Source organism: Fundulus heteroclitus, unplaced genomic scaffold (genome assembly GCF_011125445.2).
Source record: "Fundulus heteroclitus isolate FHET01 unplaced genomic scaffold, MU-UCD_Fhet_4.1 scaffold_43, whole genome shotgun sequence".
Lineage (NCBI taxonomy): Eukaryota > Metazoa > Chordata > Actinopteri > Cyprinodontiformes > Fundulidae > Fundulus > Fundulus heteroclitus.
In genome coordinates, this window is record NW_023396846.1 from 378298 (window position 1) to 450386 (window position 72089).

The 72089-nt window shown below is 41.6% G+C and overlaps 2 protein-coding genes and 1 long non-coding RNA gene across 3 annotated transcripts in view; 1 reads left to right on the forward strand and 2 right to left on the reverse strand.

The window, feature by feature from the left end:
• Window positions 1-13564: 13564 nt before the first annotated feature.
• Window positions 13565-42919, reverse strand: LOC118560418 (NLR family CARD domain-containing protein 3-like). Its single transcript, XM_036131405.1, has 9 exons — window positions 42831-42919; window positions 41453-41578; window positions 25007-25085; window positions 24622-24847; window positions 22693-24475; window positions 22275-22448; window positions 17791-17964; window positions 14313-14359; window positions 13565-14164 (listed from the first exon to the last, which is right to left on the reverse strand). Exons 1-9 carry the CDS (start codon window positions 42917-42919, stop codon window positions 13638-13640), a joined length of 3225 nt encoding a protein of 1074 aa, XP_035987298.1. The 3' UTR covers window positions 13565-13637.
• An 11076-nt stretch (window positions 42920-53995) lies between these two features.
• On the forward strand, window positions 53996-54704 carry LOC118560476. Its single transcript, XR_004929382.1, has 3 exons — window positions 53996-54178; window positions 54250-54488; window positions 54562-54704. It is a non-coding gene; the product is annotated as an uncharacterized LOC118560476 (long non-coding RNA).
• A 12494-nt stretch (window positions 54705-67198) lies between these two features.
• Window positions 67199-72089, reverse strand: part of LOC118560420 (NLR family CARD domain-containing protein 3-like) — a 9991-nt gene continuing 5100 nt past the window's right edge. The window contains exons 5-6 of the mRNA XM_036131407.1: window positions 67990-68036; window positions 67199-67841 (exon numbers count right to left, since the gene is read on the reverse strand). Of these exons, the coding sequence (XP_035987300.1) occupies window positions 67315-67841; window positions 67990-68036 (574 nt within the window). The 3' untranslated portion in view covers window positions 67199-67314. The remainder of the gene's footprint in view (window positions 67842-67989; window positions 68037-72089) is intronic.

Consider the following 72089-nt stretch of genomic DNA (forward strand, 5'->3'; position numbering starts at 1 on the left):
GAGACCAAATGGTACATCTGGCCACATCTTCCTTTATCAGGGCGTTCTGACAGGGGACAATTCCTCAGTCCCAGTTGTGCAAATGCTGTCAGAGAGACACGACATTAATGCTATTGCAACATGGCTGACAGAATGGCTTCGTACGGGTGCTGCTGTACCAAAGGAAGCCATGAGTGACTTTTCTCTGGCTATTCTTGGTGCATTGGTGAAGGCCTTCACTCCTTACCCTGATCTGAAGACGTACATCAACGAATGCTTCCGTGTGCTACTTGGGAACCAGTCTGGGAAACTTCCGCCTTGTTTTATCAGGGTGGATGTCTGCACCAAACAATAAGGCAATTAAAGTATACAGGCTTATATAACGCAGAAAACATACCCAAACTAAAAACAATAGCAAAAAACCTGCCAAAAACAAATAACCACACGGTTAGCCTCTAAAATCGAACAACACTGTAAGGAACAATCTCCTAAAACGTTCCTTTGTCCACCTAAACTAAACCTTTAATTAGGCTGAAGGACCACTCCAATTTTTACTAGCTTTATGCATGAAGTGGGAAATATTGTTCAACTATGAACATATTGACTGTGTTATCAGCTGAAAGTATAAAGCATATAGATTGAATTAGAAAAGCCTAAAAAAATAGACCAATTTGGTTTGTTTTGTATTGAGCTCAGCACAAAAAACGTAGCGCTCCGCAAAAACTATTGGGCTGCAAATCTTAATTAAACATTTGAGTTTACTCCAAGGTTGTCGTTGATAATTGAAAAAAAATATGGTTGCTATTGCCCTGGTTATATAAGACTTGTGAATTATGAATCAAGCTTTAAAAAAAACGAAGAGCTCCAGTTCATTTTGCAGTGTCGGGCTCTGATGACTTCCACTGTCGAAATAAAATTCATAATATCTCCGAAACCAAAGCAGCACAAACGCCAATTTTAACGGCACAAACCTGCACAAACAAAGCACAAAAAAGTAGACCAGTTTGGTCGGATTCGAAGCAAAATGGGGGGGATGGTGAACTCTGGATGACCTTAACAAATATTCTTTAATATCTTCAAAACCAAAGCAGCACAAACGCTAATTTCAACGGCACAAACCAGCACAAACGAGGCACTGAAAAAGTAGCTTACCGTGGTTTGTTTTGGATCCAGCTCAGCACTAGCAAAGAAAGAAAAACTTAGCGCTTTGTTTTGAAGCGGCGGGCTGGGATGACGTCATCGTCTGAAATTAAAATTCATAATATCTCCGAAACCAAAGCAGCACAAATGACAATTTTAACGGCACAAACCTGCACAAACGAAGCACTAAAAAAGTAGCCTACTTTGGTTTTAGATCCAGCTCAGCACTAGCAAAGAAAGAAAAACTTAGCGCTTTGTTTTGAAGCGGCGGGCTGGGATGACGTCATCGGCTGAAAGTAAATTTCATAATATCTCCGAAACCAAAGTAGCACAAACGAAAATTTCAACGGCACAAACCTGCACAAACGGAGCACTAACGAACTAGCCCACTTTGGTTTGTTTTGGAGCGCTATGGGGGGATGGTGAACTCTAGATGACCTAAAAAATAATTTTTAATATCTCAGAAACCAAAACTGCACAAAAGAAAATTTCAACGGCACAAACGGAGCACTAACGAACTAGCCCACTTTGGTTTGTTTTGGAGCGATATGGGGGGATGGTGACGTCATCGGCCAAAATTATAACTTTTAATTTCTCAAAAACAAAAGTTGCACAAACGAAAATTTCAACGGCACAAACCTGCACAAACGGAGCACTAACGAACTAGCCCACTTTGGTTTGTTTTGGAGCGATATGGGGGGATGGTGAACTCTAGATGACCTAAAAAATAATTTTTAATTTCTCAGAAACCAAAACTGCACAAACGAAAATTTCAACGGCACAAACCTGCACAAACGGAGCACTAACCATTCAGACTATTTGCTGAATTTTTTGACGTGGGTGGGGTGTCAGCTTCACACAGCTGGGGATACCTAGTTTGGCACGACACCGTGCACATTTAACACCCCAGCCTTTTGCTCTTTGTTTATCAACAACGAGATATGTCGATTTTAAAAACAGAACAATGTATTAGGAATTTAAAAAAATCAATTTAATTTTATTAGAATGTGATATTTAGACTTCGCAAAGCTGGAGGTTAAAAGTTTTATTGATTTCAAACACTCTCCTGATGCAGGGGATCCAAATTCTGGCGGGGATAAGTCGTTTGGCTGTGCTATCCTAGCGCAGCAGGTCTTGGTGATATCACAGCAAAATGAGCAAAAGTCTGGACTATTTCTGCCCTGTGATGGACTGCCGACCTGTCCAGTTTATACCCCGCCTCTCGCCCATTGACAGCTGGAGATCGGCACCGGTCCAAACCCAGCAGGGATAAACGTGTTAGAAAATGGATGATGGATGGTCTGGGCTATTTCTTTTTCCTTGCCATCAAGATCTTTGCCAGCTGGCGCCAGAAAATACTATTACTGGGCTTTGTTCGTCTGGAAACAAATGTTTAAAACACCTTACACATTGAACGCACTCAGCTGACAATACAGTGATCTGATTGGCTGAGCAGCAAATATCGAATCACGTGACCTCTCGGCCCGGAGCGCAACAGTTTAGATTTTTTATCAGCAATAACTTATTAATGTGCAAGTGAAAACGTGGGATTATTGGTGTTTTGAGATCACTGCTATGTGTAGCAACCTATCTAAGTGCAAGAAAGTTGCCGTCTGACAGTTCATACGAAACTTCTTAAGGAGACGTCCCACAGATTCTGGCCCACGGACTAAGACTCGTTTTGAGGAAACTACGGTTGTAGCTCAGTGTCTGCCTTGCGGTGGTTGCGGAGAGGTGTCTGTTTTGTAGAATAAATCATCCGCCGATGAGTTATTGATCTGGAAAGCCGAATCTGAAACCACCGAAAAACATTTCAGATCCCAAATGTACAGCGTTCTAATTCTTCCAGTCTATTAGCAGCTTCCCGTAAGAGGTCGGACACTGAACGTCTGCCTGCTGAGTTATTATTAAACAATGCTTCTTGTCGGGGAAAAGCCATGTAGATTTGACCGACGCAGTAAAATGCTAACCAACCAATGGGAAGAAGTTGAGCCCTTAAGACACAGCCCTCCTCATTTGCATAATGAGGCAGAAATGCATACAGAAATGTAAAAAGGACTGGCAGAAATGTAAAAAGGAGAGACAGAAATGTAAAAAGGACAGGCAGAAATGTAAAAAGGAGAGAAAGAAATGTAAAAATGGCAAACAGAAATGTAAAAAGGACAGATAGAAATGTAAAAACGAGAAACAGAAATGTAAAAAGGACAAACAGAAATGTAAAAAGGACAAACAGAAATGTAAAAACGAGAAACAGAAATGTAAAAAGGACAAACAGAAATGTAAAAACGAGAAACAGAAATGTAAAAACGAGAAACAGAAATGTAAAAAGGACAAACAGAAATGTAAAAAGGACAGATAGAAATGTAAAAACGAGAAACAGAAATGTAAAAAGGACAAACAGAAATGTAAAAAGGACAGGAATGTAAAAACGAGAAACAGAAATGTAAAAACGAGAAACAGAAATGTAAAAAGGACAGATAGAAATGTAAAAACGAGAAACAGAATTGTAAAAAGGACAAACAGAAATAAATAGCATCTGAGAAATAAATAGGGCAAAAAAATACAAAGAAAGAATAAAACAGACAAAAATATTATAACATGCACATAAATAAATACTTAAATAAGTAATTAATAAATAAAGTGGCTAATTAAAGGAAATATGTACATTTTGTCTCACTGTATAATTCATTTTCTATCTGCATTTATTTGTGCATTGTATTTTTGGTGGCACATAATTGTATGCATATTAAGTTATTGAGCATTTATTTATTTCTGTATTTATTTTTAAATATGGAAGGACTTCGTCCTCCATACTCCAGGGCTCAACAAGAGTTCATCTAAAGATGTTTTAGAACTGATTGGTGAACTTTATTTTATATTTCAGAATGTTAGTTATAAGTAGAGTTATGTGTTTTTTTGTTTTTTGGATACAATCCGGGTTAGCACCCGAACATCCCTTTCAGACAGCTTCCTCGTGCGTCCACAGTTAATCCTGTTGGATGTGGTTCATCCACATTACCCTGGACACCGTGGCTCTTGATACATCACAAACACTTGCTGTCTTGGTCACAGATGCAAGGCAAGGCAAGGGAAATTTATTTATATAGCACAATTCAGTACATAGACAATACAAAGTGCTTTACATGATTAAAATATAGCAAAATAAACGCAAGTAGGAATAAAATGTAGATAGAAAATAGAATAAAAGCAAGTACAGATAGAATGTAGAAACAAAGAAGAACATTAAAAACAGTAAAACAGTTTAACTAGAACAGTCAAAGGCAATTTTAAACAAATGTGTTTTTAATCTTGATTTAAAAGAACTCAGGCTTTCCGCACTTTTACAGTTTTCTGGAAGTTTGTTCCAGATAAGTGGAGCATAGGAACTAAATGGTGCTTCTCCTTGTTTAGTTCTGGTTCTAGGTATGCAGAGTAGGCTGGAGCCAGAAAACCTTAGTGGTCTGGAAAGTTGATACACTGATAACAAGTCTGTAATGTATTTAGGTGCTAAGCCATTTAGGGATTTATAAACTAACAGAAGTATTTTAAAGTCTATTCTCTGAGATACAGGGAGCCAGTGTAAGGACTTTAGAACTGGGGTTATGTGCTCTACTTTCTTAGTCTTGGTGAGGACACGGGCAGCAGCGTTCTGGATCAGCTGCAGCTGTCTGATCCACTTTTTAGGCAGACCTGTGAAAACACCGTTGCAGTGATCGATTCTACTAAAAATAAACGCATGGATTAGTTTTTCCAGATCCTGCTCAGACATTAGTCCTTTAATCCTGGAAATATTCTTCAGGTGATAGAAAGCCGACCTTGTCACTGTCTGTAAATGCTTTTGGAGGTTCAGGTCTGAGTCCATCACTACAACCAGATTTCGGGCCTGATCAGTGGTTTCTAGCTGAAGCGACTGAAGCTGTGAGCTAACTTTTGATTTCTCCTCTATTGGTCCAAATATTATTACTTCAGTTTTGTTTTTATTCAATTGAAGAAAGTTTTGACACATCCAGCAAGATGTGCACCAACAATTTGTCCTCCTTTGAACCCATGTCACCCATAATGTTGTGTGCATTGCAATATTTTGAGCAAAACTATGCTCTTACCCTGCTAATTGGACCTTCACACTCTGCTCTTATTGGTTCAATGTGCAATTAATGATGATTGGCCACCAGGCTGGTCCAATTTAGCCATGAAACCTCCCACACTAAAATGAGAGGTGTTTCAGTTTCATTGTCCAACCCCTTTATATATTGTATTTCACTTACTGAATTGAGTTACTGAAATAATTGTCTATACTTTTATTTATTAAGATTTAATGCTAGTGTTTATGTAAGGCAGAGGTTACAAATGTAAACGTTTCTCTCATGGTTGAGTTTTGGTTTGGCTTTGTTTTTGTGTTATTTTCATTTTTTCATCTCTTTTGGGTTAGGTTTGACTTTATTTATTGTTAGTTTTCAGTCATCAGTTATTTTCTGTCAATTTTCACTTCACCTCCTCAGCAGTCAGTCACACCTGATAATCATTTACCAGTCAATTAGCCAGACCCTTGTTCCACCTGTGAAGTACTCTATTTAAACCTCCCTCTGCCTTCAGTTCAGCACTGGGCCGTCATCATTCCACACCTCTCCATGCCAGTCCCCGTTTTGCCTTGGAAGCTTTGTTTTGCTCCTGTTGTTAAGGTTAGTCCTGTCAGTCACTCTAAAGACTGTTCGTTCACTGTTTGTTCCTGGAGAGGTTCTGCTCTGTGTCCTGGTGTCTCCAGAGAACTGCTAACTGGACTAGCCATCCTGGAAAGGCTCTGCTCTGTGCCCTGGTGTCTCTCAAGTTCTGCTAACCTGACTAGCCGCCCTGGAGAAGTTCTGCTCTGTGCCCTGGTGTCTCTCAAGTTCTGCTAACCTGACTAGCCGCCCTGGAGAAGCTCAGCTCTGTGCCCTGGTGTCTCTCAAGTTCTGCTAACCTGACTAGCCGCCCTGGAGAAGCTCAGCTCTGTGCCCTGGTGTCTCTCAAGTTCTGCTAACCTGACTAGTCGCCCTGGTGAAGCTCAGCTCTGTGCCCTGGTGTCTCCAATGAACTGCTAACCTGAGTGCTATGAGGCCTGCTAGCCGAGCAGCACCTAGCAAGTGTGGACTCTCTGTCTCCGGGCTGTCAGCTCCTGCCATCATCTACATCCCTGACTTTCTGCAGTCCTGAACCTCCGGTCTTCATCACTCATCACCCAGCATACTTCTTTCAATAAAGACTCAAACTTTTAGTTCCGTGTGTGCGTCCTGAGTTCATCGGTAAACAAAACCCTGACAGTTTCAACCTTTTGTTTGGACCGTTTTTGCCTTTTCTTCTTTCTATCAAAAACGGCTCTAAGAGAAGAGGTGGAAACGACGCCCCCAAAATGACGCTTGTGGCCAAAAAGTGTATTATGTCAGTAGTGGTTTAGGACTACCGTAGCAAATGAATGGGAAACGTTGACCGTCGGCTGTCGCCAATTACGTCATTAGCTGCGTCTCAGATCGAAATACGCAGTTTGCAGCTCTGCAGACGCAGAGTTTTCCCGGTCGGCAGGTTTTGATCAAGACAAATCCTTTTCACTCAGAAGGTTTGATTTAAAATCCCCAAGCGATGAGAGACTACGACCAAGGAACTCGGAAGCTTTGCCTTTGACGGTCATGCCCACCACCAGGCGGGCGCCTTCTTCAACTTCTTCAGAAGTTGAACGATTCTAGTTTGAATTGATATTGACACTGAGATATTTCATCAGCAAGAAGAACAAATTGAGAAAAACACAAAAATAAGGAGACGGCTGCCGCAGCAGACAAATTCAACTCCCATCGTTCCTTTTTGGTCTCCTTGCCTCAAACTGGTATGGTTGGATTTCGTCAAAAATCAGGTTGCTGTCAAAGTCTTCTATATATTCCAAATCGCTCTCAGATGATGATGATGAAACTCCATCACTATCGCTAAATAATCACTCTCTGACGCACCGGTCGTCGCCATCTTGGATAATAGCGCGCAGTGACGAGCCTGTTCTTCTTCTACTACTTCTTCTTCTTCTGTTGTGTTTTCTGGCAGTTTACATCCTGTGTGCATTACCGCCATCAGCTGGACGGAGATGTAATTTAGAAATATATTTTCCTATATATCTTTATATCTTAATGAAACTAAATTATATCTATACTTACACACTCACACACACATGCACACTAAATCCTCCCAGCTAATTCTGTATCTTTTAAATATTTAATAAGTGCTTTAAATATTTTATCTGATTGATGCTTCCCTAAAAAATCAGCCATCTTTACTGAACTCCCCAATACCCTTTCCAGTTCTTTCCTCTCTTTTATATATTTTCTACAATAAATCAAAACATGTTCTACTCCTTCGATTTCTCCACAATAAGAACAATTACCTGTTGGATGTTTCCCTATTTTTAAACTAGTATGCCCTATCCTCAACCTGTTTATCCATATTTCCTCTGTTCTATTCATTATACTATTATATCTTATGATAATATCTTTCTGTATTTTATATAAATGTCTTCCTTTTTCTTCCAAATTCCATCTCTCCTGCCATATATTATTTATTTTATCTTCAATAATTACTAATTACTTCTTTTCTACTTAGCGGGACATCATATTCAATTTCTCTTGCCTTAACTGCTTCTTTAGCTAATTTATCTACTTTTTCATTACCTAAAATTCCTTTATGTGCTGGAACCCATGTAAATTGAATACTTATTTTTTTGTTGCTTTATACCATATATTAAATAACTGACTTCATCTAGAAGATCTTGACGGCTTTCAGATTTTCCACTTTTAAAACTAGTCAGGCAAGACAATGAATCTGAACAGATAACTACATTTCTAGGCTTCACCTCCAGCACCCATTGTAATGCCAAAATAATTGCCAACATCTCTGCTGAAAAAAATGATAAATTATCTGCTGTTCTTCTTTTTATAGAAATTTTTTCTTTCGGAATATATACTGCTACTCCTGTTTTACCATTTTCCTGTTTTGATGCATCTGTATATATTTGTGTCATATTTTTATACCTTATAACTAAATACTGCTGAATAATTTGATACAAACCTCCACAGGACTGTTCTATTTGTTTGGTTTCTAAATTTACTGTTGACATTTCAAATAACCATGGAGCAATTTTAGATGTAATTACAGTTTTACAGTATGCTATATTACTTATCCCAGAATACTCTGCATAAATATTTCTTTCCCATCCAAAACTCCTTATGTGATGGCCATATTCCCAACATTCTCTGAATATCTGTTTAGTAGGGTGATTTTCCTCATGCCCTTGTAAATTTAACCAGTAATTTATTGACAGTTTCATCCTCCTTAAGTCCAGTGGCATTTCTCCAGTAATCACCTGAAGAGCAGGAATTGGAGATGTTCTAAAAGCACCACAACATATTCTAAGCGCTTTGGCTTGGATTCTATCTAAATCTAATAACAAAGAATTTGCAGCTGACTTATAAATGATACATCCATAGGCCAACACAGATCGAATTAAAACATCATATATTATTTTCAAAGATGTACTAGTTGCCCCCCAGTCATTCCCCGACAAACTTCTCAAAATATTAATACCCTTTTTACATTTATCAATGATCTTCTGTATATGTATCTTAAATGAAAGTTTTTCATCAAACCATACGCCGAGGTACCTTACGATATTTACCTGTTTCAATTTATGCCCATATAATGTAAGATCTACTGTTGGATTAACCTTTTTCCTTGAAAAACATATTACTTGTGTCTTCTCAACAGACAAATGAAACCCCCATTTATGTGACCATATTTTAACCGTTTTAATTGCTGATTGCATTCTATTTTTTAAATCACTAATATTTCCTCCTCTCACCCATAATGCCCCATCATCTGCATATAATGCTTTACTAATTCTAAAATCTATATTATCAAAAATATCATTAATCATTATATTAAAAAGCAATGGACTACATACACTACCTTGAGGAGTTCCATTTTGTATAGCATAAATATTTGAATAACTTACCCCAACTCTTACTTCGATTGTTCTATTCTTTAAAAAATCCTTAATCCAATTAAACATTTTTCCTTTAATTCCTATTTTATCCATCTTAAATAATAAACCCTCCTTCCAAAGCATATCATACGCTTTTTCAATATCAAAATGTAGCTAAGAGCATTTATTTATTTACCTGAGCCTTTCTTATTTCATTTTCTAAACAAACAATTGGATCTACCGTTGTCCGTCCACTTCTAAAACCCCTCTGATAAGGAGATAAAAGACCTCTTTTTTCTATTTCTTACATTAATCTCCTAGTTATCATTGTCTCCATCAATTTACATAAATTAGAAGTAACATTGACACCCATACAATAGTTATTGTGTAGTGTGTATTGTCTGATTTAAACCTTTTAGTGCCACATGCGTTTTATTGTTAAAACTGAGAATGGTCTCCTTTATGAAAACATACTAGGCTTAAAACTATTGCCAAGCAACTTGAATATGATGACCGATGAGAGTGAGAAAGAGATCTTTACATCATATAAAGATGATCTACCATCAGGATCAACATTCAAGCAGGAAATGAAGTTGTGGCACACAAAGTGGTCATCATCAGTGGAAAAACCCAGCTCTCTCCCTGAAATTCTAAGGATAACAAATATGAAGTGCTACCCAAACATTTCTATGATTCGTCACCTTCTGTCAGTTATACCTGTTACGAGTGCTTCTGTGGAACATAACTCGGGCCTTAAAGCAGTGAAAACTTTGCTGAGGTCAACAATGGGACAGGAAAGGTTTGTGGCTTTGCTACTTATGTATGTCCACAAGGACATTCATTTAGACATCAACAAAATCAGACATATTTGCCCAGAAGCATCCTAGAGGGTTGACATTCATAAACCCATTATCATCATCATCATAAAGTTGAAGGTGTTGTAGAAGAGAACAATATTCTTTGTCAAGTCTTACAGTTCTATTATAGGCTTATGGCTTAACTTCACCGTACATGTTCATTGGTTTAATTTACTTTAAAAAAAGATTTCTCAACATGGTTTATCTTGTTAAAATGTGTTAAAAAATCCTTTGTCACTTGAACTATACCAAACTGTTCTTAAGTCCTTGGGTCTTTCTAAGTATTTTTTTCTTAATATAGTTTATATGGTTAAAATATATTGTTAAAATACATGTATATTTTTAAAACTCTTTTGTCACTTGAACCATACCAAACTGTTCTTTAGTCCTTTGGTCTTTTTATTTCATTTTCTGTATACATATCATTTCTGGAAATAAAGAAAATCTTTGTTTGATTAATTGTTGATAAGGATAATTTTTTCTTCAAACTACTTTTTAACCTTGTGCATGCTGTAAAAAGCATGAGATTTTGACTTAAAAACTCATTTTCAATTACAATAAGGTAATCATGCTAATTCCACTTATGTTCATCCATTAAAATTATTATCAATTAAAAAATCCTTTGATGAATAATTAGGGTAGTGTGAAAGAGTAAAGATGGCATTCTTTGGTCATTTAGCCTCACATTGTCTCGACCCCATGACCCTTGACCCTTGACCCCATGACCCTTAGGTGCGCACCACCCTTTAAAAAATCCTGGATCCGACCCTGAGTAGTGATCCCAGACCTTGAGGTTATTTCTTTTTACAGGTAAATGTTGGAGGCTGATCAGAACCTGGTTACAATGGGTCAAGCTTTTTCTCAAAGACATGAATTACCTGACACAGCCGACCAAAAGGAGGCAAAGACACTTCATCTGAATTGCTGCTGGGGGTGGTCAGAGGACCCGGTGGCGCCGATGTGTGGCAGCCTGGTAGTGATGTTACGTGATGTGCTGAGGCTTCGAGGCGTGTGTCGAGTAATGGAGGGGGCGTTTCCGTAAAGCGCGTATTGAGGCTTGCTTCATTTAGGGGAGGAGCCGAAAACGATGACGTCCGAAGCCTCGCTGCCCGGCTGTACCACGTGACTGCTTCGGGAAGTGGCTCAGATTTTGCCAGATGACCGGTTCATTCAGAACCAGTCATGGCTGCACGCTGGATCATAAAACAGTTCTGCTAACCAGATGCAGTTTAAAACGCCACTTGGTCTGTTTATAAGGAGCAGGTGCTTTTAGCACCGTTCACCATTCAAAACGTGAATCACTATGTTTAATGTCCTCACATCGGTAGCAACGTGTGCCAGTTAAAGTCAATAGGAGAGTTACTAGCTGTGTTTAATGCTCTTTCGTTTTTAAAAACATAGAATCAGTGGCGCTTCGGTGGGTTCCTGCCTCGCGCTTTAATTCAGGTGCGCACTTTTAAGGGTCATTTTAAAGAACTTGTAACATCAGGGGTTTCATCTCAGACCTGTCAGTACCCCTGTTCCCTTTATAGGAGTCCTTTACAGTCTTTAGTTATGCATTTTCCCCGCTGTTTATCCGTCGCACACAGCGCACCAACGGGGGTAAAATCCGCCCACCTCACCGTCGCACTGACGAGAGCAATAGAGATTTGTCTGATCAGCGCGGCGACTGACTGAGAAACCTGTCGCTGTGAAAGGTGATGAGAATGTTATAAACTGTTACAGTCTAGAAGTGCATTGAGCTGAAAAGAGGGAGACATCAGCAGCTGGATCATGTGTAAAGACGCAGCGTGAACCTGTGTGTGCTTCAGTGTTGCCGCCCCCAAAATTAGCATAATCTCACTCTTAACTTTTGATCAAAGTTGAGAGGTCTGATTATTACACACCATGCCATATCACATGACACTACTGTTTTGGGAATAATTACACACAGAGAATACATTCAAACAATATTTTATTATACACATATGTGTATACACAATTTATGTAGACAAATGATTTTGTCCTACACCTTTTGTGAAGTCATTCCCAATAGCCATAATAGACAAAAAACCAATGCATCACACGTGTTAAGATACAGCTGGCTGTGATTATACACGTGGCCAGTAGGTGGTTCCGTGTGCACATGAAGCTCCAAGAACCCTTTCTCGAACCAGTTGCCTCAAGTGGTTCAATGCCTCATGAGGCTTCATCTCACCATCACTACAGCCTGGCCCAGGGCTAACATGTACCTGAAGCTGAAAATGTGGGACTGTCCCTTTAAGAGGAGCAGCAGGACGCCGTGCATGCTGCGGCTCTGTGTGCATGTTCACACGTTTCCTGTGTAAAAATAAAAGTCCTGAATAGGAAGAAGTTGTGATGTGGAAATGTTCCATGTGGTTCTGTTGTTGGTGTTGGTTCAGCTTCTGGTTTGGTGCCGCAGGAGTTTAGCTAGAAAATTAAAAACTGGTCTTCAGTCTGTCCAAGTCAGCAGTTTGGAAGTAAAGAAGCTGATTTTAGTCCCAGACTGTCAGCGTCGGCTCTTCTTTCATTCTCAACGTGTTTTCAAGGTTTGGAAAGATGGAGCAGAAATATCATTTCATCATTGCTTTGAGTTTCTGCTGCTGATATATTCAACTAAAGAACAAATTCTGTCATTTAAAAATATGTCAGAAAGAAGATGTAAATGTTTTACTGTAAATTAGGACTTTTTGAAAGTCAGTGTTGATAAAAAAAGAGTTATATTGAAATAATGAAACTTGATCAGAGGAACAGAAGAGAATGAGCAGAAAATAAATCAAACACAGAAGAAAATATGTTTATTGCTCATTAAAACACATGAAGTAGAACTGCAGCAAATCAACAAAAGGAAAATTTAACATGTGAATCTAAAAATGTAATTATCTGCTAAGGTTGAACCCAATGTGAGCCAGGCACGGAGCTGATGCTGAAAAAGGGTTTATTAACAAAATCCAGGAGGCGAAAAGGCAGACTTCAGGCAAGCAAACAGAACCAGGCAGGGACTAGACAAACTCAAAAACAGAAGGGCAAAGAACAGATCGGGCACAGACTGGCAGAAAGGCAGGTTAAACAAAAATAACAGAGGCTGGAATGGGTTTACCGAAAGCTGACGAGTAGGGTAAATACAAGACGTTCTGGCACTGGAGACTTATCAGAACGGAGTTTAAATGGAGATGAGAACAAGTGAAATCACTGAAAGTTAATTGCAGGCAGGGAGGAGACTGAACAGGTGTGCTGAGTAGTAATTGGATCAGCTCCAGTGCCAGAAACGTTACAAAAAAGTGTTTAGAAAAATAGGAGCTGACAAAAACAGATAACAGCCAGAGATTGAGGAAAAACTGGCCAACATTTCAATGAAATCTGACTGATGAATGAAAGTAAAAAACCAAGAGAGAAAGTCAGCATGCTGATATTCAGAGTGAAGCTTTGACTGGAAACAGGCAGAAAAACAACATGTGGATCCTGGAATAATCCCAGCTTCCATCTTTAAAGGACTGGAAGAGGAAGAAGTTTCCAAGGAATCATTTAGAAGAGTTTTACAAAGAAACAGATTGAATCCATGAATGTGAAAACGTGTTTCTGAGTGAAAGAGACAGACATGAACAGACTGAACTATCTGTTCAACAGGGAGAGGCTTTCTCTGACAGGAGGAGACTCTTTAGACTCAATCAGCACAGAAACACTGAGGAACCATAATTGAACCAGAAGAACCCAAAGCCAGGATGCAGAGGTTCAGTGAATGTGGTGTTGAAGGTGTGGAGGTGGATCAGTGAGTCAGAGGAGACTCTGTAGAAGGACAGAATACCAGCAGGACAGTCCACATACACTGCTACTCTGTTAGAGACGGAGGAGGAGGAGATAGATGTTTTTCTGTTATTGTGACGGACAGAGTAACCATCATCAGAGCAGATCAGACTCCAGGACTCATCATTAAATCCAAACCAACAGTCTCCACTTTCTCCTTTCCTCCTGATTCTTCTGTAACTCACTGATATATTAACTTTCCCTCTCCACTCGACCTCCCAGTAAAATCGACCAGTCAGACCAGTTCTACACAGCAGCTGAGGAACATCAAATCTGTCTGGATGATCAGGATATGACTGAAGCATCTTCACACGTGTCACCTTCCTGTTGTCTTCAGAGAGTTTGAGTTTTCTGCTCACTGTGTTTGTGTCGAATGTGAGTTGACAGGAATCTGATGGAGAGAACAAAGACAATCCAGCTGCAGTTATTGATCATTTATTGACACTTTGATGATGACTCCTGAATGAGTGATGGACAGTCTGAAGATGGTTGAATGTGAGCTGCTTTGTTGTCATGAATCAAATTAAAAACACACTTACACTTCCTCAGACCTGGTGTCAACCATCGGACTCCAGCAGGCTCCACCCTGAAAGGAGGAGGGGGGTCAGACCATCAGTCTCTTTCAGCAGCAAACATGGACATTACATGTCTCTCAGACACACATTGTCCTCCACTGAGAAAGGACCAGTCCAACAGTTGGACACGTCCACTTGTTGTTGTAGCCCTGTGGAAATCTGCTGTGGCCACAGAAATACAAACATTAAAAAGGAGAAGCTGCATCACATTCAACAGAGTTCAACAAGAATCAAAGATCTGATCTCTGAGCTCAGACTCACAAACCAGGGAGAGGCTTCCATCATCACAGACCTCTGACAAACATATCCAACCTTTCAGCATGGACCAGTCAAGTAAATGTTCCAGGTATTCACTACCTTTATTCTTCCAGTATGTAAAGTTTATCATATTATTATTTTGTAGGATTATTCCAAATGGGTGTATGACTGCATGGGTTAACTTATCCCGGATAAGGGATGACTTTGTCATTTTAAGAAACTAATGTTAATATTTTTAAAGCATGTATGCCATTTTATATTTGACCTAATGAACGGCAAGTCTGAAATCATGATTTTGTTCTTGATTAAAAACAAGTGGTGTGTAGGGATGGGAATCAAAAACCGGTTCCTGTTCATAACTGGTTCCATGTGCTCCAATTCCATGGTACCGTTTGGCAGCCCGTTAACGATTCTCTTATCGATTCCAGGCAGCACCAGAGCCAGGCAGCACAACTTACGTCACGTTTTTTACGGAAGTTACGCACAAGGCTTTCAGTAAGCAAGTACGACGTGACAAGGCGTAAGTCTACAAAAGGAAAACAAAACAAAAAATGGCGCCCCATATGGTAAAGCGATCGAAAGTTTGGCTTCATTTTAAAGGAGAAGTCCGGTCAACAAGTAAAAATCTGTGGATCATTAGTTATACCTAAAACTTATACGTTAGTGGCGATTTAATGAATTTAGCATTGATCAATAAGAAAATAAAAGCATAAATTGTCGTCTAGATCACTGTGTATGGGGGCCATTATTGCCCAAATATGGGCAATAATGGCCCGACATCACATCCTGTGACGTAATGTTGCGGTAAGGCACTGCGCTCTACAACAACAATTATTTTGGATTTCCAGAGGACTTCACCATTGAAATGTCATGAGAGCTATTGTTAAACAAACAATGTCCACCTGCATGGCAGTTGCATGTCCCAATACATCGGGTAAAAGTGAAAAAAAACAGTTTTCTACCCTTTCCAATTCATGATCCACCAACGGCTCTTTTGTTGGATTGCCTACTTGCCATCGTTTTTCTTTTTTATGATGTAGATTTTGCCGGGACATTTGTTTACCTGACCAGAGGGGCGGAGTGATATGACACATTTCCATAGAATGCTCACTGTTGTGAAGTCCACTTATTTTATGCGACTTTGGTCTTCATTTTTCTAAAGTCGCTTGTAAATTTCATGAGCTGCGGGTTGCAGTTTTCTGGGGTTGTTTGTGACTTGAATGTCACTTGTTCGGGCTCTAAACTAAGTGACGCTGAAATATCCCTCCGCTTCAGCTCATCCTGACAAAGGAGCAGAGTAAATTTACAGCGACTTTAGAAAAAAGAAGACCAAAGTCACATAAAATAAGTGACTTTTGCAACAGTGAGCACAGTGCTGTTGTACTATTCTCTAGCATTCTTTGAATAACTGAAGGCTCCGAAAGTAAAGAAAAACATAGTCCGGAGGATGTTGTGGGGAAAATAGCATCCATGCGGTTAACGGGCATTACAAAAATGCGCCGTTATGGTCTAACAAAGTAAACGCGATAAAACTGACGGCCCTAATTTTAATTGATATTAACACTGAGATATTTCATAGGCAAGAAGAACAAACTGAGAAGAATAACACAAAAATAAGGAGACGGCTGCCGCAGCAGACAAATTTAACTCACATCATCCCTTTTTGGTCTCCTTGGCTCAAACTGGTATGGCTGGATTTCGTCAAAAGTCAGGTTACTATCAAGAAAGTCTTCTATATATTCCAAATCGCTATCAGATGATGATGATGAATCCATGGAACTCCCATCGCTGTCGCTAATTAATCCATCACTCTCTGCCGCACTGGTCATCGGCATCTTGGATAATAGCGCGCAGTGACACACAAGAAAGAGAGCCTTGGGACTTGCTCAACAGCCGATCCCACGGTTAGACGTCACTAACTGTGAGGTGAGGTACTGTTCTTCGACACATGGATAATTCCAGTAAAACACATACAAATACAAATTTCTCTTAACAAAAAAACGTATCATTTACTAAATAGTATCTAATAATTTTAGATTTAAAGTACTTTCAGCAGTTTGAATTCTGATTTTGATCGGACTGTTCCTTTAATACTAATGTTCAGCATTCTAGTATTTTAAATGAAGTTTCCTTTAACTTTTTTTCTAATTATTATTTCAGTTTTGCTTTGATTATGTACTTTTTACACAATTTCCTATTTCTGACTATTACAGGCTCACAATGTCTTGAAAATGTTCTTTATTATGTCACGATTTCATAATCAGACAAAAGGATTGTTGTGAAAAATGCTTACAGATTTATTATTGTGTTTCCAGATTCAAGGACAGAGAGGAGTTGAGTTAGATAGGAACTGATCGTACCAGTGGCTGCACTCCTCTGAAGATTACTCCCACGTTCTTTGTTAACCCAGAATGTATAAAAGTTTAGTGTGTTCCTACTTTCTTCACTCTGATTCCTGACTGCGTTAGGTGACAGAGACATTCAAACGCTTCTTGCCTTTGAATTAAATGACTTAAGAAGACAAATATGCATCTTTTCTTTTCTCTTGATTAAAAAATAGTCGTGTGCTAACTTAATTGATAATTATTAATATCCACTAATCCATTAATATCCATCATGCTGAACCTGCCAGGCTCATAATTGAATCTTCCCACTGTGGGACACTGCAGTAAACTATTCCTAATTAACCTTTACACTTATTTACATAAACTATGTAATTATTCTGACTGCAAGTGTGTGGTGTGAAAATTATTCTGAAGTCACTGTGGCCTCATGCCACTTGGACATGTGAGCACGGGCCAGCTGATTGCAAGGCCAAATGCTGTGTAGTAGCTGTACGATATGTTGACTGTCTAAGATAGACTGTCTTTGTTTTGTCTCATGCCAAGGCCACTATCGAGTATTAGGAAGAGTCGAAAGCGAGAAGGAGCAAAAACAGACAGACACAGACTGCAGCAGGACCGTGGGGTGCGATTACTTTCCATCTATGTGATCTCGTAATAAAAGTGCTGGAACTTCATCACTCAACCGTTTCCTTATTCGGGAACTCTAGAAAGTCAGTTATTGTTGTTTAGAACTCCGACCACAAAGTGATAAGAGGGGTTGGAGAGGGATGGGTGGGATTTAACTGAGGAGGTTTTATCTGTCATAAAAAGTACCTCTATACCCTTTTTTTCCTCCATACCTGAGAGAATCCAGTCTCCAGCGTGGATCCTTCAGTCCAGCCGACAGCAGCTTCACTCCTGAGTCTCCTGGATGATTGTAGCTCAGGTCCAACTCTTTCAGGTGGGAGGGGTTGGAGCTCAGAGCTGATACCAGAGAAGCACAGCCTTCCTCTGAGACCAGACAGCCTGACAAGCTGCAGACACACGATTCAACACATGTTAACATGAGAAAGTAGTTCTCAAGAAGTTGCTGCTCAGCTGGTTTTAATAAATATAAAATTGAAGTTAAACAGTATTTTGTTCTGGTAATACAAAATAACATCTGACACATTTAAACTGATGAATCCTGACCAGAGCTCCACTGGGATGGAAACTCTGCAAACAGACAAACTCTGCAGAAGGTTCTGGCTTTAAGCAAACTTCAAACTGGACCTAAAATACCAAAGATAAACTGGTGGTCCCAGTAGAACCATTGTTCAGGTGTTTAGATTGCTTAAGTCTCATTGATGGAGTCAAGATTTGAAGTTGAGATAAAAAAAATAAAGCAATGGTTTGGATCAGTGACGTTAGCAGCGTATGGTGAGCACATGTTTCCCACTTGCAGAATCAGCAGAACGCCTTTGAGACATCTCCCATCTGAGGTCAGATCCAGTCTTTTAGTGCGCTCTCTTTCTTCAACTGTTTATTAAATTTTTTCTCATATTTTCCCCACTCACTGCATCTCATTCTCTTGCTGTCTCATCACTAGTTTCCGTGTCACTCTGGGCTCTGGCCTGTGTGTTTGGGATGTGCTGAATCAACTCTGGAGGGTGTGATGACCAGGCAACTGGGACATGGAAAGGACAAACTATCTACCACTCATGTTCTGCTTTATTGAGGGAAACTGGGAAATTATTAAAGATTTTCACTAAGTAAGAAAGTCAAGCCCTTATAAGCAACTTCACCTTCAAAAACTCTGGGTCCTGGCTGTGGGAGTAGTTGAGTAGTCGTGGTGCTGCCTGTGCACAAATAATCTTTTTCTGTCTTCTTTTTATTTTGACTCATTGTCAGGTTATGGTGGAGCAGGTAGTGACTATATGGAATACAATAAAAACTAATCTGATGGTTTTTAAATTAAATGTCATTGTGGGGCTTAATGCATCTTTTTAACACAAATCTAAAAGGTCTTGCTTGATGAAATCTGGGCCTGTTTAGAAAAAATTCAGGGCTTCAGACCATTTTGGTAGAATAACAGTTTTTTCTTTTCTCTCCCTTTTTCAGATTTCAGCTCTGCTTTGATAGCTCTGCTTCATCTTTCTCTGTTCTCATCTCTCCTGCTGCTCAATCAGCACACTGCATTCTGGGATCTTTTATGTGCTGAGACAGAATAGTTCATTTTAGTACATGAAAAGGTGAACAGAAGTTGATGAAGCATTGTGTTAATTTGTTTATATTTTTGATTGTAAATCTTAATTATTTTATTTCAAAAATACATAAATAATACAGGGATACTGTTAATTGGCTGTGTAACCAGTGGGTCCCATTAGTAGTGGGGGCCCAGGCGGTTCCCTTCAGCTTCTTTGCATTGAGGTAATGTATGGGTTGTCTGTAGATGAATAATATAACATGATCAGAATGTTTATTATTGTCATTGTGCATCATGTTCCACACATGTATAATAGATTAAAGTCAGCTCCAAGCAGTGCACTGATATCGAAATGTCAGATAATCAAAAATATATACAATATACAGTAGTGTTATGTACATTGCAGATAAAAGATATATTGCTGTACAGATTGTTAAATATGTGTGTAAATATTTCACATTGTAGGACAGAAGCTGTAAATATTGTACAGTGTCAAAATGAATGATGAATAATGTCAATAAACTTATATTTCCATCAACTTTTAAGTAGGTAATGGACAGAAATCTGGTTTCAAAAGGATGGAGAACTTTGTACCTGAGAGTTTCCTGTCTGCAGTTTGGACTCCCCAGTCCAGCAGAGAGAAGCTTCACTCCTGAATCCTGCAGGTCGTTGTTACTCAGGTCCAGTTCTCTGAGACTGGAGGACTGGGAGCTGAGAACTGAGAACAGAGCTTTACAGCTTCTCTCTGAGAGGTTACAGCCACTCAGTCTGAGGAGACAGGGAGAAAAATCTGCTATTAAACAATTCATCAGAAATATTGTTGATTTCTTTACAGTCATAAATGTTCTCCTTGGAAACATTGATGGATCTGTTTGATTTTACACGTCTTTATGTTGCCTTTTGTTGTGAATTGGTTTATTATAAACAAACTACCTTTAGGTGCAATTTATGATGCTGAGATGGAGAAAAAGTGAGTAGGCTCAGAGAAACTGTGTGAATAAAAACAACAACTTGCTTTTCAAGCACTTGCTGTCAAATGTTCAAAAATAACAGAAATGTTTGTGGCAGGGCCGTCAACAGCTGCCATGGCTGATGATGACGGTGGTGGAGACATCAGGTCTCTCAGTGGCAGCATCATGTAGCAGAACCTGCGCCAAGATGGGCTGCTTTCAGAACACAAGGCTGTGTAATGAGCAGGTTAAAGTATGGAAGTTAATTTGTGTCGCTGGGATTTGAATTAAAAATGCCACTGAAATTTAAATGTTGTATGATTGTACTTACTCTTTCGGTGTTAGAATATATTCAGAAAACATTTTTAACCCCCAAAAAATTCATTGTCATTATATCTACATAGTTGAAATTTCATTTGTTATTTTCACTGCAAGATAAAAATTCACATTACTATTTCAAAGTGATTAAATTTTCAATACCTGTTTTTCAGTTTAACTTTTCAGTTAAAAAAAAAAATCTGCATATAAAAAAATTCAGCCTTTCAAAATTCAAACTCAATAATTTCAGCCTCCCGAGATTCAACTGGCTCAAATTCACCGTCTTAAATTCAGCGTCTAAATTTGGTGTAAAAAGGTAAGGGTTACCTCAGGTCACAGACATTACCAATGGATTGTGGTGTCCAACACCCAGCCAATCCCGTTACGTTTTCTTAGTCACGTGACGTGACGCTTGTGGCGCAGACTGAAGGAAAACCAGCATCACGGAGGCGGTCATGGAAGCTAACGCTAACTCAACGGTGAGTTTATTACTTTCATTTTTCTGTAGTATTGCTTTTCTTTGCGCATTAATTTCAATACATAGGGTGTGTCCCAATTCAAGAGGTCCAACCCAAGAAGGATTCGACATTGTGGACCGCGTCTTTCGCATAACGCAAAAACCACAGAAGCCGGCTGTGAATTGGAACCTTCTAGCCTTCGCCAGCTTTCCCCAGGCCGCCACTCTTACCTCAGTGTAACTTATGTTGCCTAGCAACCATGACAGAGTGAACGACAGCTGTGAAGCTGAGTTGAACTCAGGTTAATGTTCAGTGATATTTATGTAAAATAAAAACCTTAAATAACATTAACTGACGACAAATTAAACTTTTATTAAACATACTAAACTTTTAGCAACTTAACCTCCAAACCCCCCCACCCCCTTTTTTTTTTTTGCTTGTAGAGCATGATAAAAGTAAATGCACCGAATATCAACATTAACATTATTTCCGTCTTTTTTCTTTTTCCTAACTCGTGATTTTCTTCTGGTGTGATAAAGATGCATCAAACAACCATGCAGGTGTTTCCGCTGTTGCAGTCGCTGCCAAATTCTGGCAAGTCTGCATTGATGCAGCCCCTGAATAGAGACACACCCTTATCGCTTGATTTAAAACATGGGTTTGAGAATCAGTTTCTGTTTTTTTTTAATAGTACTTTAATTTACATTCTTTTTAGTGTAGGGTACCAAATGTTCTACTTGGCAACACTATAAAAAACCTCCTTTTGGTTTGTCAATTGATTAAAAAGCTTACTATATTAAAAATTAGAAATATGCTTGTAAGCACATTCTGTAATTTATTTTAGATTAAATATTTTACCGTCATTTCAAAGAATTTTTAGCAATGGATTAAAATTCAATGTTTTACCGACAATTTAATTACTTATTTTTTTCTCTTTCTCTCTGTTCAAGGAACTTTCGTTTCTCCTCTCGAGAGCAAAATTAACGTCTGTTGTCTTTCTTCCCTGTGTGTTGTTTAATGTGTTGTTTTTTAAGTGCTTTAAACCTGACAATCGCTCTTAATGTTATATAGTTAAAAAGTGTGGCAATGTTGAAAGATTCTAGCTGTTAGAAACCATTGATATATACTGTATTTAGATTTTAAAAGGTATTCTGGGTAATCTTTAGAGCAACGGCTTAATGCATTAAAACAGAAAACAATAAAATTTACATTTCTGACTCATTTTGTTGGGATGTGAGCTCATTCTTAAAAGGTGGCACAAAAGAAAAACCTTTGAGAATCATGCCTATATGCTGAATCTGTGCTTGGTTTCTATTTATAAGGAATAAAGGTCATAAACAAGCTGACAAATCTATCAGTGAACTAACATTTCCATCATGTTTTAGCAGGTAATGGACAGAAATCTGGTTTCAACAGGATGGAGAACTTTGTACCTGAGAGTTTCCAGTCTGCAGTTTGGACTCTCCAGTCCAGCAGAGAGAAGCTTCACTCCTGAATCCTGCAGGTCGTTGTTACTCAGGTCCAGTTCTCTGAGATTGGAGGACTGGGAGCTGAGAACTGAGAACAGAGCTTCACAGCTTCTCTCTGAGAGGTTACAGCCACTCAGTCTGAGGAGACAGGGACAAAAATCTGCTATTAAACAATTCATCAGAAATATTGTTGATTTCTTTACAGTCACCAATGTTCTCCTTGGAAAGATTGATGGATCTGTCTGATTTTACGCGTCTTTATGCTGCCTTTTATTGTGAACTGATTCATTATAAATAAACTGAAGCAACATGAATCAATATTTCCCTCATTAGCAGATTTCTCACTATCAGAAATAAAAGCAGCAACAATCTGTGTCCTTACAGAGCTTTGTTGGAAACTTTAACCACTGGCAGCAGCCTCAGGAGAACCTCCTCTGAAGCAGAGTATTTCTTCAGGTCAAACACATCCAGATCTTCTGCTGATGACACTAAGATGTAGATCAGAGCTGACCACTGAGCAGGAGACAGTTTATCTGTGGAGAGACTTCCTGAACTCAGAGACAGTTGGATCTCCTCCACTAGAAAACGATCATTCAGTTCATTCAGACAGTGGAACAGATTGATGCTTTTCTCTGCAGACACATTCTCACTGATCTTCTTCTTGATGTACTGAACTGTTTCCTGATTGGTCTGTGAGGTACTTCCTGTCTGTGTCAGCAGACCTTGTAAGAGTCTCTGATTGGTCTGCAGTGAAAGTCCCAGGAGGAACCGGAGGAACAAGTCCAGGTGTCCATTTGGACTCTGTAAGGCCTGATCAACAGCTGTCTGGTGAAGAGACTTTGGTTTAGGAACTGAGAACTTCTTAGATGTTTGTGTTTCTTCCATCAGGTTGACACCAGAGTTGATGAAGGTCCGATGAACATGAAGAGCAGCCAGAAACTCCTGAACACTCAGATGGACGAAGCAGAACACCTTGTCCTGGTACAGCCTTCTCTCCTCTTTAAAGATCTGTGTGAACACTCCTGAGTACACTGAGGCTGCTCTGATATCGATGCCACACTCTGTCAGGTCTGATTCATAGAAGATCAGGTTTCCTTTCTGCAGCTGATCAAAAGCCAGTTTTCCCAGAGACTCAATCATCTTCATGCTCTCTGGACTCCAGTGTGGATCTGTTTCAGCTCCTCCATCATACTTGACCTTCTTCACTTTGGTCTGAACCACCAGGAAGTGGATATACATCTCAGTCAGGGTGCTGGGCAGCTTTCCTCTCTGCCTGGTCTCCAACACGTCCTCCAGAACCGTAGCAGTGATCCAGCAGAAGACTGGGATGTGGCACATGATGTGGAGGCTTCTTGATTTTTTCAAGTGGGAGATGATCCTCCTGGCCTGCTCCTCATCTATGAATCTCTTCCTGAAGTACTCCTCCTTCTGTGGGTCAGTGAACCCTCTGACCTCTGTCACCATGCCAACACACTCAGGAGGGATCTGATTGGCTGCTGCAGGTCGTGTGGTTATCCAGAGGCGAGCAGAGGGAAGCAGTTTCCCCCTGATGAGGTTTGTCAGCAGAACATCCACTGAGGTGGACTCTGTAGCATCAGTCAGGATCTCCTGGTTCTGGAAGTCCAGAGGAAGTCGACTCTCATCCAGACCATCAAAGATGAACAGAACCTGGAAGTGTTCAAAGCTGCAGATTTCTTTGGTTTCAGTAAAGAAGTGATGAACAAGGTCCACCAAGCTGAACTTTTTATCTTTTAGCACATTCAGCTCTCTGAAGGTGAATGGAAATATGAAGTGGATGTTCTGGTGGGCTTTGTCTTCAGCCCAGTCCAGAGTGAACTTCTGTGTTAAGACTGTTTTCCCAATGCCAGCCACTCCCTTTGTCATCACTGTTCTGATTGGTTGATCTCTTCCAGGTGGGACTTTAAAGATGTCTTCTTGTCTGATGGTTGTTTCTGGTCTGTGTGGTTTCCTGGATGCTGTTTCAATCTGTCTGACCTCATGTTCATCATTGACCTCTCCAGTCCCTCCCTCTGTGATGTAGAGCTCTGTGTAGATCTGTTTCAGAAGGGTTGGACTTCCTGCTTTAGCGATCCCCTCAAACACACACTGGAACTTCTCCTTCAGACCAGATTTAAGTGGATGTTGACAAAATGGAGCAGATTGTTCTAAATGAACAGAAAAAGTGAAATCAGGAAGGAAACCAAATGATCTTCTGAAGATGATGTGAATAAATGTGATTCCATCTCTTCAGACATCATTAAATATGTGATTTATCCATCAGGTTAAATCTTTGTAGAAATTCTCTTACTGCTCTCCAGACGGTCAGCCAGCTCCTCCTGCTTCATCCTCCTCAGGAAGTTCAGAGTGATCTTCATCACTGCCTCTCTGCTGCTCCTCCTCTGCTCTTCATCCTCACCTTCCAGCACCTCCTCATCATCTCTCTGACTCTCTGAGCAGTCTGGGTCATCTGGACTCAGAACCTTCTGGATCTTCTTCAGCTCCTCCTTCACAAAAGTGACAATGTTGTCCTCCAGCAGCTGGAACAGAATAATATATGAAGGACACATCAGACTGAGATCATGGGTCCAAACATCAGAACCATGTTGGACAGACTGACTGTCCACTGGTCCACAAAGTCCAGCATGGAGACGACTGAACAGAACCGATGGAAACGTAGTTGTTGTACATGTACAGACCATAAATATGGAGTCCAGCTGGGTTTGATGCTGCTGGGCAGACGAACCTCTGGGAACCTCTGAGTTCTGCTGGTCCACTCTGTGGAGGAACCAGAACAATTAGGAAGGAAGGAAGGAAATATTAATCCAGCAGTTTTCACAGATAAAATCACCAAGAACTTCACAGTAAAAGTCCTTAAAACCAAAAAAACTGAGCATCAAATGAATACGGTTCAGATAAGTTAAAAACAGGAAGATGAAGTAAAAGGATGAAGACCAGAACCACCAGAACCTCCCAGTAGACCCAGCCAGTTCAAGACCCATTTTAAAAAGTGGGTCTTGAACTGGGACTTCAAACTGTCCACACTGTCAGCAGATCTGATGCTGGTGGGGACAGTGATCCAGAGCTTGGAGACAGTGGAGGTGAAGGTTCTGTCCACACAGGTCTTCAGGACAGTGTGTGGGACATCCAGCAGGTTCTGATGACTAGATCTGAGGTGGTGTGGACCTGGAGGAGGTCTGAGATATGTGGCTGTGTGTCCATGTAAGGTTCTGTCCTGGATGTGATGGTGAGTCAGGGCAGTCAAACTTTTTTACAGTAGCAGGCCACACACTATCAGGTAGGAGGGTGCACTTATGCCGGTGCCCGAGCCCTGAAGGGGAGAATTTTGAAAAATAGAGTCTCCCTAATGTATTTTAGAAGCTTTCAAGACAGGTGATTATTTAAATAATAGAGTCAGAGTGCATGTTTTAAATAGAATAAAAAGCAAAAAAAGTGAATGATCAATTCTTCAAAAACAACCTTGATTTTTTTTATTATTATTCTTAAAACATTTTTTCACATGTTATCATCATGTTTTAACAAGGTTTTGAACAAATGTGCATAAAATTTGTTGAATTTGAATTACCAGCACCATATAAAACGGATCAGATTAGGTGAATATGACAATTTACTAACTTCCAAACGCTAATACAAAACGTGCGTGCTCAAAACCGGTCTCGCGTGCGCTCGGTTCCTTCTCTGCTCGCGCGCTCAGTTTTTTTCTCGGCTAGCGCGCTCGACCTGCTCATTCCATGCTCAACACCAGCTGTGCTGGGCACTCGCTTGGCTGTTTCTCCACGAGCGTCGCGCGAGAAGAGTTTTTCAGAGTTGAGCTTGGATTGGTTCCTGCGCGCTCAACCAGAACGCTCCATTATATAATCGGGGGAAAGTAGGCGGCGGCAAAAGCTGCTATAGACGACGATGTGCCGCCGGTGACGACTACTTTTGACTGCCCTGGTGAGTATTTTAAAATGGATCCTGTAGGTCCCTGGAAGCCAGTGAGCTCACATTATATCTGTCCACACAGAGACAATCAGAAGGTAAAGGTCCATGAAGGACATCTGGATGTGAGCAGAGAACCAGAGGATCCAGGTAGGTGGAGATGTTTAATGTTCCTGCTGATCCACTAAGAACCAGCAGAACCTCTGATGGTCCACTTCAGCTCAGCTTGGTTCCACCAACCACATGATGAAGCTTTCCTTCCCTGCTGAACTGCTCTCACAACGCACACAGGAACCAAGTCTTGATGGGTCAGACTGGCTCTACCAGCTATTTCCCAGCGGGTCGTGGAAATGTGATCCACTGTTAGTCTGACATGGAGCCAGGAAGCAGCAGAACCTCCTGATCAGCATCAACACTCCAGACATGAAGACATGAAGGTGTTTTCATCAGAACAGGGCAGCTGATTTCTGGAGATAACGGATCAAACCTCTGTCTGCAAATAGAACTGGAACATCTGAGAGCTCACTGGGAGGAACTTGGTTTCTGTTCTTGGCTCTTAAAGAAATGTAACGGGTCAATTCCAGAACCTCAGACCCCGACTGAGGAGACAGGTCCATACTAGGGGTGGTGATTGGCTAAAATATCACAACATGATTCCTTGCAGTGAAATCAGGATTTTATTAGTTTCCCAAAGTAACAATAAAGCTGTTGAAGAAAAATCTAGAGAAGCATTTAGACCAGAGCATTTCTGACACATTTTAATGAGTTGCTGCAGTTCTGCTAACTTGTCTGAAGCTCAACTGAAATGTAATAAATCCATTGAGATATTTAAGAGCTGAAGAACAGCTGCAGCTCTAAACTCCTGTGAGGGAACAACACCAAGTCTCTGGTTCTGATCCCAGTGATTGTTCCAGCTCCAGCTGAGAAGAACTGAAAAGGAGCTTAAGCGAAAATTCAGACTGAAGAAACTCTATTGCCTACCTCCATCAATCAGAGACTCATCTGCCTCCGACGCAAGCCTATCAGCTTTGAACTGCTCCTCCTCGAAGCCAATCAGCATCCTGGGTTCATCTTAAAACAACTCCACATCCTCGTCTCGGCCTTCTCCTCAGCGAGCAAGCGGTGGCTGCGCTGTGTCTGGTTTGGACTCTGATGACCGGATTCAAGAGATAATAACTTATCCTGAAATCCTCCTGCCATAGGAATACCGCCTAGCCGCACATCTTCCTTTCCGACCTCTGTTTTCATCAGCTCCGATTCCTGGCGCAATGAACTCGCAAGCGACGCAGACACGTCCCAAGTACTCCCAAGTCCCAAGCTGGGACGCCTGGGTTGGGACGCCTGGGTTGGGACGCCTGGGTTGGGACGCCTGGGTTGGGACGCCTGGGTCTTTCTCAAACTGATCCCGCAGTCCCGTGGGGCTGGCTCTTGGTTCGCGGATCCGCCGTCTCATCCGGGACCTTCTCTGGTTTTGATCGGCTTTGCGGGGCCACCTTGCCGCTCGTCCCGGCCGCAACTTTTCAGCCGGATCTACTCTTTCATTCACTCGCTAATGTGTTCGGAGCCAGCTCAGGTAATATGTATTCACCCATGTTCGTCCTCTTCTTTTCCTTTTATTGGCGGATTTCAAACAACTTATAGGTGCATACCGCCACCTACTGTACATGAGTGTGTAGCTCTATGGTTCCACCTACTATATTCTATTTTTTAATTTTGTGTTATGTAAAAATAAAAACAATGCTTTATTAATTTCCATATTTTCTTCCCTATCTCCATCTGTCCCTAAAATTCCTTTAATACTCCAATCTCTCCCTGTTTCCATAATTACTTTCCTCATCCTCTCTCTTTCCGTTGCATATTTAATACAATTCATCAAAACATGATCCACATTTTCTTTTTCTGCACAACCCTCACATATATCATTATTTCTCTTCCCTATTATATACAAAAACTCATTCAAGTATGTGTGTCCAGTTCTTAGTCTAGTAAAAATTATCTCTTCCCTTCTGCTTCTTTTTCCATAATTTTTACATATTACAGATTTTTGAACCCTATATAATCTTCTTCCTTTCTCATCTTCATCCCATATTTTTTGCCATATTTCTGTTTCTTTCTTTTTAATTATTGATTTACCTTCCCCTTTCCCAAATGAAATCTGATCTTTATTCTGCTTTCCTAAAGCCTTTTTTGCTAGCTTATCTGCTGTTTCATTTCCTTTCACCCCTTCATGTGCCGGTACCCAACAGAACTGAACCTCTATTCCATATCTAAATAACCTATATAAACTCTGATAAATTTCTATTACCAGGTCTTTCCTACTATTTCCTCCTGAATGAATGCTTTCTATTGCAGCTTTTGAATCTGTACAAATTACCACCCTATCCGGTCTAACCTCCTCCACCCACTGTAAACTAAAAATAATTGCAACCATTTCTGCTGTGTATATAGATAAAAGGTCTGTTAATCTTTCACATATACATATATTAAACTCTGGGATAAATATCCCTATACCCACATTTCCCTTTGAATTTTTTGACCCGTCTGTGTATATTTTTAAAAAACTATAAAACAATTGTCTGATATATATGCTAGATTTAACCCCAACTTCATTATGTTTCCATTCTCTTTTCATTTCATGTATTTTTAAGTCAACTTTTGTTTCTGGAAACAACCATGGTGGCACAGCACTAATTGGGTTATTTTGTGAGAATGTCTTATCCTCCAGCTCGTACATTTTTGCTCATTCATTCACATTCCATCCAAATCCCTTTCTTGTGAATTTAGAATATTCCCAACAATTCTTTATAATGCTTTTTGCTGGATTTCCTTCACTACTGCTTTTAACTCTGATCCAATATGACAGTGATATTCTGACCCGTCTTATTTCTAACGGAGTTTCTCCAGCCTCTAATAAAAGAGCGTTAATAGGGGTAGTCTTAGTTGCTCCAGTAGCTATTCTTAATGCCCTATATTGTAATTTATCTGCAATTTGTAATGATGTTTTTGCTGCTGCTTCATATACTATACAACCATAATCTATTGCTGATCTCATAAGAGCTCTATATATATTCAATAATGACTGCTTATCAGCCCCCCAATCATTCCCAGCCACTGCTTTCATGAGATTTATTACTTTCTTACATTTTGTTTCTAGCTGCTTAATATGCATTTTCCATGTATATGAACTATCTAGCCATAATCCTAAATATTTGAATTCATCTACTCTTTTTATAGGTTGATCATATAACTTTATCTCTCCTATATCAATATTTCTTTTATTAGTAAAAATCATAAAACAGGATTTACTTACCGACAATTTAAATCCCCATTCATATGACCATTTTTCTATTTTATTAACAGCTCTTTTAATATTTTTAGCTAAATGTGGGACATTTCTTCCCCTCATCCATATAGCTCCATCATCTGCATAAAGTGCTGATTTAATGCATTCATCTAGATTTAAGAATATATCATTAATCATAATATTAAAAAGTAAAGGACTAATTACACTTCCTTGAGGAGTGCCGTTTTCTACTTTAAAATCTCTTGAGTATTCATCCCCAACTTTAACTCTAATTTTCCTTTCTGTAAAGAAACTTGCTATCCAGTTATACATTCTTCCCCCTATTCCCATATTTTCCAACTTTATCAATAAACCTTCCCTCCACATTGAGTCATACGCTTTTTCAATGTCAAAGAATACTGCTATTATCAATTCTTTCATTTTTAATCCTTTTTCTATATCATTACTAATTCTCACTAATGCATCCATAGTAGACTTTCCTGTTCTGAATCCACATTGATAACTACTTATCTGCCTCTGCTCTAACATATACCCCAATCTTTTTACTGATATTTTCTCCATCCATTTACATAGGTGAGATGTCAAAGCTATTGGTCTGTAATTATTTGGATCTGAAGAATCTTTTCCTGGTTTATTAAATGGGAGGATTATTGCAGTTTTCCATTTATTTGGAACTTCACCTTCTCTCCAAATTTTATTAAAAAATTGTAATATTAATTTTAATGTTGCTTCCGGTAACCTTCTAAACATTGCATAGCATAAATTATCCTCCCCTGGAGCTGAATATCCAGTATCTTTAATAACTGTTTTTATTTCATTCATACTTATTTCTTCATCTAATGCTGAAACTGATCTATCTTTCTTTTTATAAATATCATTATATTCTTTTAATTTTTGTTCTTTTTGATTTCTATGTATATTTCCTAAATGCTACCCACTATGCACTGCTGCAAAAGCCTCACCCAAAACATCTGCCTTATCTTTATTTAATATCACAATTTCTTGACCTCTAACCAATGCTGGAATTTTAACTTGACTTCTATTCCCACCCATTTTCTTAAACATTTTCCAAACATTTTGTAGTTTTACTTCTGCTCCTATGGAAGAACAATAATTTCTCCAAGTTTCCTTCTTAGCCTCTTTAATTATTTTACGAGCCTCTGCCCTTTTCTTCTTATATTTAATAAGATTTTCTCCTGTTAAATTTTTCTGTAATATGACACCTTCTCTGTTATTTTTATTCTTTGTGCTTGCCTTGCTTCCCTCTGTACTATGCACCCACCATATGCTGCACTGTGTTCTCCTCCACAATTACAGCATTTAACTTTGGCGTCTTTCTCACATTTTCCATACTCATGCGAACCTCCACATCTTGCACACCTTATTTTCCCTTTGCATTCCTTAGCTACATGACCCATTCTCTGACAAATATAACATCTTATTGGATTGGGAATGTATTCTCTGATCCTGAAGTTTATGTATCCGATCTGCACAGATTCTGGTACAACATTCTCAAACTGCAATATTATTGCCATGGTGTCTTTAACAACTCCATCCCTTTTATGTTTTATCCTTGTAGCTTCAATAACTTTGCCTCCTTTAATCTCTTGTTTGATTTCATCAACTGTCATGTCAATTGGAACACCTGTAATCACTCCTCTTAATCTTGCAGCTGCGCCAGGGATGAATGTTTTGACTCTCTCACCTACCAAATTTGTCATTTTGAGAATCTGTTCTTGTTGTTTTTTACTAACAGCATAAATTAATATATTTCTATTATTCATAATCCTGGCTGACTTGATTTGTCCAATTTCTTTCTCTATTGCTTTAGTTAGTTTAACCGGATGTAAATGTCCTCCCTCTTCTTTGAACTCGACTGTAACTTTCCACTCCTCCCCATTTGCTCTCTCTCCCTGCACTTGTTTTCCCGGGCTTGTATGTGTTTTTGTCTTTTTACTTCTTTCCTCTCTAATCTCACTCCCATCTGACCAACTTCTATCTCTTTCCTGTCTTTGCCTCATTTCTCGCTTTCTCCTTGCAGACCTAGACATCATCCACTCCATTTCTTCTCCACTATTTCCACCTGATGTGGAAGCCATAAAGCTACATTCAATGTACAGTTTATGCAATCCGCCAAACAATTCTCAGCTCCTACCAACTTCTCACTCCGCTCGTAATCCTCCTTTCTCCGGCACTCTCCGACCCAACTCCCACCTCGTCCTCTATTCAGGCGAACGTATTTCATTTTACTGTTTTTTTTCCCGTTTTCTTCTTCTTCTGGTGTTGCCGGTATCCAGCGGGCTTGTGGTGGCATTGAGTATGAAGTGCATTTCAAATTCAGCAATTGATACCAATCGTTATTAAACCGCTGCAACTCCGGTGCAATTTGGCATCCGCTTGGACTGGTCTGTATTGGGTTCAGACTTCTCATTCATGCTAAACAGGCCACTTCTGTCACTCTTGTCATTTCAATGTTTTGCCAATCAATTACTTCAGGTGTTGTGAAATTATACATGTTGAAGTTATTTAAGGTTTTTGTTTGTAGGTATTGCCTGAATATCAGCTGGGACCCGATGTCGGGATGGTTCAAGTATTGGGCGATCTTTAACAGCAACTTTGCCCATGTATTTAGGGATTGTCTATTTCTTCTTTTAGGTTCAAGAATTCATTCAAGATGAACATCCCGAGAGCATCATTGTGGGTGCTGTTGTCTGGTCGATACTATTTTCAATTACAGATCCTCTCTACAGGCGTGAGGCTATCTAAAGCTAATAAGCAATGAGATCATCAGTTATCAGGATGCAGTGCAGAATCTGAATTTAATTATCAAATTTATCCAAACAACATGGAATGTGCTAAATAAGCTAATCGATTCATAACAGCATTTGGTATGCATTTGGCATTTATGAGCTAAGCGAAAATTATCAACTATGTCTTAATAAGTGTTACCCGTATTTAATCGTTCTTCCTTGTCTGGTTGTTTTCTTATAGATATTCTCTTCACTCTTCCTTGTTGTTTTTCTCAAACTAAACCTGTCAGCCTGCAAATTAAGTTCTACGTATTGATCTCAACCTAGTTCCACGATGGTATTTTGCCTGCAGACAAGCTCTTGAATTTGAGATATCAGTTTCATTCTCATATCAGTTATTTCCGAGCGTCAGCTGTTCTTCTCGCTCTGTCTCCTTAATCTCGCAGGTGCATCATTGCAAGAGTCACACTTTTATTTCCAGGCAGCTTGAGCTCACTAATTCCGTTCCCTTCCCTCCTAGAACAGGATACTCTGGTTAAGAGTCGCCGTTCTGAACTTTCCTTCTGGTCTGGCTTGCTTCTCGTCCAGATTTGAAATATGCTTCCTATAATGATGTCTTTTGTCTGTAGATATGTTTAATTTTACGGATGTGCATCCGTAAGTTTTGGGGGATTCTAAAAAACAGTTGGTTCGCAGATTCGTGAAATTGTTCTACACGTATATGTCTTCGCTTTTCAAAGCACTTTTCTTACATCGGAGGGTCCCCATGCCAACACAGTGTTTTCAAATCATCCAAGAACCGTTAATCTTGTGGCCTTTCATCTAGTTATTTCAGCATTCATTCAGGATGTGAGCTGCACAACAGTAGACGCTCGTAGAGCCCAATCGCTGGCCGATGGCTATCATCAGCATACCTCACATATCTGCTCTGACCTTTCATTCATCTTAGCCGCCTAATACTCATCTTCAAGGTAATCTAACTGTGAATACTAGTGGTGGATTCAAATCTCATTGAAGTCTCATTAGAATCACGTCCTGTCCTGTTCATTCCTTCTTGGTCACTCATTCATTCATGTGCATCATTCCTAAGCATCCTCTGTCATTTATCCTGTTATCCAGACGTTCTGCCATGCAGTCGTCCTATCATCCTGTTCATTCCTTCATGGTCATTCATTCATTCATGCATCTCCTGTCATTAATCCTATCATTTATTCTGTCATCCAGGCGTCCCGCCATGCAGGCGTCCTGTCATTCTGTTCATTCATTCATGTGCATCATCCATAAGCATCTTCTGTCATTTATCCTGTCAATCGTCTTGTCATTGGTTCTGTCGATCAGGCATCCTGTCCTTTGTCCTATCATTTGGCATGTCATATGCCATGTTCCCTGCCGTGCTTCCTTCATGCTCCCTGCATGTTCCCTGCCATGTTCCCCGCAACGTTCCTTGCCATGCTTCCTGCAATGTTACCTTCTATGCTCTCTGCCATGCTCCCTGTATGTTCCCTGCCATGCTCCCAGCTATACTCCTGCTATGCTCCCTGTGTGTTCCCTGCCATGCGATCTTCCCTGCCATGCCCCCTGCCATGCGATCTTCCCTGCCATGCCCTCTGCAATGCGGCCTGCCCTGCCCTCTGCCCTGCCATGCGGCCTGCCCTGCAATGCGGCCTGCCCTGCCCTCTGCCCTGCCATGCGGCCTGCCCTGCCATGCCCTCTGCCCTGCTATGCGGCCTGCCCTGCCTTGCCTTCTGCCCTGCCATGCGGCTTGCCCTGCCATGCCCTCTGCCCTGCCATGCCCTCTGCCCTGCTATGCGGCCTGCCCTGCCATGTTCCCTTCCATGCTCCCTGCCATGCGGCCTGCCCTGCCTTGCCTTCTGCCCTGCCATGCGGCTTGCCCTGCCATGCCCTCTGCCCTGCTATGCGGCCTGCCCTGCCATGTTCCCTTCCATGCTCCCTGCCATGCGGCCTGCCCTGCCTTGCCTTCTGCCCTGCCATGCGGCTTGCCCTGCCATGCCCTCTGCCCTGCCATGCGGCCTGCCCTGTCAGGTTCCCTGCCATGCCCTCTGCCCTGCAGCCTGCCCTGCCATGTTCCCTTCTATGCTCCCTGCCATGCGGCTTGCCCTGCCTTCTGCCCTGCCATGCGGCCTGCCCTGCCATGTTCCCTGCCATGTTCCCTGCCATGTTCCCTTCTATGCTCCCCGCCATGCGGCCTGCCCCGCCATGTTCCCTTCTATGCTCCCTGTCATGCTCTCTGCCTTGCTGTGCCCTCTGCCCTGCCATGTTCCTTTCTATGCTCCCTGCCATGCTCCCTGTGTGTTTCCTGCCATGTTCCCTGCCATGCTATCCCTATTCTCATACATCTGCTTATCTACATTAAAGTATAAATCAATCAGCGTTTATGTTCCTGTCGAGGTCCGAGCACCAAAGTTTAAACGCTTGTATCAATAAATTCTTCTAATCGCTTTTCTCTCTTTGTGAGTCTTTAGTTTGAAATGAAGCTAAAGGTGGAAATACAACCGAAGAACTCTTGCTTACTTCCATTCAATCAGAGGCTGGTCCGCCTCCGATGGAGCAATCCGCTTCGAGCCAAACCTCCTCGAAGCCCAATCATCATCCAGTGTTCACCTTAAACAGCTACTCCAAATCATCTCTCGGCCTGCTTTTCAGCAAGAACCATTGCACTAATGTCGTATTTTGATTCAGACGTTCCCCTTCGCAAGCCTTTCAGTTCCAAGTATCATCCTGAGACTTACCATCTCTATTCATGCACCTTACCATACACCTCACCTTATCTCCCCATTCATCTCACTCAACTTTGGTAGGCCTTTGCGGCAACCGGCCCTGTTTGGTAAGCCTTTGCAGCTCTTTGCTTTCGCAGCACTTTTCCTCTATAACTCATCCTACTTGTCTCTGTTCTTAGTTTTAATCCAAGTCTCATTGTCTTTTGACCATGCAGACACACCGGCCTCGACCTCTGCAATTTTTGGGGGGAAATATCCCTATTCTCATACACCTGCTTATGCATATTGAAGTATAATTCAGCGTGAATTTTTCCTGCCGAGGTCTGAGCGCCAAACTCTATTTATTGTATCAATAAAATTCTTCTAATTGCCTTTTCTTTCTGTGTGAGTTTTTCAGATTTAAACTCTTCAGTCACTAAAACTGAGGAAGACTTTCAGATACGAAAACAAAACGGTTCAGGAACAAAGAAAGAAAGTCCAGTTGGTTCCATGTTGGGTTTGATTCAGTCACTATGAATATGGGAGAGGGACTAAACAGTCCAGTTAGCTCATTAACATGGAACAGAACCAATCAGAGTGAGCTCCAGTCCAAACTAAATCTTTGACTTTAAGCAGAGAAAAGTGTTTAATGATGGCAACTAATCAATGACGCCCAAAAGCAAACAGATCAGAGCTGTTAAAGGTCTTGTTACGGCTGCAGTGGTTCCCTGCCTTTTTCCTGGAGACCGGCCTTCTGCAGGTGTTGTGTTTTCCCTTGATTAGTTCTCTGCAGCTTGAAAAGTGGCCGTGCTGCAGCAGAGGAGAGAGCTTCCTTCCCTCTCCCTCCTCAGAACCCGTTTGGTTTGTATCTTGTGATTGGGTTTTGCTAGGTTTGTTTTGACATTTGCTTATTTCTAGTTGGTTAAAGGTTTTGTATTAATCTATTTTGGTTTCTCATTTCAGTTATTCATTCTTCCAAGTTTTATTTCTTTAATATAATTTAATAAATTCCAATTTCATTGAATAATAAAATCCTTGTGTGGTCTCCATTAATGTTACCCCACCAAACGGGCCTGGTGGACGTAACAGTATACTATGCAACAGGGGTTGATTTTCCAGCGAGGCTCCCCCCAGAGGGCAAAAGTAAAAGTGCATTGTCATAAAGATGCTCAGCTGTTCTGGTTTCTCCGTCAAGCCAGGCGCGGTTGTTTTGAGCTTAGCAGACAGGCGAACGCAACGAAAAGTCGAAAAAACGGCAGTACAAACAATGACTAACACAGTGAAAGTATGAACATCAGGGTTTCCTGTAGCGCTATCTTGGCGAGGCGGCCGCAGCGGCCGGTTAGAAATGACTGAGAGAACAGTTTGGTGATATTAGTGTTGAGCTCTGACATGGAGAAGAATCCTGAGTCCTTTTCACTCGGACCATCCCCCGGGGGGGGGGGGGGGGGGGGGGGGGGGGGTTTGGTCAGAGAGAGAGTTTCTTTGTTCGAAACAGATCCTCCTCCTCTTAAAAAACATGGGAGGGTTTCACCCTTAAAAAGATGTGTTTAGAGTTGTGAAAGTCAGACAGACTTCTACATCGCGCTGTGAAATCATTTTATAATGGTAATGTAATACTCTGTCTCCATATTTAATTTTTTAATAAATTAAATATGCATATTGCAATGTTTTACCTCTTGATCAATGTTTTCCTCATTTACTGCCAAATCAGGAACTGGGGTAAGATGGGCCTTCAATAGATATGCAGGAGCAGGCCGGTGAACTTAATCTTTAACACTGGGCAGAACCTATTAGGATTTAGTTTAACGCTTAATCAGTCTGAGACGGAGTTTGTTTAACCGCTGGATATTTCTGATGTATGCGCATGCATTTTGTAAGTGATTTTGGCTGTGTTTGGTTTGTGGTTGTTATAAGTTGATCCTGCCGAGGTTCGATCTTTACTCTTTCCCTTTTTTTTCTTTATCTTCAGTTTCAATCTCCTTGTGCATCCCAATTTCAGTTCGTGCACTTTCCTTGAATCCTTTGTTCAGGAGTAGGACATCTTCTGTTCAGCTATACACTAGCTGTGCGCTAAAGACGTTATTACAACCTCCTCCTCGCGCATCACAGAAAGTCGTAGGTTGTGTGTTGTAATAGTTGCCATCTTGGGAAGGTGCAGGCTAGCTAAGCGGTTAGCTAGCTTGTAGTGAAACACTGAAGTGTTGTGATATTACCGCCATGATCATCAAAATGGTTTGACTGAATCAGATTGAATTCTGATGACACAGCCACAGAGGAGAGAGAGTCAGTGGGGACGGCCCCTCCTTCTCTCACCAGGGGGTCCCCTGCTGCTATAAAACTTTCCTCCCACAGACAAAGCTCTCTCGCTCTTCACACTTCTTCAGACCCTCTCAGATCTCTTCAGACTTCTACTTCTGGCTGGAACCCTCGGGGGGGGGGGGGGGGGGGGGGGGGGGCTCCCACTCCAGCTCCCACTCCAGCTCCCACTCCAGCTCCCACTCCAGCTCTTCAGCCTCTTCTCTTGAGACCACCTCGTCCTGGAGCAGACCAGGAAACTACTTCGGGCCATGAGCCCTGCACGGGCCTGAAAGAACACACAGGCTGCATCTGGAGGGAACTTCTCGTCGCCCGGAGAACATGTCCGGCCAAATCAGAGATAAGTCTCCTCAGCCTGTACAAGGAAGCAAACCCCAGCTGGAGCTGAAAAGCCGACAAATTGGGGCCTGTTTTTAAATGTGAGGAAAACCTGCTCAATCGAGACTGCAACGGGGTCAGAGGCTGTCTGGAGGACCTACAGGCCTCCGTTCCCTCCACACGCTGTTGGTTAGCTCATAGCTGGAGAGCTAAGCGCTAGCCAGCCAAAGACAAACCAACAACTTCCCTGCTTCCAACGGTCCTTCTTTGGAATGGCCAAACTGAACAAAACTCACATGAGGCAAAACACAGGTTTAGGCAGGAACAGCTGGGGGAGAAGTTAAAAGGTTTATTGGGAAATGTCTTGTAAACCGTTGTACACATGGTTGCTTTAGAACAAAGGGCTAATGGAAGTAGCTCACACTAGCCTTCTGTTTATGGTATTGCTAATATCATTTGAGTGTGTTTTATGGTTATAATAGGGTGACCAGACGTCCCCGATTTCCGGGGACTGTCCCCGTTTTGGACCTCCTGTCCCCAGCTAAAGATGTCCCCGGATATGTCCCCGATTTTACTGAGGGGGAAAATGTTGCTTGTAGACTGTTATTACGGTAGAGCTGTTGCGCGCAAAAACAGGTATTATGGTAGCTGGTTGCGCTGATGTTAACACAAAGACGAGGAATAGAGCACTCCACTAATAGGGCGGTAATGATCCTTTTGGATGTCAGCTGCCATTAAAACACGAAGAGGAAGAAGAAGAAGAAGAAGAAGAAGAGCGCATCACTTTTAAAACAGAAGAAGAAGAAGTGGAAGTTCGTTGTCACAACCGGTGTCTACTGATGAGGAGCTGCCCAGTGTTATGGTAAGTGTGTTAAATGATTCATTTTGTTTGGATCGCGCTAATCCTGTGATAAATGTTTGGTTCGTGTCCAGGTTAAAAAATAATCAATAAAAAGTAAGACAAGACCACGAGTTGCTGCTCGTGTCAGTAAAAGAAACTCGGTTAAATTGTAACATATGATTGAAAACTCTAAGGCACTAATCTGGTACGCTGGTTATCCAGGGATCAACAAGGGTTCGTCTAAAGATGTTTTAGAACTAATTGGTGACCTTTAGTTTATATTTCAGATAGTTATAAGGAGAGTTATTACAAGTTGTTTTGCTGATTTATAGATGTGATTTATGAGCATAGACTTCCAGGCTTAGGTGTACTTTTTTACTGCTCAGTTTGGATATATGAAAAAGGAGTCAGTAACTGAATGAGACAAGATCTGCATGATCTGAAAAATGATGGAGTAAGAGATAACCGTCTGTTTAATGTTCATTTATTATGTTGTTTTTGCTTGTAGCTCCAAATATTGTGGTAATTAGCATTTTTTGTATTTAATCAGATGAGATAATAATAAAAAAAATAATAATAATAACAGGAAGTTTTCATGTTGTACATTCTAATGTTTTTGGAAGTGATTTTAATTATATAATGTCTGTTTTAGAATGATGTAAGATTGATACAAGAGGAGAGAGAAAGAAGATAGGAAGACAGAAAGGAGATTGAATGAGAGTAGGGGAAAATAGGAACACCGATGGAAAGAACGGTTGACAGGAAGGGAGATAAATGTACTTAGAATAGTATTAATAAAGTTCAAGTGATAAAGCGTTGACATGATTTGAGTGATAACCTAACGTATTGAGTAATGTTGTGTGCGAAGTATGCTATGTAAAACAGAGTGGCTATATACTCAGGTTTGAGTTGTCTGAGGATATAACCTCTTTCTGAGTCTCTGCACTTAACATGAGTTTCACTGCACTTCCCTAGCTGTGGCAGACTGAAGAGGCAGATTAGTTGTATTTTTTTCTTGTGTTTTAAAAATTTCAGTTCTGCACATAATATATCCTCTTCTCCTCTTATTTTATCCAGACCTCTGGATACCGTGGCTGATGGCTCTTCAAACACAGAGGGCCTCGAAGAAACCAGAGATGATCTCATGTTAGCTGATTCGCTGACCGGAGTTAACTCACCATATACGAGCAAACAATATACTTGCACATCAACTACTACCAGACACATAATGTAGTTATACATACTTTATGTAAGTTTATACATGCTAATGCTGCACCACACACACAGTCACTTGCATTCTTGTCAAGGGATTTCCAAGTCTGTGTTTTTTAAAACATGTTTAACACCTTTTTCACCTCACATCACCACAACCCATTTTCTTGTCCCAAACAGGCTATATGCACAGCTCCACTTCTTCCTGAACCTCAGCATTTCCTTTGTTTCCTGTCTTTCATTACTGGACAGACTGATTAATCCAGGTGTGTCTTACCTCAGTAACCAGTCACACACACCTGGATTAATCAGCTTGTCCTGTAATGAAAGACAGGAAACAAAGGAGCTGCTGAAGTTCAGGAAGTAGTGGAGCTGTGCTTATAGCCCATTAGTGGGAGAAATGAATCTGCTTCTTTGAGATAAACAGACTCCTGATGTGGTCAGGTGACAGCAAGAAACATGTATCATCCTTTACATGCAGGCTTGACCACTACTTCTTTTTGATGTTAACGCAGAAAAAAACTATTTGTCATAGGTATGTAGACGTGAACAGAATAAGTATTAGTTGCACTTTTTTGAAAAGGTGGGAGAACTCTGTCTCCACAGACAGCCACGGGCTAAATGTTTGTATTTACTGGTTTTTCTTTTCCTCATGTCACTCTCCCCTTAGGAGGCAGCAGAGCTCTTTGGGGCCCACAAAATTGGAAAGCCCTGCTAACCACCCATGACCCCTCCACTCCCACCCCCACCACTTTTCCCCAACCCAGAGACACAGTTCTAGTTTTCTATTAATAACACTATTGATTGATTTTTGTTGTTCAAATATTAATAAATATGTAAAAATAAACTAAACCATTACTGTCCCCGTAATTTCATCTTGATGAGATGTATTGATTTTTATCCACGAGCAAGAAATGTCCCCAGATTTGATTTCAGAAATCTGGTCACCTTAGGTTAAAATAACAACGTTACCTCCACAAGGGTTTCATACATTGATGGGACATTAATGTTTACGTATACAGCCCTGGATGACTGAGAATCATCTCCAGCACACGTCTCCTTTCTTTATGTCCAATTTAAATATCATAACACAGAATGTTAATGGAGAATAAGTGGATTTTCTTATTTGTGTGGATTTTTTCTGTATGTGTCAATAAATCCTATATTAGTAATTTTAAAGGAAGGTTCTACAATAAAGGTTTCAGGGAAATGATCATCTTTAAGACAATTCACTGAACTCTAAGAGGAATAAATGGTTTACTTTTCCAAACTAAATAAAAATACAACTTAAATACTAGTTACTTCATTGTAGAGAAAACACTAAGGATTGTGTTTTCTATCATAACGAAAAACCTTTAGGTTCAGGGACTTTCACTGGAGAACAGGATTAGGACCGGGTTCTACAGAACCACAGAGAACCAATCAGAGTGAGCTCCAGTCCAAACTAAATCTTTGACTTTAACCAGAGAAAAGTGTTTAATGATGGCGACTAATCAATGAGGCCCAAAAGCAAACAGATCAGAGCTGTTAAACATGATGTAGCAGCATCCAGGACGCCTCCAACAACATCCATTCTTTCCACTTTCACTGCTGTGGTTCTGGAGAACATCCAACACACACCGCTTCACATATGAACATAGAAATGTGGGAAAAAGAGCTGAGCTCACGTTAAACACATGTTGGAATAAAAACATTTCAGACTGACTCAGTTTCCACAGTTACAGCAGTTAGATACAGCTCACCTCTCTGAGGACGCAGGTCCTGAAGATTTGAAGTCAATGAGACGATCCTTTGAATCATCGCTCTTAAAGGACACACAGCTAGGTTCTGGTTCTGGTTGATGTTTATGAGTCCATGTGTCAGGAATCCTGTGAGAGAAAAAAAATTAAAACACTTTATGAGAGTTTTGTTTATTTTTTTTTAATGTGACTGATTCTAAAATAAAGAGCTGTGAGACACAAGAGAACCAGACAGATCATAAACTTGATGTTCTAAATGGTTCCCATCAGAACCGATCCAATCCTCCATCATGTTCCTGATCATTGATCCTCCTGAATAAAGTCCAGCCTTGTTTCCAGAGCAGAAAGAGCTGTTTCTGAGACACACATGTTGGTTAGAAATGACTGAGAGGACAGTTTGGTGATATTAGTGTTGAGCTCTGACATGGAGAAGAATCCTGAGTCCTTTTCACTCGGACCATCAAGGAGGTTCTGATGGAGCTTCATTAAGTCTTGGTGTTGTGTTTGTAATGTACTGAGGTGGAACCAAAGCTGATCCACTGCTGAGTCCAGAATAGAGGTTGTTCTAGACACCTGAGCAATAATGAAGTGAAGCAGCTGGATGCCCACTAGTCAGAACTGACAGTTTTCTCCATTTTAACCAGGATCACTGAACACAATCATGTTGTGATGAGTTGTCAGCTTCATTTATTCACACAATAAACATTCAACTGAATTTGAGTGAAAAACTGAACTTAACTGCATTGTTTTCTAACTAGAATTAAATTTTAATTAAATCTAAATAATAAAACTCGATTGACTTTAAATTTCTGTGTCTAAACTGGCAACCCAGTCTCACTGGAAAACGTGAAACATACACATTGGTCCACAGGGGGAAACGTAGTATCGTCACAATTTGGCCCTTCAATACAGGCATTTGTGTCAGTCTCTTAGGAATCCTGTCAGAAGAAAACTTATTTTAACACATACATAGAGAGACCAGTTGGTTCTGTTGGTCTGGGTCGTATTTAGACAGTAAATAAATTTAAAGATTCTTCCATAAATGTCTGATCAGCCGTCCTTCTTTCTAGGATGAATAATGTTGAACACATGTTGGTCATCAAGGTCCAGGAAATGTTCTGGAAGTTGGTGAGTTTTTCCAGATGTGTCCTGCTGGAACCCAGAGCTCTAAGCAACAGGCTGGTGTCACTCAGCTGGTTCTGCAACACTGGCTTGCTGTTTGTCAGAACCCACTGGTACCATGCTGAGCTGCTCTGTTCAGTCTGGATGAAGCAGCAAAGAGGAACAGCAGCAGCTTCAGGACCACTTGGTCTCTTCTGGCCTGATATAGTGAGAACGCTGTGTGAAAAGGGCTCTGGACACTTAGAGATGCTGATCTCACCTCTGAGCGTGGCTCTGGCTCTCAGCTTCCCCACACAGAGTGGTTTTAGAGGGAGGGACTCCCTCCTCTCTGTCCTCACACTGATCCATGCTGCTGAATTCACATCCACATCAGCTCACACACACTTTCTACCTTCACCTGCAGAGGAAACACAAATCATTCATCTGCACATCAACTCTCATCATCCTTTACATCCTTAGTGCTGGAAAAAGATCAGCTGCTCCTCCTCTGATTGGCTCTTCTTCTCTGCTTCATATCAGTGTCAGTTGAATGCAGTCAGACAGCAGTGAGAGGCAGAGGAAGCTGCCATCAGCTGCTGTACTTCTACTATCAGTCCACTAGATGGAGCCATGGAGCAACATTTCATCCACTGACACTGATTCACTCTGACTGAACATCAGCAACTATTTTATTTCACAATCATCAAACTCTACAAGTGGATTATCTGCTGCATCAAAGCTGAACTATTTAATAATCTGACTGAATCAACCACATTTTAACATTAATGTCGTTTTATTTTGAAAGGACTAACAGGAAGCAGCAGGAAGCTGTTGTGTCTGACATTAATGGGAGACCAGAGTTTGATTCCTGCTCCAAATCTCTAGAAAAGCTTAGATTTCCATATCTGCTCCACTCAGATGTAGAAACATTCAGATCTCTGATAAATATTTACGTTTTTTTCTTGATCAGATTATGTTGACACATCTGACATGTTCACGTGTTTTTATTTAATGATTTATTCTTATTTATTTTATTCAGTATAATATTTGGTTCCCTTGCTTGGTTAAACTCTAGAGGACCCAGACCCACTTTTACTGGTTTTAATGTGACTATTAATAAACCGGACCTTTGACTGTTGGACCTCCTGAGTGATCTAAGGAGCTGTAATCTGTCGAGTCAGCAGCAAACTGATTGGTTGTTAGAAGGCCACTTCTGTCCTGGGCTGCTCCCTGGACTCTGTGGAGGAAGTAGCTGAGAGGAGGGTGTTGTCCAAGTTCACATCCATCATGGACAACACCTTCTACCCCCTGCACCAGACTGTAGAGGAGCTGAGCAGTTCCTTTAGTGCAAGACTTAGACATTCTGTCTGTAAAAAGGAGCGCTACCGCAGGTCATTCATTCCTGCTGCTATCAGATTTTACAATGCTGCACTGTAACTGTGACCATAACTGTAATAAGTAATGTGCAATAATTAATGTGCAATAATCTAATTTATACATTGTCCTACAACCCGTGCAATAATCCTGATGTGGGGACTTCTGCTGCTATCAACACCTGAACATAAGTCAGTACACATGTATGTATGTATGTACAAATGTATACAATGTATATGCACATATATACTCGTAGGTACGTATGTATGTAGGCGCATATATATATATGTATATATTTAAATATATAGATATGTTTATATATATATATATATATATATATATATATATATATATATATATATATATATATATATCCTTTTTTGTATTTTTTGGTATTCTTTTTGATCCATTGTATATATGAAGATTCACTGTATATAACTGAATGCACCTTTCCTACTCTGCACCTTCTTGTATGAGCCGATGTGACGAGTGAATTTCTCCATTGTGAGATCAATAAAGACTATCTTATCTCTTATCTGAATCAGATGGACTCTGACCCAGCACCCCCCCCCCATATAAAATACATTCACACTGTAAACATCAGCTGCTGGTGCTGAAGAAGAAGATTTGCTCACATTTACCAAAATGGAGCCAGAGCCAGAGAAGTGGAGCCACAGTGAAGTCCGGGCTTTATTGGACCTGTGAGCAGCAGGAGAAAAACAACATGAGGTTGAAACAATGGAGGCAAAAAGTGAGACACCTGAAGCAGGATCAGAAAGGTCAAAGGTCGCAATAACCAGAGTGGATCAGATAGGAAGAGCAGTAAATGGTTAATTTAACTGAACTCGGTTCTGAGGCGTCAGCAGCTTTTAATCCCAAAGTCCAACAAAGATTAAATGTAACCAGATGATTGGACCTTGATCCATCTCTGATGTTCAGACTAGAAACTAGCTACACATATATATATATATATATATATATATATATATATATATATATATATATATATATATATATACCACTAAGAATGTAAATAAGACATCATATGCCCATTCCTATTTCCTTTTTTGTGTTTTTTGGTATTCTTTTTGATCCATTGTATATATGAAGATTCACTGTATATAACTGAATGCACCTTCCCTACTCTGCACCTTCTTGTATGAGCCGATGTGACGAGTGAATATCTCCATTGTGAGATCAATAAAGACTATCTTATCTCTTATCTTATCTGAATCAGATGGACTCTGACCCGGCACACCCCCCATATAAAATACATTCACACTGTAAACATCAGCTGTTGGTGCTGAAGAAGAAGATTTGCTCACATTTACCAAAATGGAGCCAGAGCCAGAGAAGTGGAGCCACAGTGAAGTCCGGGCTTTATTGGACCTGTGAGCAGCAGGAGAAAAACAACATGAGGTTGAAACAATGGAGGCAAAAAGTGAGACACCTGAAGCAGGATCAGAAAGGTCAAAGGTCGCAATAACCAGAGTGGATCAGATAGGAAGAGCAGTAAATGGTTTATTTCACTGAACTCGGTTCTGAGGCGTCAGCAGCTTTTAATCCCAAAGTCCAACAGAGATTAAATGGAACCAGATGATTGGACCTAAATCCGTCTCTAATGTTCAGACTAGAAACTAGCTGCACATGAGGATGAAAACAGACTAAATAAGGGTTTACCACAGATGCTAGATGGACTTCTGTCAGCCTTTGTTAAAGGTCCAAACATCCAGAACCACAGCAGGTTCTAGTAGCTATGATCCAGTACAGTGAACTAACTGGTTCTGATGCTCTGCTGCTGTTCACTCATTTCTACATTCAGCCATTCATCACTGGTCAACATTCACTTCTAGATGAACTGCTTCAGTTCTTGGGTTCTGGTCCAAACTTTAGTCATTTAATCAGGTTGTTTTATCCAGATAGTTCTGGAGCAGCATCCCGGACTCCTGGAAGGACTTCTGGGTTTAAAATAAGCTGCAACATTCAGCCAGGAGACCCGGTTCCTCCAGAATCATTGATTTTAGCCACAGTTTCTCTCTCTGCTCATTAAAATGATCAGAACTCAGTAACAGCAGATATTTTACAGCTGCCATAAACAACAGGCTGAAAAAATATCAGAACCAGAACCTCAGAAGTTCTGCTTCAGTCACTCTGAATTTATCAAACCAACCATCGTTCTTAAAGGGACAGAAACACATTTTAAGACGATCTACAAAGTTTAACGAGCTGCCGAACCTCTAAAGAGACGGTTCATGTTTCAAGTGGACGTTTGTAACTTTAGCAGAACAGCAGCAGAACCTTTAGATCACATGTTTTTCTCAGAGTCCAGAGTTTCTGGTTGGAGGTTAAAAGGTGGTTTTAACTCAACATGAAGGACGTTCCTGTCTTTAAGCTCCTAGATGTTTAGATTTTAGACGGATCATCTGGAGCCGTGAAGCTTTGATTGGGTCGACAGAGTTTTGCTCATCTAAACATCACATCTGAACATCAGCTGTTCATCATGAACATGTTCTCCAGACATCAGAGAGCAGAAACAAAGAGGAAAGTTCCTCAAGACAAAGTTCTGGTAGGAAACAAAGCAAACTTACAGTTTGTTCAGACGCTCCAAAGTGCTGAAGAACAAGATGTGAATCACTGAGACACAGGTGAGCTGCTACCTGGAAGGAGGCGGAGCTTCAGCTGTGATGGAGGTGGGACAGGTAGGAGGGCGGGGCAGCAGCAGGAGCAGCAGTGGAGTTCCTGGAAGCTTCAAGGTTCAAAGTTTCTTTCTTCTCTTCAAGGAGCAGTTTGGTTTGCAGCTGCCAGGAAGACATCAGGACAGAAAACAACAGTCACTAAACACCAGCTTCATCTGCTGGTTCTCCTGCAGAACGCTGAGAGCTGCTGGAAGCGGCTGCTTCTCCATGGTGGCAGTGTGTTGCTGCGTCCTGAATGATCCAGTAGTTTAGCTGCACATCTTCAGCCTGCAGCTGGTTCTGGTGTTTAACAGGAAGTGAGTAAATCAATAAGACTTTGATGTCCATTATGAGTTTATATAAAGTCTGCTAGAAGTGATTTTGATGTCACCTAATGCTTCATGAAGCATCTTGCTGATTGGTTTAACACAGGGTCCTTGTAGAAATACACTAATAGTCTTAATGACTGTGAGCATTTTCTTGCAGAGGGATATTTTCCAGCCCTGCTTGCCTCCAGAGGTAGTTCTGGATGGCAGTGCTGGCAGCATTTTAACGGCTTGTATTTGGGTGGAGTGAGGCTCTATTTAAGGTGAGGCAGCCCCTGCAGCCCAATGGCTTACACTAAATGTTCTGGCTCTGACATGATGGTGTTATTTAGTAAAATGTCACCCATCCCGCTGTAGACAGGTAACCTCACCCTTATGTCTCCTTATCTCACACACACACACACACACACACTATCCTACAGAACAGCCTGGACACCAGGACAATGTGCTGCTCAACTTAACTTTTAGTCAGAACATCCGTATCATTTCTGTTATTTGACTTGAAGCCCCCCTGTTATTCTCAGAGTGATTGTCAGTATTACTCTAAGTGTAGTTTAGGATCATAGAGCTGAGCATGGTAACGCAGCAGCTCAGTGTCCTCTACTCCCATTTGCTCCTCTGTTTCTCCCCTCTGTCAGTGCGGTGCTGAGTGATGTGCCTGTTGTCTCCACCTGCAGAGGTTCCAGCTACTAACACAGACGCCGCCCGCTCTGTTCCGATTCTTATTAAACTGTTTGTCGCCTTGAATACAGGGTCCTTCTGTTCTGTGCTTGACAAATCAGTTACTTCGACTGCAGTCATGTCTTGATGACACATCAAAAGCTGGATGACTTTAAATTTCCTGCACTTAAATTCTGACAAGACAGAAGTTGTAATCTTTGGACCAGAGTCCTCAAAAAATAAACTTCTTAATCTGCATGACATTAACTTGGCCTCTGGTAATAAAGTAAAAACTCTTGGTGTTATTTTCGACCAAGACATGTCATTTAAATCCCATATTAAACAGGTTTCCAGAGTTTCCTCTTTTCACCTCAGGAATATTGCCAAAATTAGAAACATTCTGTCCAGGAGTGATGCTGAAAAACTAGCCCATGCATTTGTTACTTCAAAGATGGGCTATTGTAATTCTTTCCTATCAGGGAGCCCATAAAATGCAGTTCAAAGCCTTCAGCTGATCCAAAATGCTGCAGCAGAGTTCTGATGAAAATCAACAAGAGGGATCATATTTCTCCAATTTTAGCTTCCCTTCATTGGCTTCCTGTTAAATCAAGAATAGAATTTAAAATTCTTCTGCTAACGCAGGGATGTCAAAGTCAAATACACCGAGGGCCGGAAAAACAAATTTGCTACAAGCCGAGGGCCGGACTGGTTCAACGTTTATTAAAGCATATTGAAATGATTACACATAACCTATTGAACCAAGACCTAACAAAGTGTATATTATTTAATAATTAAATTAGTAAAGCAACATTTTCTAATGTATTTTTTTTTATTTCCTTTATTTAACCAGGTAAACCCCGTTGAGATCTGGATCTCATTTTCAAGGGGGACCTGGGAAGAAATCTGCAAAACACTACAACTTGGTTACAAAAATAAAACCAATGAATACATATGCACAAATATAAAGCAATAAAAACAATTCAAAAGCAGTGACACTGTTTCATAGAAGCTTGTCTATTTTCAAGAACCGCTCGAAATATCTGATCTGTCAGTAATTTCAAGTGAAACAATTTTCAACAGACAAAAACAAACTTCCTTCAAAAAAAAATTGCATGTTCTGTACAATAAAAGAAAAAAGCAATATTTGGTTATGGCTCTGTCAGTAACCTCAAGGGAAAACATTTTCAACAGGCAAACAGCAAAAAATTTAATTGTTTTTAAAAACAAAATTGTAATGATCTGAGTGGGGATGAACCCGGTCTCCATGCCTTTTATGTAGTGATGTTACGTGATGTGCCGAGGCTTCGCGGCGTGTTTCGGGTAATGGAGGGGGCGTTTCCGTAAAGCGCGTATCGAGGCTTGCTTCATTTAGGGGAGGAGCCGAAAACGATGACGTCTGAAGCCCCGCTGCCCGGCTGTACCACGTGACTGCTTCGGGAAGTGGCTCATATTTTGCCAGATGACCGGTTCATTCAGAACCAGTCATGGCTGCAAGCTGATCATAAAACAGTTCTGCTAACCAGATGCAGTTTAAAACGCCACTTGGTCTGTTTATAAGTTTCGTTTTTATTAATTCTGCATTTTTTAACTACATGCACCGTATTTCTGTGCATCAGCGCTTGCTCCTCTTTCCCCCTCCTTTCCCTCGGAGCAGGTGCTTTTATCACCGTTCACCATTCAAAACGTGAATCACTACGTTTATTGTCCTCACATCGGTAGCAACGTGTGCCAGTTAAAGTTGTTGACAGTAGTGGCTACACAGCAGCTAGACCCGTTATCCAGAAGATAGATTTCGGCATCAGAAACAGGACTCCACACTTTGGTTGCGTTTGTGCTCTGAGAGAGGTGGGGCGGGGCATACCCGACCCACCTGAACTGGGCTTTTTATTAACCATACCACGTGACAAAACCAATTGATACATTACTTCCTTTTACAAATCTGTGAAATAAAAACATAAATCAGAGCATAAACCTTAACAAAAGTCAATAGGAGAGTTAGTAGCTGTGTTTAATGCTCTTTCGTTTTTAACAACATAGAATCAGTTGCGCTTCGGTGGGCTCCTGCCTCGCGCTTTAATTCAGGTGCACACTTTTAAGGGTCATTTTAAAGAACTTGTAACATCAGGGGCTTCATCTCAGACCTGTCAGTAACCCTGTTCCCTTTATAGGAGCCCTTTACAGTATTTAGTTATGCATTTTCCCCGCAGCGCACCGGGGATAAACGGGGGTAAAATCCGCCCACCGCACCGCCGCACTGACGAGAGCAATAGAAATTTGTCTGGTCAGCGCGGCGACTGACTGAGAAACCTGTCGCTGTGAAAGGTGATGATAATGGTTATAAACTGTAACAGTCTAGAAGTGCATTGAGCTGAAAAGAGGGAGACGTCAGCAGCTGGATCGTGCATAAAGACGCAGCGTGAACCTCTGTGTGCTTCAGTGTTGCTGCTGAGGGGAAAATGTTGACCATAATCCCCCCGCCCCCAAAATTAGCATAATCTCATTCTTAACTTTTGATCAAAGTTGAGAGGTCTGATTATTACACACCATGCCATATCATATGACACTACTATTTTGGGAATAATTACACACAGAGAATACATTCAAACAATATTTTATTATGCACATATGTGTATACTAGTGATGGTGAGATGAAGCCTCATGAGGCATTGAACCACTTGAGCCAACTGGTTCAAGAAAGGGTTCATTTCTTGGAGCTTCATGTGCACACGGAACCACCTACTGGCCAGGTGTAAAATCACAGCCAGCTGTATCTTAACACGTGTGATGCATTGATTTTTTTGTCTATTATGGCTCTTGGGAATGACTTCACAAAAGGTGTAGGAAAAAATCATTTGTCTTTATAAATTATGTATACACTAGTGATGTTACGTGATGTGCCAAGGCTTCGAGGCGTGTGTCGAGTAATGGAGGGGGCGTTTCCGTAAAGCGCGTATCGAGGCTTGCTTCATTTAGGGGAGGGGCCGAAAACGATGACGTCCGAAGCCTCGCTGGCCGGCTGTACCAAGTGACTGCTTCGGGAAGTGGTTCAGATTTCGCTGCGGGGTTTGACAGCGTTATAAACCCCACAGGCTCCATTCAAAATGTGGGTTGTTGTAGGCGAGTTGCGGTTAGTTGAGAGAGTGGATAGAGATTTGATAGTTTGGATAGCAGAGTTTGGATAGTGGTTATTTAGTTTGAGACAGTTAGTTTGGTGTTTGGAGAGTTTAGGAGAGAGATAGATAGATAGGAGATCAGTGCTCTCAACTATCACGCATTGACCGTGTGACACACGCCTTTCACTGACTTCACACGGTCACACGCAACACATGGCATTTCACATGCAAACATGGCATTTTTCACGCATAAAAATCCCAACGCCCATCTGGGCAGCGGACGATAAAAATTCCGCCTTCTGCTGAGATGTTTCAGCTTCTTTCACAGCTTGTGGCCATCAGTAATTCCTGCTGCAGTTCATGTTAACAGAGCAGCAGGAAGAGTGATCAGAGTTATGAATAATTTTAGTCTTAACCAGCGGTTGAAAGTGAGCCGGTAAGGTCCTGTACTACGTACGCAGAGAGCTGTTGCCAGATAAAGCCTTCATTCCGAACCAGTGATGGCTGCACTCTGGATCATAAAACAGTTCTGCTCACCAGATGCAGTTTAAAACGCTACTTCTGTTTATAAGTTGTTTTTATTAATTCTGCATTTTTTAACTACATGCACCGTATTTCTGTGCCTCAGCGCTTGCTCTTCTCCCCCCTCCTTTCCCTCGAACCCAGGGGCTTTTATCACCGTTCACCATTCAAAACGTGAATCACTACGTTTAATGTTCTCACACCCGTAGCAAAGTGTGCCAATTAAAGTCACTAGGAGAGTTATGGCTGTGTTTCATGATCTTTTGTTTTAAACAAAACAGAACCGTGGCGCTTCGGTGCGCTGCTGCCTTGCGCTTTAATTCAGGTGCGCAAAATTACGTTACTTGTAATTTGGGTGCACACTTTTAAGAGTCATTTTAAAGAACTTGTAACATCAGGAGGTTGATCTCAGACCGGTCAGCTCCTATGATCACTGTATAGGAGCCCTTTACAGTTTTTATTTATGCATTTCCCCCCTGTTTATCCCTCGCACGCAGCGCACCATCGGGTAAAATCCTCCCACCTCACCGCCCAGAGCGCACTGAGGAGAGCAATAGAGATTTGTCTGGTCGACTGAGATGAGAAACCTGTTGCTGTGAAAGGTGATATAGGTTATAAACTGTTACTGTCTAGAATTGCATTGAGCTGAAAAGAGAGGACACATCAGCAGCTGGAACGTGCGTAAAGACGCAGCGGGAACCTCTGTGCGCTTCAGTGTTGCTGCTGAGGGTAAAATGTGGGACCGTATAGTACTGGGCCCATGCCATTTTTCATTGGTCACAGTAACCCAATCTGTACATACTTGCACTTATTTATTTATGCACCCCGGCATCATCTGTGCCATGTGAGCGTGTCTTTTCAAAGGCTGGAGAAGTATTATCAAAAAAGAGAAATCATTTGAAACCAAAAACTGTGGGGAAATTGTTGTTTCTTAATAAAAATGCATGAAATCATCCAAGTTACACAAGCATTAGCCTATTCACTACCCCTTCCCTAGTTCCACAAGCACTTTCATTGTCCTCTGCCTGATTAAGCCCATGCCATTTTTCTAGAGTCACAGAAACACATTATTACACAGCATGCCATATCACATGTCACTACTATTTTGGGAATAATTACACACAGAGAATACATTCAAACAATATTTTATTATACACATGTGTATAAAAAATTCATGTAGACAAATTATTTCGTCCTACACCTTTTGTGAAGTCATTCCCAAGAGCCATAATAGACAAAAATTCAATGCATCACACGTGTTAAGATACAGCTGACTGTGATTTTACACCTGGCCAGTAGGTGGTGTTGTGTGCACATGAAGCATCAAGAAACGAACCCTTTCTTGAACCAGTTGGCTCAAGTGGTTCAATGCCTCATGAGGCTTCATCTCACCATCACTATTTTTTGGTCATTTTGTATTTATGCTAATTCTTCAGAAAGTTTTCTGTGACATGAATTGGTTCAATTATCAAATGAATTTTTTACTGCCGTTGTTACGTTCACTGTTATCTTTTCCCCTGAAACTATTGCAATTTTATGGTGGAACTGTTGATACCTATAATGAATTACAGGAATTTGAAGTATTGTTACAGTATTGTCATCCAGTCTGACATCATTATTTCTGGTATAATCAGCTACCAGTAAAGAACAAGGGACATAATGGGAACCAATGCATCTTATGTGAATTAAATGTATTTATGTCCATCATGTAGTGATGGAGCCACCATCCTATCAGCTGTGTCTACTCCTCAGCCTGCACTCTGATCTTGATCAGATCCTCCTGCTGCACTAATTAAAGTCAACTCTGCTCCCCTGTTCACATGCCTACCTGCACATGTCTCAGTCACAGTGGCGGCTGGTGGGGCTGGCCAATAGATTTCCCTGCCTAACCCAGTACATGCATTCAAATTAAAAGTCGGAAAATTACTTCAATTCCACAATAAGCATTTAGTTCCCTTCTCACAATCAGCAGCTTACAGATACATTCAACCATTTACAGCTATATTGGGTCTTATTTTGGAAAGGAACAGTATTAAATACAACAGTAAAATTCACTATTTGTCACCAAAGTAGGCATACACCATTCTGTACTGCCATTATCTTCAGCCAAACGGTTTCACAATGACACAATGGGTTTCACAACAGAACAGAAACAGAACAGTATTGCAAAATATGAAAAAAATCATCAGCTGACAAAACTATGTACATGATACAATGTTCACAGTACCTTCCAAAATTCTTTCACTCTCTTCAGAACAAACAGCCCAACCTTCAAACTCACTCACCACATGACAAAATGTGTGTCTCCCTCCACTTGCCATACACCCATATCACTGTGGAGCAGGGGCAAAGATTCCAATAGCCCCAAAGCCATTCTTTTTGGCGATGCTGATTGGCCAAATATTTATTAATTTTCCCTAGCAACAGTATACGATTGGTTATTTCACTACTCTTTTGGGGCACTTTGAGTGATAGCCCCAAAAGTGTAAAAGAAGAGAAATATATGTTCTGTTGGTGGAAATCACTGAGCTATATTATACACTGGAGTGCTAATAGCCCATTGTTAGAACGAGTCGCTTTGAAGCCACCAGCCGCCATATTAGTACTCCCTATTTTCCTCCAGTAACTAGGGAATATTTGTGCTACAGCATCGAATAACAGGGGTTTTCTCATGTTGGAGGGGGGGGGGGGGGGGGCTTAAAACTTTTAAAATGTCAAATGCCATTTACATTTATGTTATGTTCTAAAACTATCAAGTACTGAGAAAGTCGTTGTCAGAACTTAGCAGACAGCGCCATGCAGTTCTCTGCTGGCGCTGTCCCCTCTGCTCTCTCCACAGGTGACTGCAGCTGACTGGTGGGCGGGGCGCGCACACCTGTGGCTCGTTCTGCGAGTCAGCGCTGGAGCATAAGAGCAGCGCTCAGACAGCCGGTGGATGCCAGAGTGTTAGCATCAGTGGTATGCTTGTGTGGCCACTGTCTGTCAACGATTATATGCTCGCATCTAATCAGTGCCTCTTGTCCTCTCAGGTTCCCCGTGCCTTGATCCAGCCGTGGCGCTTATGCACTTGTCTTGCCAGACTTCAGAGGAAAACCAGTCAGTCTGACTCGCCAGATTCCACCGGCTGTCCTCGACCACCTCGGGCGCTGCTCGGACCTCCCCTTGCTCCTACAGCTCACCTTCGCTCAGTCACCAACCTCCATCAGAGCCGAAGGCGCTAAGTTCCTCCTCCGCTCCACTTCCCCCGGTCCGGTCCCCGAGCCTTGTGGTAAGCGCCCCGCCCCTCAGTCTGTTATTTCCCTCACCGCAACCCAGCCTAAACTTCTTGTTTTTCTCCCTAGATCGTCTCACCCCGGCTCCGTTCAGCCTTGAATCCAGATACTTAAATTCTGTGATCAGCCAACTCCGCTCCTGTAAATAAAACCTTTAAACTGCTCATTGTTGTCCCAGGTGTCTCTCTGCATGTGGGCCAAATACGTCCGAAACATGACAGTCGTGTGCTGAAATATTTAGCATTTTATTTACTTAAATTATATTTATAAATGTTTTTATATATATATATATATATATATATATATATATATATATATACACACACATACTTATAGGTACATATATATCTTTTAAATCTTAGTTTGAATTGGGAAAGGTTTTTAAAAGTTTTTACCTCTTCTGCAAGGCTGTTCCACCACAGAAGTCCTTTCACCGACAGACATATGGATTTTAATGCTGTCCTTACTTTGGGCTGATAATTTATTAGTTCCTCTCAGATTGTATTCATGATGAGCATCTCTGACGTGACATGGATTTTGGATATTATACGACAGGGAGTTTTCTGATGCCCTATACATAATATGAGCCACCTTTATAATTTACAAAGTTTTGCAATTTTAAACTGAATGTATTGAAAAAGTGTAACAAATTTGTCTTGTAACAATATCCCCACATTCTAAACAATAATTTAAATAGGACATTATGAAGGAGTGATACAGAATGAATAATGCACTTTGCTTAATGAAACTACATTGTTTCATCACCCCAACACACTTAGCCACTTTTGAATGTAAAAAGCTATGTAGTTTCCAAACTAGCTTTTCATCAATTACAACATCCAAAAACACGATGTGTTATACTCTTTCATTAAATGTATTATTTATGTTTATTTTAACCATCATATTTGCTTTTTGGTTGCCAAACACTATGAGTTTTGTTTGTTTTTAGTTCAATGATCATTTATTCATATTAAACTAATACCATTCCACTTCACCATGATATTGAATGGGGCATTTCTCAAATGACATCACATTTTTTCCGACACAGCCCGGATTCCTGGCTGGCTGGACAGGAAGAGTGCAAATTACATTAGCAAAAACCACAGTACTAATCATTTTGGAAGATGACAATGTCCCATGAGCTTCATTTCAACCTCCTTCCATGGAGAAACCAGGCATAGAACAGCTGAAACGTTGGTTGAAATGTAGAGGGCTCAAAATGAGCAGAAATAAAGCAGTATTAGTAGAAAGGTAGGAGAGGCCGTCTTCCTGTCTCTCACACTGCATCAAACTCGAGGAAGAAACCCGCTGAATCTGCGTGGAATTATAGATAATACTAAGAAAAAAACACATATGTATTGTTACATGCCTGTATTTTAATTTATCATAGAGGTCACCATCGAAAGCAGACTTAAAAACAGTCAATTATTCTGCTATAATCAGACAATCAGACCCTGTCTCCTCTTCACACACACAGACACACAACCCTCTGCAGACACACAAACAAGAACACTGTGAGAGAAACATTGACTTTATCCATGAAAAGAAGCAGAAGAGTAGGAAGAAAACCACCACATGCCACTTCTAATCATGACTGTTTGATGTAGGTTTGCCCAGGTGGGCTTGGGCTTGGGCTTGTTGGAGGCTGTGTTCCAGATTCCAGGAGAGAGACCTGATAACACAGGACATGAGCTTGCTGGAGGAGAGCGGGGGCTTGCAGCCGGAGAAAATTATCAAGAGAAGGCATCTGGCCTCGACATTCTGATGATGTATTGGTCCAAAGATGTCAATTTGTAATGTCAGAATTTAAAAGCAGGAAATATAAATTTGTCTAGGATTTGTAGTCATCAGGACATGGCTGTAATCATGTCTTGATGACTACAAGACATGATTACAAACATGAACAAACTGGAATCTGTCAGACAGATAGGATTTAAACCAATCCAATGCTTTCCCTTTTCCCTACAGTATGTTCCAGTCTTTCTAGGAGAAACTACCCAATGATTTTTCTGTGCTTCTACTGGGTGGGTAGCACTGCAGCAGCTCTGGCCCCTTCGTCTCCTTGTTCCTCTGCTCTAGCTGAAGTAGAGAATTTCTGGTTTCCCTCCAACATCTCAGACACTGCTCTCATTTTGATGGCATCAACCACGTTTGCAGTATTGAGCGGGTCATCCATTTTTTGGTCAACATACTTTCCCTTCAGGTATGCCATGACTGTCAGCTTCATATCCTTTGTGAGTTGTGACTCATCATCTGACTGTTTTAGAATCTGTGTTCTGAAGAGATGCGGCATTGGCTTGAGATATGATACACTTACGAAACATTTTCCAGAGGGGGAATCAGTGAAATCCAGTAGTGGATTGAGGGCTCCATGCATACTCTCCAGCCCTTCTAGGTCTTGACAGAAGGGAACCAAGTCCCCGGTCTTCTTATCTGCTCCCAGTACCTGAGAGGTCGCTTTGTGTCGCTCCAACACCCTCGCAATCATTTTGTGACAGGAGCCCCACCTTGTAGGTGAATCTGTCACCAGCTTGTGTTGGGGTAGATGAAACTCTACCTGAGCAGAGGCCAAGTCTCTCTTCTTCTTCCATGAGAAAGTGAAGAAAGCCACCACTTTCATGCACAAACCGACAGCTTGCTCCATCCTCTTGTCTTGTCCTGCTTTCCCTAAGGTGAAATGGTAAACAGCAAAAGCATTGTTGAGGTTATTTTACAGTATATATTCTTTCTATTTTTGTGTATAAAAATGTTTTAGATATTTTTATGTCACCATCTTTTAGGCTTTTTAAGTCTTGTTAACCATTTTTTTATATTTATTTTATCTGGTTATTTAGGGATTAAAATTTTCAGAAATGTTTCTGAAAATTTTAATCCCGACCGGGCAGGCCCAAACGTACTGTGAGGGTTTGCTGGGAACGTCTGGCAGAGTCCCCTGTGAGACGGAGCTTTAACTCCCACCTCCAGGAGAACTTTAAACACGTCCCGAGGGAGGCGGGGGACATTGAGTCTGAATAGACCATGTTCCGCGCCTCTATTGCTGAGGCGGCTAGTCGGAGCTGTGGCTGCAAGGTTGACGGTGCATGTCGCGGCGGCAACCCTCGAACACGCTGGTGGACACCAGCGTTGAGGGAAGCCGTCAAGCTGAAGAAGGAGTCCTACCAGGCTTTTTTGGCCTGTGGGACTCTGGAAGCAGCTGATGTGTACCGGCAGTCGAAGCGGCAGGCGGCTCGGCTGGTCGTCGAGACAAAAACTCGGACGTGGGAAGAGTTCGGAGAGGCCATGAAGAAAGACTTCTGTACGGCTTCGAAGCGATTCTGGTCCACTATCCGGCGTCTCATGAGGGGGAAGCAGTGCAGTACCAACACTGTTTACAGTGGGGGTGGTGTGCTGCTGACCTCGACTCGGGACGTCGTGTTTCGGTGGGCGGAATACTTCGAAAACCTCCTTAATCCCACCAACACGTCTTCCATTGCGGAAGCAGAGCCTGAGGACTCTGGGTCGGGTTCTCCCATCTCTGGTGCTGAGGTGGCCGAGGTTGTTAAAAAGCTCCTCGGTGGCAAGGCCCCAGGGGTGGATGAGATTTGCCTTGAGTACCTTAAGGCTCTGGATGTTGTGGGGCTATTTTGGTTAATGTGGCTCTGCAGCATTGCGTGGACATCGGGGGAAGTTCCCCTGGATTGGCAGACTGGGGTGGTGGTCCCCCTATTTAGAAAGGGGGACCGGAGGGTGTGTTCCAACTACAGAGGAATCACACTCTGAAGCGTCCATGGTAAGGTCTATTCAGGGGTTCTGGAGAGGAGGGTCCCTCGGATAGTTGAATCTCGGATTCAGGAAGAGCAGTGTGGTTTTCGTCCTGGCCGTGGAACACTGGACCAGCTCTATACCCTCAGCAGGATTCTGGAGGGGGCATGGGAGTTTGCCCAACCAGTCTACATGTGCTTTGTGGATCTGGAGAAGGTATTCGACTGTGTCCCCCGAGGGATCCTGTGGGGGGTACTCTGGGAGTATGAAGTACCGGACCCTTTAATAAGGGCTGTCAGGTATCTGTATGACCGGTGTCACAGTCTGGTCGGCATTGCCGGCAGTAAGTCGGACTCGTTTCCGGTGAGAGTTGGACACTGCCAAGGTTGCCCTTTGTCACCGATTCTGTTCATAACTTTTATGGACAGAATTTCTAGGCGCAGCCAAGGTGTTGATGGGGATCCGTTTTGGTGGCCTTAGGATTGCGTCTCTGCTATTCGCGGATGATGTGGTCCTATTGGCTTTATCAGGGCGTGATCAACAGCTCTCACTGGAGTGGTTCGCAGCCGAGTGTGAAGCGGCCGGGATGAAAATCAGTGCATCCAAATCCGAGACCATGGTCTTGAACCGGAAAAGGGTAGAGTGCCTTCTCCGGGTTGGGAAAGATGTGCTGCCCCTAGTGGAGGAGTTCAAGTATCTTGGGGTCTTGTTCACGAATGAGGGGAAGATGGAGCGGGAGATCGACAGGCGGATTGGTGCAGCGTCTGCTGTGAAGCGGGGGCTGTACTGATCCGTTGTGGTGAAGAGAGAGCTGAGCCAAAAGGCGAAGCTCTCGATTTACCGGTCGATCTACGTTCCTACCCTCATCTATGGTCACGAGCTTTGGGTCGTGACCGAAAGAACGAGATCCCGGATACAAGCAGCTGAAATGAGTTTTCACCGTAGTGTGTCTAGGCTCTTCTTTAGATATAGGGTGAGGAGCTCAGTCATCCGGGGAGGACTCAGAGTAGAGCCGCTGCTCCTCCACGTCGAGGAGCCAGTTGAGGTGGCTCGGGCATCTGGTCAGGATGCCTCCTGGACGCCTCCCTGGTGAGGTGTTCCGGGCACGTCCCACCAGGAGGAGGCCCAGGGGAAGACCCAGGACACGCTGGAGGGACTATGTCTCCCGGCTGGCCTGGGAACGCCTTGGATTCCTTTGGAGGAGCTGGCCCAAGTGGCCGGGGAGAGGGACGTCTGGGCCTCCCTACTGAAGCTGCTACCCCTGCGACCCGACCCTGGATAAGCGGAAGAAGACGGACGGACGGAAGAAGGAAGTATTTGTGGACTCTATTTATATAGGCTGTTTTACATGTAATTTTTTCTAACTGTTTAATTATTTATATTTTGCCAGATCTCCCTTGAAAAGGATGATGTTAATCTTAATGGTGACTTTGTCAGTTAAAAAGGCGCTCACCCACCGGGAGCGCTGTGAGAGTTATGTTCTTTGATTTCTCCAGCTCTTTCAACACCATCAGACCAGTACTGCTGAGGGAGAAGCTGGAGGACGCTGGGGTGGACAAACATCTTGCTGACTGGACCATCGACTACCTCACTGACCGCCCTCAGTATGTGCGGCTGAACGGCTGTCAGTCAGAGGTGGCATTCTGCAGCACCGGGCCCCCCCAGGGCACCATTCTGTCTCCGTTTCTTTTCACCCTCTACACCTCAGACTTCACCTACAACACAGACAGCTGCCACCTTCAGAAGTTCTCTAACGACTCTGCCATTGTGGGCTGTGTGTCTGAGGGGAACGAGCTGGAGTACCGGTGGGTCATCATGGACTTTGTGGACTGGTGTGAGAAAAACCATCTGTGCTTAAACACCAGTAAGACCAGGGAGATGGTGATTGACCTCAGGAGAAGACCCCCACCTCACTTACCTGTGAACATCCAGGGGCAGGACATAGAAACTGTGGAGAGTTTCAAATACCTGGGTGTTCACATAAACAATAAACTGGACTGGACTCATAACACAGACGCTCTGTACAAGAAGGGCCAGAGCCGCCTCCACCTCCTGAGGAGGCTGAGGTCCTTTGGAGTGAGCAGACCCCTGCTTAAGACCTTCTATGACTCTGTGGTGGCATCAGCCCTCCTCTACGCTGTCATCTGCTGGGCACCAGGCAGCGCAGAGAGGGACAGAAAGAGGCTGAATAAGCTGGTGAAGAAGGCCACTTCTGTTCTGGGCTACACTCTGGACTCAGTGGAGGAAGTGGCTGAGAGGAGGGTGTTGTCGAAGCTCACATCCATCATGGAAAACAACTTCCACCCCCTGCACCAGACTGTAGAGGAGCTGAGCAGCTCCTTTGGTGACAGACTTAGACATCCTGTCTGTAAAAAGGAGCGCTACCGCAGGTCATTCATCCCTGCTGCTATCAGATTATACAATGCTGCAAAATAACTGTAACAACTGTAATTATAACTGTAACCACAACTGTGACTATAACTGCAACTGTAATAACCAACATGCAATAACTAATGTGCAATTTTATTTAATACACGTAACGGTAACTGTAAGAACCAACATGCAATAACTAATGTGTAATTCTATTTAATACAATAATCCTGAAAGAAGTGACTTCTGCTGCTACTACACCCGAATATATGTCAATAGACACGCGTATAATGAACGTACAGAAGACATTCTCTGCCTTATTTCTTTTTGTATTTTTCTTTTTTTGCTTTTTCTTACCTACTTCTTTTGATCCATGGTATAACGAGGACACACTGTATATATTTGATGCACCTTGTCCTACTTGACTCCTTCTTCCTATGACTACTGATTACTGAGCTGATGTGATATGTGAATTTCTCCAATGTGAGATCAATAAAGCCTATCTTATCTTAATAATAATAAAATACAATTAGAAATGTGTTTAATTTAGATTTTTTTTCTGCATTAACTGTGGTGTCATTCCACATTATGTGGTCCACCATTTATTGCACAAGTGCATCACTTGTGATAAACAACGGGGTTACTTTTTCTGCAAAAATGGTCAGTGAGTATTTAAAAATGTACCTGCCTTGAGTGCCATTTGGCCAAATAAATAACTACCTCAATAAAAGTTTTCACACATTTGGTTTTCACTATTCCCAGTTGTTTTTCTCAAACCAAACCTGTCAGCCTGCAATTGAGTTTCTACGTATTGAGCTCAATCTAGTTCCATGATGGCTTTTTGCCTGCAGACAAGCTCTTGAATTCTCGAGATATCAGTTTCATTCGCATATCAGTTATTTCTGAGCATCAGCTGCTCTCCTCGCTCGGTCACCTCAATCTCGCAGGTGCATCGTTTCAAGAGTCACGTTTTTATTTCCAGGCAGCTTGAGCTCACTAATTCCGTTCCCTTCCCTCCTTGAACAGGATACTCTGGTTAGGAGTTGCTGTTCTGAACTTTCCTTCTGGTCTGGCATGCTTCTCGTCCGAATTTGAAATATACTTTCTATAATGATGTCTTTTGTCTGTAGATGCGTTTAATTTTACGGATGTGCATCCGTAAGTTTTGGGGGATTCTAAAAACAGTTGGTTTGCAGATTCGTGAAATTGTCAAAGAAATCGTTAATCTTGTGGCCTTTCATCTAGAGTTATTTCAGCATTCAGGATGTGAGCTGCGCAACAGCAGACGCTCGTGGAGCCCAATCGCTGGGCGATAGCTATCATCAGCATGCCTCACATATCTGCTCTGACTTTTCATTCATCTTAGCCGCCTAATGCTAATCTTCAAGGTAATCTAACTGTGAATACTGGTGGTGGATTAAAATCTCATTCAAGTCTCATTAAGCCCGCGTCCTGTTCTGTTCATTCCTTCTTGGTCACTCATTCATTTATGTGCATCATCCCTAAGCATCCTCTGTCATTTATCCTGTCATCTAGGCGTCCCGCCATGCAGTTGTCCTATCATCCTGTTCATTCCTTTATGGTCATTCATTTATTAATTTATGTGCATCACCTATAAGCAACTTTTGTCATTCATCCTGTCAATTGTCTTGTCATTGGTTCTGTTGACAAGGCATCCTGTCCATTGTCCTCTACTTTGTCCTGTCATTTGTTATGTGATATGCCATGTTCGTTCCCTGCATACTACTTGCCATGCTTCCTGCAATGTTATCTTCTATGCTTCCTGCATGCTCCCTGTGTGTTCCCCGCGTTCTCTGCCATACTCCCTGCGTTCTCTGCCATGCCCTCTGCCATGAAGCCTGCCCTGACATGCCCTCTGCCATGTTTCCTTCTATGCTCCTTTCCATGTTTCCTTTTATGCTCCTTTCCATGTTTCCTTCTATGCTCCTTTCCATGTTTCCTTCTACGCTACTTGCCATGTTTCCTTCTATGCGGCTTGCAATTCCTCTGCCCTGCCATGCAGCCTGCTCTGCCATGTTCCCTGCGTTCTCTGCCATGCTCTCTGCCATGCGGCTTGCCCTGCCATGCCTCTGCCTGCCATGCGGCCTGCCCTGCCATGTTCCGTTCTATGGTCCCTGCCATGCTCCCTGTGTGTTCCCTGCGTTCTCTGTCATACTCCCTGCGTTCTCTGTCATACTCCCTGCGTTCTCTGCCATGCCCTCTGCCATGCAGCCTGCCCTGTCATGCCCTCTGCCATTTTTTCTTCTATGCTCCTTTCCATGTTTCCTTCTACGCTCCTTGCCATGTTTCCTTCTATGCGGCCTGCAATGCCTCTGCCTTGCCATGCTCCCTGCGTTCTCTGCCATGCTCCCTGCGTTCTCTGCCATGCCCCCTGTGTTCTCTGCCATGCCCCCTGCGTTCTCTGCCATGCCCCCTGCGTTCTCTGCCATGCTCCCTGTGTGTTCCCTCCCATGTCCCCTACATGCTTCCCACCTTGCTCCCTGCCATGATTATTCATTCATCACGTGCATCAGCCCGAAACTGACCATTCACCTCACCTTCCACCTCTCCATCAACCTCACCTCATCTTTCCATTCATCTTGTTTAATTTTGGTAAGCCTTTGTGGCAATAGCCCTCTTTGCTAAGCTTTCACATCTTTTCTCCTTCATTACTCATCCTTCTCCTTCTCTCTGCCTTCTCAACTTGCTGACGCTCTGGCCTCGACCTCGGCATTTGTTGGGGGGTAATTTCCCTATTCTCATACATCTGCTTATCTACGTTAAAGTATAAATCACTGTTTATGTTCCTGCAGAGGTCCGAGCGCCAAAGTTTAAACTACTGTGTCAATAAATTCTTATCGCTTTTCTCTCTTTGTGAGTCTTTAGTTTGAAATGATGCTAAAGGCGGAAATACAACCAAAGAACTCTTGCTTACATCCATTCAATCAGAGGCTTGTCTGCCTCCGATGGAGCATTCGCTTCGAGCCACACCTCCTCGAAGCCCAATCATCATCCAGTGTTCACCTTAAACAGCAACTCCAAATCATCTCTCGGCCTGCTTTTCGGCAAGCGCAAGAACCATTGCACTAATGTCGTATTTCGCTTCAGACATTCCCCTTTGCAAGCCTTTCAGTTCCAAGTATCATCCTGAGACCGACCATCTCTATTTATGCACCTTACCATACACCTCCCATTCATCTCACTCAATTTTGGTAGGCCTTCGCAGCAACCGGCCCTGTTTTTGGTAGGCCTTCGCGGCTACCGGCCCTGTTTTGGTAGGCCTTCGTGGCAACCGGCCCTGTTTTGGTAAGCCTTTGCAGCTCTTTGCCTTTGCAGCACTTTTCCTCTATAACTCATCCTACTTGTCTCTGTTTTTAGTTTTAATCCAAGTCTCATTGTCTTTTGACCATGCAGACGCACCGGCCTCGACCTCGGCAATTTTTGGGGGGAAATATCCCTATTCTCATACTCCTGCTTATGCATATTGAAGTATAATTCAGCGTGAATTTTTCCTGCCGAGGTCTGAGCGCCAAACTCTTAAAATATTGTATAAATAAAATTCTTCTAATTGCCTTTTCTTTCTGTGTGAGTTTTTCAGATAGAAATGGAGCTCAAGCGAAAATTCAAACTGAAGAAACTCTATTGTCTACCTCCATCAATCAGAGACTCATCCGCCTCCGATGCAAGCCAATCAGCTTTGAACTGCTCCTCTTCGAAGCCAATCAGCATCCTGGGTTCATCCTAAAAGAACTCCACATCCTCGTCTCGGCCTTCTGCTCAGCGAGCAAGCGATGGCTGGGTGTGTCCGGTTTGGACTCTGTTGACCGGTTTCAACCCACCTCCATCCCCTTCTCCACCATAGTAGCAAGCTTCGCCTGGCTTTCCTACGGTCCTCCTTCAACCTCGTCCCTATCAGAGTGTAATTCCTCCTGGACTCTTATGGAATTCCCAGTCACTCCTTAAAACGGTCCGGCAGAAGATCGCCATGCCGAGCCTGGTTCCTGCCAGAGGTTTTTTCCCAAAGGGGAGTTTTTCCTCTTCACACGCGCTTGAAGAGCGCGTGTGAACTGTCCATCATGGACAGTTCATGCAAACCTGTGTTTATCAAGTTGGACATCTAGCTCAAACAGTTCATCATATGGACTGAACAAACTTTGTTTATCTCCACTCCACCACCAGTTTCAGACCTGGGGGGAAATATCCCTATTCTCATACGCCTGCTTATGCACATTGAAGTATAATTCAGCGTGAATTTTTCCTGCTGAGGTCTGAGCGCCAAACTCTTAAAATATTGTATCAATAAAATTCTTCTAATTGCCTTTTCTTTCTGTGTGAGTTTTTCAGATTGAATTGGTATTATAATTTAAATAATAAGTCATTCAACTCAAAAATTAGCTATAACAAAATATAGTTCAAATGGTGGTGATGCCAGAGCTGGAAGCTTGTAATGATTTATACTACTAATGCATTTATTAATTTGCTGTTATGAACTCAGGTGTGCTGGAACAAATGATCTGATCGGACTCTAACTGATCAAATTTATCCAGCAACAGTGACGACTCAACTTATAAGTGCAATTTGAGTTTAAACCATTACCATGTTATCACCAATCCAATGAAAATGTCTCTGTGTTAATATCAGATGTTAACTCCAAAGGAGGTTAGCTCTGAATTCTGAATAACCATACAACTCTGAATTGGAATGAACACAAACAATTACTATTCCACAGGACAGCAGCTCCTCCCTACGTTTGGGACTGGATTCAGCCTTACATTCCAGCTCATAGCCAGAGATCCTCAGAGCAGAACCTGCTCAGACTCAATTTAGGGTCCAAGGACACGGATCCGTCCGAGCTATTGGACCCAGACTGTGTAACGAACGTCATTACTGTCATGGTTTTTAAGTGTATGGCCCACATGCAGACGGAAGCAGGAACAGTTTTGAGATGTTTATTTTAAGGTTCAACAAAGGGGAAGCACACGCTGTATGCGACAGGCGAGGTCTGAACGTCAGAGCTGGAATGACTGCGGGAAGAAAGAGGATATGTGTACTAAGAATCAAACCAGAGGGAAATGTTCCAAAAGCTGCGCCGCTTACCATTTGGTTGGGGAGACCTGTCCGGGGGGGATGAGTGAAAAAGGGACTCTGTGACTGTTACTCACTGAAGGTAACAGGTGGTTGATTGACAGGAGGGCTGGCAGATGGAATGCAGGCGAAGGGCCCAGAGAGCACCACTGTGACGGCAGGCAGGAGGAGCAGCTGGAAGAACCGGAGTGTAGCTGATAAACCAGGTGAATTCAGGAAGGGGGTTCTCACGCCCGGTTTGGTACCACCAAGGGAGTATGAGTGGAGATACCAGAGCAAAATCTGAGCGCGTGGATTCAGATGACTGGTTCACTGAGCACGATGCCAACACTGGTGAGTAAATCCAAACACGACAACCTGGAGAATAACAGGAGACAAGATTAGTCCAAAAATAGGGTTTCCAAAAACTCACAGGTACGAAGCACGGGAGACAGATCAGTGGCCAAGGCATACCACGACGGGGTAACACTCTGGCGTCTTCCAGCTGTCTGTGTACCCCTTTTAAAGCCCAAGACGAAGGTTCTTTGATGAGTTGCAGGTGTGGGCCACGCCCACCCGTCAACTGCAGCCACCTGTGAAGCAGAGTTAGAGCACAGAAAACAGAGAAGCCTGACAATTACATGTAATCACTGGACTCCATGGATGCTTTTAAATAGCAGCAGAAGACATGCCTGCTGCGGATAACCCCGACTACAGGAATAAATGATAGTGATGAAATAAAAGACTTAATTTCAGTCCAAAGTTCATTAACAAATAACACAAAAAATCAATGAATCAAACAAAATAGTAAAACAAGATCAGAGGAGAAAAGTTTGATTTTCATGGTTCTTATTTTCAGTTAAAAGCCTTTATTTCTCCTCTGGTTAATTTCGTAGGTTTTTTTTTTCCTTTCTCATTTTTTTGCCGAAAAATCAAAGTGATCTGTGGGAGTTTTGGGTTTGAAAAGCCTGTTAAATTAAGGGCAGTTTTTCCTCAAAGTAACATGTGGACGTTCTAAGAAACAATAACAGCAGCAGCTGCTTTAGTTTTCTGCTCTCTGTTTTATTCAAGATGATTAAAGCTGAAAAATTTGTTTTATTGAAACAAGCATCAGATTTTCATAAAAAAATTGATAATTGATCAGAGGAACAAAAGAGAATGAGCAGGAAAGAAGAAAATCTGTTTATTGCTCATTAAAACAAATGAAGTAGAACTGCAGTAAATGTACAAAAGGAAGATTTAACATTTGAATCTAAAAAGTGTTTAGAAAAATAGGAGCCGACAGAAACAGATAATGTCCATAGACTGAGAAAAACTGCCCAACATTTTATTGACATCTGACTTATGAATGAAAGTAAATAAAACAAGAGAGAAACTTAACATCCTGTTATTCAAAGTGAAGCTTTGACTGGAGACAGGCAAAAAAATAACGTGTGGATCCTGGAATAATCCCAGCTTCCATCGTTTAAGGACTGGAAGAGGAAGAAGTTTCCTATGAATCATTTAAAAGAGTTTCACAAAGAAACAGATTGAAACCATGAATGTGAAAACGTGTTTCTAAGAGAAAGAGACAGACATGAACAGACTGAACTATCGGTTCAACAGGGAGAGGCTTTCTATGAGATGAGGAGACTCTTTGGACTTAACTCAGTGCAAAAACACAGAGGAACCACATTTTGACCACCAAAACCCAAAGCCAGGATGCAGAGGTTCAGTGAATGTGGTTTTGAAGGTGTGGAGGTGGATCAGTGAGTCTGAGGAGACTCTGTAGAAGGACAGAATACCAGCAGGACAGTCCACATACACTGCTACTCTGTTGGAGACGAAGCAGGAGGAAATAGATGTTTCTCTGTTATTGTGACAGACAGAGTAACCACGATCAGAGCAGCTCAGCCTCCAGGACTGATCATTCCCTCCAAACCCACAGTCTTCACTGTTTCCTATCCTCCTGATTCTTCTGTAACTCACTGATATCTCAACGTTCCCTCTCCACTCGACCTCCCAGTAACAGCGACCAGTCAGACCATCTTTATACAACAGTTGAGGAACATCAAATCTTTCTGGATGATCAGGATATGACTGAAGCTCCTCCACATATGTCACCTTCCTGTTGTCTTCAGACAGTTTGAGTTTTCTGCTCACTGTGTTTGTGTCGGTTTTGAGTTGACAGGAATCTGATGGAGAGAACAAAGACAATCCAGCTGCAGTTATTGATCATTTATTGACACTTTGATGATGACTCCTGAATGAGTGATGGACAGTTTGAAGATGGTTGAATGTGAGCGGCTTTGTTGTCATGAATCAAATGAAAAACACACTTACACTTCCTCAGACCTGGTGTCAACCATCCGACTCCAGCAGGCTCCACCCTGAAAGGAGGAGGGGGGTCAGACCATCAGTCTCTTTCAGCAGCAATCATGGACATTACATGTCTCTCAGACACACTTTGTCCTACACTTAGAAAGGACCAGTCCAACATTTTGACACAACCACTTGTAAAATTCCATGGAAAAAAAGAAGAGCTGAGAGCAGAAACACAAATGGGCTGTGATGATGATGATAGTAATATCATCTTTATTGTCATTGAAACATACATTACAACGAAATTTGTTCTCTGCTTTTAACCCAACACCCTTGGGGAGCAGTGGGCTGCCATGTGCGGCGCCCGGGGAGCAATCTGGGGTTAAGGGTCTTGCTCAGGGAGCCAGAGTGCCGGCACTGGGGATCGAACCGGGTACTTGCATCCTTCTCTGAGTGCAAGCGTGCTGCTCTAACCACTCGGCCACGACCCCCCGTGGCATGATGATGATGATGATGATGATGATGATGATGATGATGATGATGATGATGATGATGATGATGATGATGATGATGATGATGATGGACAGCTGGTGACGCTGTAGCACAACTAATGTATCCAAACACAGGAAAAGCCCCAACAGGGAGGAGAAAGGAAATCCCTCCTTAACAACCTGGATGTATATATAAATGACATCTGCAAAGTTTTGAAAATACTTAAGTTTGTTTTGTTTGCAGATGATACTAATATTTTTTGTACAGGTGATAATTTGGATCAGCTTGTAGTTGATATCAACTTAGAGTTATGTCACTTTAAGGTATGGTTTGATATTAACAAATTATCATAAAATTTGGATAAAACCAAGTTTATATTGTTTGGAAACTGCAAAAGTAAAACAAATGTACATATCCTTATAGACAATAAGACAGTAGAGAGAGTTAAGGAAATTACGTTTTTGGGAGTAATGATAGACGATAGGATTTGCTGGAAACCTCATATAAAATGCATTCAAACAAAAATATCTAGAAGTATTGCTGTTCTCAGCAAAGCAAACATTTTCTAAATTATGCTGCTCTTCATATTCTGTATTGCTCACTTATCTTACCTTACTTGAGTTACTGTGTGGACATATGGGGCAACACCTATAAAACCTCACTGCGGCCATTATGCATAATACAAAAAAGGGCCATCAGAATGATTCACGAGGCAGGATTCCATGACCATACTAACATACTATTTATAAAGTCCTGCCTCCTCAAACTCCCCAATCTCGTAGAATTTCAAACAGCTCAGCTGATGTATAAAGCTAGAAATAAACATCTACCAGACGATATTCAAAAGCTGTTCACTGATAGAGATGACTTCAGGGAAAATCTTAACTTTAGAACCTTAAAGGTTCGAACCACCATGAAAAGAAAATGCATTTCAGTCTGTGGTGTTAAGGTCTGGAATAAACTCCAGAAAGAGCTGAAGCAATGTCCAACCATGAGCCTGTTTAAAAAAAAGGCTTAAACTGATGTTTTTCAACAGGTATTGTAATGAGGGGAGATGAATGATATATCTGAGCACTGTGTATGTGTGTGTATGTACAGGACTGTCTCAGAAAATTAGAATATTGTGATAAAGTTCTTTATTTTCTGTAATGCAATTAAAAAACATGAAATGTCATACATTCTGGATTCATTACAAATTAACTGAAATATTGCAAGCCTTTTGTTGTTTTAATATCGCTGATTATGGCGTACAGCTGAAGAAAACTCAAAAATCCTATCTCAAAATATTAGAATATTTCCTCAGACCAAGTAAAAAAAAAATAACAGCAAAACAAAATCAAACATTTGAAAATGTCCATTAATGCACTCAGTACTGTGTTGGGAATCCTTTTGCCATATATGCTTGCGATATTTCAGTTGATTTGTAATGAATCCAGAATGTATGACATTTCATGTTTTTTAATTGCATTACAGAAAATAAAGAACTTTATCACAATATTCTAATTAATTATATATATAATTATAATATATAATATAATTATTTATATTTTTTGTGAATTTTGGATCAATACATTGTTGGTTAATAGGATGGTACTTTAAGTGCAATTAGAGGGAGAAGGGGTATTAAAAATAAGTTTTACTTCTTCATACCCCTTTTCAGACAACTTTCTTTAATCATTGATTAATGTCAGAAATCAGGGTAAATATACCTGATATATTTTATTTAGAGAAAAATTTTGTTTCTCATTTCTTTTTATGTTCAAATGATTTAATTGAACTGAAACATAAAATTTAATTTATTGTTTATCAATTACTTTTTTATGTAGTACTTGGTTGATGAATTTCTTAAATTGATTATTTTTTATTATTATTTGGTAATTTCTGAAATTTATTTATTTAATATTTGTTAAATGTGTTGAATTTGTTAATTGTCTGAAATAAATTAATTTAATTAAAAAAACATTTAAACGACTTAAAACTGAACATAAACTGCGAACACTGATCATTTTAGATGCTCTCAGCCTAGATCCTCCCTGATGTCACATCAGGAGTGGAGACTCCTAGAAACATCTGGTAAATGCATCAAGAAGCAAACTCCTTATTTGACACTGGAATGTGGATTTCTTTTGTTTTAGGGGAGACGGAGACATGTATGTATGCAGCCCCCAACATCATTCATTCACTTACTCAGAGAGGACCCCAGCTATTAATAGATGCGCCCTAGGGCTGCACCTCCGACAGGTGCATGCAGCCCAACCCAGGGAGGCAGACTCAGTGTTTTACTACATGGGGGCTTTAGGATATAATTGTGTGTGTCTCCCCTTGGAATTCCAATTGTAATTAAATAAATGTATATTCCAAGTGTTTTATCTGATGATTGTTACTTTCTTTGTGGTCAAATTTATGAACTGGGTGAGGCGGGCCTCAGTAAATGAGAAAGGAAGATCGAGAGGCCGCCTCGTCAAGATCAAGCAAACAAGGCAACTAAACATGATCAGAATCACCAACTGAAGGGAAAAGGTTAGCTTAGTTAGCCATATCTGGTGTCAGCTAAAATGAGCTGACAGAAAAGATCCAGAACAATAAACCTACTTAACAAATCATTCTGATTGGACAATAAACAAAATTCAGCAGTCTTAAGGATTCACAATGTCAAGAAAGACCACATAGACTGCTTCTAAAACTTGGCTTGTAAAGATCCTCATAGCTTCCAGAAACAACATTTTTACATATATTCTAACAAGACTCAAAAACGCCCCCTGGTGGCGAGTCTGGAAACTGCACCCCAGTCCTGCCTTCAGAACACCACTTGTCTAATGCAGCTATTTAATTTACACATGCTTAAGACTATGGTAAGTGATCTTTGTATTTTAAGCCTTTCTGCTAAAATCTTGCACAAACTCAGCCCACAGCTTTCTATTATTTCTGGGGGAACAGACCATTATGCTGAGCCTGTCATGATTTGTATCATCGTCAGACTCTCTCTGTCTCTCTCCGAGGTCGGTCGTGTCTTTCTCTCTCTGCAGCTTTTACCCCCCCCCCCTATCCTGCTTTGCTTTGCTATGTCTTGTCTTCTGAGCACTTTCTTCATATCAACCGAACTCTGAAAAACATGGATCTGGTAAGCTGGTCTCTCAATACTATTGATAAATTTTTTTTCGACGGGTAGGCAACGGAAGGGGGACCCGTCTGGTCCTGATTTGACTTATTTTGTGAGATACACCCTAAATTCCTGGAGGAAAACGGTGTGTCTTTCGACCTTGTCATTCCTGGACGTTTGAAATTTTCACATTGGATTAAGGATACTGGGATCTCTACTTATTGGTTTTTGTGGATTTTTGAAGTATCGGCAAATACAGCGGATGTCGGAGCCATTTGGCCTTGATCAGGCTGCCGGCTGCATGACGCGCTCACTCTGGCTGTGAACGGACAAACCTGGCAGGTGAATGGAGCCAAGCCGAAAAGCTGGCTGCGCTGGAACGCAGACTGACTTTGGGGTTGAACTCAAGGGGAGATGGGATAAAATCTGGGAGTGAAGCGCGAAAAAGCCCAATAATTTGGAAAATTGGATTTATGTGGAGCCAGCAAAAGACTTAAAAGCTGACAGGAAAGGCAGTGCAGCTTGTCTC

What these genes read in the sequence shown, in the direction of transcription:
- LOC118560418 (XM_036131405.1), bottom strand. Translation starts at nt 42,919, where the DNA reads ATGGATCAGTGTGAGGACAGAGAGGAGGGAGTCCCTCCCTCTAAAACC. An exon ending in AGCCAGAGCCACGCTCAGAG is followed by an intron (nt 41,579 to 42,830) that starts GTGAGATCAGCA and finishes TTTCTCTCACAG; the next exon opens with GATTCCTGACACATGGACTC. An exon ending in GACACCAGGTCTGAGGAAGT is followed by an intron (nt 14,165 to 14,312) that starts GTAAGTGTGTTT and finishes TCTCTCCATCAG; the next exon opens with ATTCCTGTCAACTCACATTC.